We start from the raw sequence: 72,089 nt of genomic DNA, 5'->3' as shown, positions 1-72,089 counted from the left end.
TGGCTCATGCCTGTAATCCTAGCACTTTGAGAGGCTGAGGCAGGCAGATCACTTGAGGTCAGGAGTTCAAGACCAACCTGGCCAACATGGTGAAACCCCATCTCTACTAAAAATATAAAAGTTAGCTGGGTGTAGTGGCACACACCTGTAATCCTAGCTACTCAGGAGGCTGAGGAGGATCACTTGAACCCAGGAAGTGGAGGTTGCAGTGAGCCGAGATTGCGCCACTGCACTCCAGCCTGGGCAACAGAGTGAGACTCCATCTCAAAAAAAAAAAAAAAAAAAAAAAGATCTTACCCATTTTACTCAAACAGATTAGAGCTGCAGACACATCAGTATGCCTCCCAATCAGGTTTCAGATAAGAATTAGCTGCATTCAGACAATTCATTGGCCAAGGGTCATGCAGAAAGAAAAAAAGAAGTAGGGTAGAAAACAAATATGTGGATGAATCAGTTGGGTGCTTGGATTATACAAAATAATTGAAAAGCTAAAGACAACTCATTCTAGAGATACCATAAACCGAGGTTTCCATAATGTCTATGAGCCACCTCTGACCAGCTTTCTGACAGACCATTCAGCAAATGGCACATTTCTCGTGGCCTCATTTGTCACTGATATGCCTGCACACACAAATCTCTGGCAGTTACTAAGGTGTTTCATTGGTCATTGTCCTTTGATTTCAGCTTTCTTGTAGTTCCTAAAATCTTGCTCTTTCGGGGATCAGCTAGGCAACAGTTCTGGATATTTCCACTCCCTTGGCTATGCACAGAGCCTTGATAAACATGACCAGCCTTGACTGGGGCATCTGCTCATCTGACCTAGGAAATCTCTCTTGGCATATTATTAAACCTTAAAAAATAATTCTAAAAATGTCAAGGCTAAATCACCGTAGGAGTTCTGAAGCTTAGTGAGGAGGGAGAAACAGCAGCAGCAATGTGCTCCTTTCCAAAAATGGCATTCCCTCCATCTTCAGATTGTGGTGACTTGGGCCCCAAACTCCAGTCAACCAAATGTGGTTACTGATCTTATATTTCTTCCATCCTTCTTCTCATTTGAAGACCTTGCTCCTATTTGAAGGAAACCAAAGAATAAAATGGAGAAAGTTGGTGAAACCCCGTCTCCACTAAAAATACAAAAATTAACTGGGCATGGTGGCACACAACTGTAGTTCCAGCTACTCAAGAGGCTGAGGCAGAAGAATCACTTGAACCAGGGAGGTGGAGGTCGCAGTGAGCTGAGATTGCACCACTGCACTCCAGCCTCGGCAACAGAGCGAGACTCTGTCTCAAAAAAACAAAAAAAAAAAAAAAAAAAAAAAAAGAGAAAGTTATAGAATAGAGGCTTGTAGATCTCATTTTAATTCATGTGTTAGAGTCATTTCTAACACAGAGTGAATTGGATCCTCATACTTTTGAAATCCTACCATCAGAGACAATGCCTTCAAGGTGAACTGTACAAATAAGACATCATTGGTGCTCAGCAACCAAGGCTAGAAGGTTGCCATGAAGCAGTGGCCAGAAGAGGTTGGAGAGAATGGGGGAAGAGGTAGAATAGATAAGTGGTTAAGAATGGGGGCTCTTGTGTCAGACACATCTGGATTCAAATCTCAGCTCTTTAAATTTACTAAGGGTATGATATTGGGCAAATTTTTTAACCTGTATTAGTTTTCTACTGCTGCATAACACATTACCATAAACTTAGCAGCTTACAGCAGCACACAGTTATCTTATAGTTTATGAAATTTAGGAATCCCAGCATGGCTTAGATGGGTCCTCTGCTGAGGGTCTCATGAGCTGTGATCAAGGTATCAGCCATGCTGCATCCTCATCTGGAGGTCTGACTGGGGAAGAATCTAATTCCAAGTTCATTTAGGTTGTTGGCAGTTTACTTCCTTGCAGACATAGGAATAAAGACCTCCAATTCCCACTGGCTGTTGGCTAGAGGCTGCCTTCAGGTCCACCAGAAGTGCTCCACCAAATGGCTTTCTCTATAGGCAGTTCATGGCTGTTTTCTTCTTCACAGCCAGCAGGAGAGTCTCTCTCACTCTAGTCTGCCAAGACACGTCTCATATAATGTAACAAAATCATGGTCATGACATCTCATCACATTTGCCATATTTTATTGCCAGAAGCGAATCATAGGTTCCACCCACACTGAAGTGGGAAAGGTTATACAGAGTAACACCAAGGGGTGCACATCATGGGGTCTTCTTAGGATTTGCCTAATGCACTCTACCCTCTAGTTATCATTTGGACAGAAAATCGTGTAAAAAGTCACTTCTGAAAGGTAGAAGGAAGAAGTGTTTGAGAATGTAGACTCTCGAGTCAGACATCCAGAGTTCAAATCCCAGCTCTTCAGTTTTACTAAAGGTGTGACCTTCAACAAGATTCTTATCCTATCTGATTTTCAGCTTTCTCCTCTATAAAATGGGAGTCATAAGAGTAGTTACCTTATGGGTTGATGGGAAGATTAAATAAGATAAGGCTTGTAAATTACCTAGAAGAGTGCCTGGCACTTAGTGAGTGCTGGGGAAATGTTAGCTTAATCAATATGTTCCTCTTTGCAGCAGACTTGGAAAGAGTATCTTTTGGGCATAGCTTCTTTAAGCCTGTATCACTTGGCAAATCAGAGGCCCAGCCAAGGCTACAACTCAACAGCCAAGAGCCCAGGTAAGGCTGTCACTGGTCTAAGCCTGTTGTGCTTGCTGAACCTGATTCTGCCACTCCAGCCATCCTTCCCCTGCTGATTCAGCCTGCCCTGGGTGTGGGGAGGGGCACATTTCCTGTAGAGTGGGCTGGTAATGGCCACGCTGGCAGGTCGGGCAGCACAGAGTGGAAACCTGGCTCTCTTTCGGGAACGAGTGGACGCTTAGACTTTGGAAGCAGGTTGGAGAGATGAGGCATAAGGTCTATGATGCTCTGCAGAGGGAGGCAGAGGTGTGTAGGTGGAGAGAAAGGAAATGAGGGAGACAGGGCCACAGTAGATACCAATGGAATGTGCTGAGGTGACCTTGCTCTCTGCGGCAAGCTCAGCGCGGCAGAGGAGGTGATGACTTGCAGTTTTCCCATCAGTGCCACATGAGTCGCTCTCCATATGGCTGGTCTTGTCTATCTCCGCATTTCCCACATCAGTTTAAACGAATGCACTGCATGTACGTGCATGTGTGCATGGGTGTGTATGTATGAGTGTATAACTAAAGAGCTGCAGGAGTAATAAGTCAGTATTTGATCTGAGGATCTGAGGCCTCTCCCAAAAATTAGGCATAAATATGGACATCAGCATGACAAGTCAGCATTTCTACAAAATACAGCATGTCAGTTCAAGGATCTTAGCAAGCTTTAAGGAAATGACTTAAAAGATCACCTTCTTTAGAGTAGAAATTAATCTCTTAGATTGATGGAGACCATTGGGAAAAGGGGAGGGTAAGAGAAAAGGAATGCAGGCATGATTCAAGTAGAAAGAAAATAGGGTTGGTTTTATATTTGCAAAACAATCCACCATTAACCAAAATGCCTTTCCACACATGTCTCTTCAGTCCTCACCAAAACATATAAAGAAAACAAAGCAGATAGTATCTTCATTTGCATGAGAAAACAGTCAGTCTGTAGGAGCTAAAGGAAGTAGCAAAAAGGAAAAAAAAATACTAGAACACAGGTCTTCAGAACTCTAACTCAGTGTTCCTCTTCTACAGAATCTGACAGGGATGTCAGAATGCCTTCGTTAGCAGGCTGATGCCTATGTGAAGGTTACTGCTTACATATTAATTCGACAAGCCCTGTCCAGGCACTGCCAGCCTAGGGATACATTACATTAATCTTTCTGAGCCTAAGTTTCCTTATCTATAAAAAAAGGATAATAATAATATTCACCTAATTAGGTTGTTTGAGGATTAAACAGGTAAGTAATCATAAGGGCATAAGAAACAGTCTGTGCAAAGTGTTAGATTAAGTGTTAGCTTATTATTTCGGCCTCTTCTCCCAGCCCTCCCACTTAAAAAAGTACTTATTTAGGGAGGAATGAACACTACCTTGCAGAATGAATTAATGATTGAATAATGGGGACTAAATGGAGACAGGAGAGGACCTAGAAACAAGGCCAAACACCCAGGGAAAGGAAAGACTCACTTCTTGGTTTCAATGACCGACTTTCCCACAATCAACTAATTGTAGTCCAAACCTCAGATTTAAGTGGCCCTTACAGCATAAACCAAAGCTTTCTGAACTCCCAGGGCATTTCTCTCTCCCTCTATTTCATTATCACCTGCTCAATGACTATAAAACACTGCTTTTCATGCAGGACACAAAACCATTTTAAAGGACGCATGTGACACCCTGGAACACTCAGCTCTCTTTACTCACAGTGGGACACTGCTTTGTGGTGGGGGAGCCCTGATTTGTAGTGCCTGATGATATCTGTGGTGTAAATACTCCCACTATGACTGATTTCAAGCTACCATAGGTTTAACAACTGGCCGGCAAACTCCTGAATATTTAACAATTAGCTTTTACACATGGCTTTGTCCCTCTCCCTTGCTCCTTCCCATTTCCATAAGAGGATTGGACCCTGACTGCTAGGTCCATTGAGCCTCACTGGATATGGGCTGGTAAATACAGCTCCCATCACCGCTGTGTGGCACTTGCTTTGCACCTTGGGACCTCATAGTGCAGGGCAAGGAATAAGAACCCTTGGCATTCTAGGAAAAGGAAACAAATAAGCAAGAGAACCTGGGGTGGAGGTTTCTGAATTTTATTCCAAACCATGGCATTAATAAATGGTTTGAAATGAAGAAAAGCCAAGTTCACCTGTTCCTGGTGCCTTATTTTCTCCATTCATCAGACAGCGACAACAACGACCTCAGTCACAGGGGAGGCGGAGAGCTTCATTAGCTCATGGTTTTTAAAGGCTCAGATACAAAAGGCAGTGTAATAGGAGTGCAAAGCCTCATTATTAGGTAATAACTCTCATCTGGCTGATTCAAATTGCACATCTCTTCACGTCTACCCTTTTTCCAATTACGTTGCTTCATTTTTCTCTTCTGGATATTTTTTTAAAGTCACTTTGAAGTACCGTAATTACTATTTCAATAAAAACCTCACAAAGATGACGAGTTTAAACCAAATGAAAAAAGCAGAGAAATCATGCCTCCCCCATCCAGTCTCCAACCCCCCCCCAAAATTTTTTAAAATTAAAATTTCATCCCCTGTTTTACAAGCAATGAAATCAGTGCCTTATTTGGAGAGTGTTCATTCAAGGAAAGAATCTTTTTTTTATGTGGAAATGATCATTGTACACTTGCCAGATAGTTAATTACATTAGGTTGTTCTGCCCACGATTGCAAATCAGCTTCACACAGAAAGGGACTTGTGGTCAAGATAATAGCAAAAGATAATGCAGTAAAACAACTGTGAAAAGAAAATGGTGCAAAGCATAAATGTTGAAAATTGCTGTTTGTTTATATATGTGTGTGTATATATATATATATGTATTTTTAGGAGGGCGGCAACATGCTCTTTGCTGTTATCACAAGCATTAAAGTTTAATAGACCATCCGTGAGTTATTTACTGCTCAGAAACACCTGCTCAGCGAGATAAAGTAGCAGCTATCTTTCTAGTTTTAAAATTGACATTCAGCCAGTTATATTTCTGGTCTTTCTCATCACTTAGACGGTTGTTGACTTTTCTTAAATGTCAAAGGAGGTTTTCAACTTAATTTTATGCCTCATGCTAGTTTCTTCCTTGGGCTCTCCAGAGGCCCTTCTCTGTGGCCTCTAAGTCAGCCCCAAGAAAGGGCTGCTGAAAGGAAACCTTTCTTTTAAGAAAAGAGAGTGCATTTACATCCATCTTTTTGCATGTATTGTGTAGAAAATGGAATTTATCATACCTCATTCATAATTACTCCCCTTAGTCTTTCTACACTGTTTACTAAGATGAATAATGTATTAGGCAAGGGTAGTATATACAAATATACAGAGAATCACAGATATGACTATATTCTATGCCCCTGTGCAAATGATATCACCATAAACCAGGTCTATGTCAGGGCCTGCGTGGTTTCTCCTGACGTCTCTCTTCTTCCCTGCGTGCCGTCTCCTTTACCTGCTGAGCAGCCTTCTCTGTACTCCACAATCCAGATTCTGGAGCTCAAGTCTGATGAGCTTAGCTCTTTCCACTCCTGGGCCACGTTCTTACCACAGACCACTTCACAGAACAACCAGCAGACTATGGCCAGACAACTGACGGGGAGGGTGGGCACTCACACCTAGTCGATCAGTGGTCATTTCTGCACAAACATCACCTGTCACAACTGCACTGGGCCGGGCCATGAGTCAGCACTGTCAGACTAATGGAGATGACGGACGCTGTGTCCACACTGACATACTGACCTGTGCTGTGTGAAGTGCTGGGTTTTAAGGCAGTTGATGCTGACTGAACTGAGCCATGTCAAGGTTCAGGAAGGAACTGAGCTAGGAATTCTGAACAATAGGGCTTGGCTGCTGGACTTAATTTGAACCCTGGCTCTCCCACTTGATATCTGAGTAACCTTGGGCAGGCGATCCAACCTCTTTGTGCCTAATTGTCTCATGTGTAAAATGGGACTTATCAATCTACCAGCCTCACGAAGTGGTCATAAGAATAAATGAGCTGACACACAAAATGCTGAGTCCAGAGTCTGCCGTGTAAGCGCTTCGCATCTGATTCGTTCAGTGTTTGTTTCATGGTTGTCTATGGGTATGTGTCTGTGTTTGTCTAAGGTATATAGAATTTAAATTAACGATAATCCTTGGTCTAGGACATGCTTCTATCAACTCTCTATGCAACGGTCTCTTTTATGGACGTAGTCGTACATAAAACTTCCAATACCCATCAACCTACACACTCCTCGCCTTCTCCTTTCCCTTCCTTTCCCAAGAGATAACTGCTATTCTAAATGATATGTTCATCATTTTCTATTTCTTCACATTAGTCTTACAAAAATATATGCATAACAACATATTATTGAGTTTCAGTTGTTTTTAAGCTTTATAAAGGGGTACAATATCACATTAGTCTTCCAGGACGTGCTTTTTTCCTTCCAAGTTTGTTGCCAGGAAGGTCTGTGTTCTTTCATGTTCACGTCTGTGTGGTATTCCATTGTGCGACTATGACACAGATTATCTACAGGCTTAGTAAATGTTAGCTACTTTTCAGCTATTACTCAATGCCAGCAGCTCCTTTTTGTCCTTTCCTAAGCCATCACTCATCCTCACCTAGCCACGAATTCTGCCCTTTTATTCAACAGGCATCATGTTCAGTCTAGAGCTGCTCTTTGGGCGAGGAGTGGGTCAACGTGGAGCCATATACCTGCTTGCCCCTTCCCTTTCTCAGGACTCTGCATCCTTAAAATACACCCCTGCTATTTGCTCAGCTGGATCCCATCTGAGAGAAGAGACCCGGACAAGTCACTGATAGGAAGAGTGAATTGGTTGTCGCCTTTTAATTTTTTCAGTGAGAATGGGAAGAGCTTTCATTGACAAGGCTGTTATGCAAATGTGATTCTATCACAGTGCGTTATCGGCATTCTTATTATCCGGAACTACTGTTATCTTGCCCTCAGCTCCCTCCCCAACCTCTCTTCTTTTATCCGTTCACTGATTGTTCTAGTAGAAAAACTGCAGACTACAATACTCTGTGGATTCATGGGTAGGTAACAAACAGATGGATGCCTCCCAAGTGTTGTCTGAAAACGGACACGGTAAAGAAAGCAGGACTTCCGGGTCCCGGCTGAGTTTTCTTCCTGGTGACCACTGAGAGCCCAGTAGAAAAATCATGAAGTGACCCTTATTAGTTTGGCCCAGCTTCCTCCCAGGCAATTACTGTAGCAAAGCTCAGATGCTGAATTCTGATTGATTCTGGAAGATTAAGCAAGAAAATGAAGCTGCCATAATATTGTAGCCAGATAGGTAACCTGGCTTGAAATTCATGTACTGATCCAGAAGAAAAAGGCATGCTGCCAACATTTCATGGAGGTTATCTAAGTTACATCACATTTTTAAATGCCGATTTCGACCTTTTCCCCATGTCAGAAATATATATCCACACTTCTGATTAAAGACTAGATGCAACGGATTGTAGTTTCATATTTTTTCTTCCCTCCGTATTGATCACGTTTTTCTCCTGTCTTTGAGAGCAAGAGGTAGGGCCGCAGAAGAGAAGATAGGAGCAGTAGAATTGAGCCTCTGTGGTAGGATTTCTCTGTAAACTGCAATGCAACCTACGTCTGGTGTAGGGGCCACATTTGGACAAGTTTTCTTTCATTTATTCTAGAACATTGTCAATGTTTATACATTTGAATGGTTGCCAGCTCTGTCCCTGCCCTCAAGGAGCCCACATGAGGGGCAGGCAGAGACTCAGAGCTACAGCCCTCCTTGAAGGGTGCTGTGGTAGGATTTGAATAAATGACTGTGTCTGTCATGGAGGAAAATGTTTTTCTACAGCTGGTGAGAACCAAAACCACACAGCCATGTGGTTTGGCTCTTCCACTGTCTTCATTGACATGACTTTATCATTCCAAAAAACGTTGCCCAGAAAGAAAAGGATTTACATCTTTATCTGAATATTCCTAAAAATCCACTTAAAATTGCTCAACTTTTCAATAGATAGCATCGAGTGATGCTCTATGCTCCAAATCACTCCCAGACTTCCTGCCAAAACCCTCCCCTTCTGCGTCCACCACTCATAATCTTTACCCAATCCTAATCAAGCTTCTGCATTGAAAGGCCCGCCTCAAACAAGACTTCACAACCTCAGAACTAGCCCGGCCTTGCCCTCCTCCCTCCAAGACGCTACAAGAACTCCATCAGTGTCATGTTCTTCCCCCCATGGCATGCAAGAAACTCAGCTTTCACTCACCAACGTTTTATTTGGGTGCCTGCGTTTGACAGTAAGGAGGAAGAATGAGAAGGGAAATGACAAGCGGGACTTGGAAAATAAGTGGGACTTGCCCAATGATGGGAGGCAGGGAAGAACACCCCAAGAGAGAAGAACAGATGAGTCAAGGCAAGAAGACATAAAGGTTACAGGCCCCACTGTACCCTGGGGCTTTAACTGAATTATATCTGGAGGAACACTTTTACCTTCTCTTTGTGCAAAAGGACAGGGTCTTAGAAAGCCTCCCTCCATGACCGAGGAGGTTTGGCTCATGGTGGGACCCTGTGAATGACTTCAGGGACAATGAGCAGCTCCACTACTGGCTGCCCAGAGGCCAACGGCCTCCCATCCCAGCTGAAGTTCTCCCAGCTCCTAGGTTCTGTCTCTTCCATATCACCTGCCCAGCTTTCTTCAGTTCCCACTTCACTCCATTCCAGGAGATCAGCTAGTTTCACGTGAACAAACCCAAGTCCACTCCATGTGTGCCTCATTTAGCCCAGCCTTCTGTCATCATCATCATAGTCATGTCCCCAGAATCTGTGCTAGGAAAAGCTGCTCAGTAGAACACACTTGAATACAGCATGTTTTGCTCTGTAGACCCAATGATTTCTTATTTTTGCCTAGGTGCCCTCCTTCCTAGGGGCTGCAATAACGCTCCAATCAGACTCTTCAAGAGACGATTTTCTTCTCAGAAACCCCAGAGCCTTCTGTATGGGGTGCAGAGATTTTGTAGACTAGGCTCAGGTTAATAGGACTCTGAGACCACATTGGCCCAGTCTGTACCTTCCCACAAAAAAAGCAATCTGGGGAACAAGTCCAGGCTTCAGCCTTGATACCTAGAAAGAAGCTATGGCCCAAGTGTGCCTGTTTCTCATCAGCCATTATTCCACATAACAATTTGATTTCAGCTTCCCAAGTCTATCTGCACTTTCCCTAGGAAGGAAACCACGTTACACATATGGGAAGATTTTGATCTCCTTAAATCCCAAGGAGCTCAGTATCGATGGGTAAAATGAATCAGAAATTTGTTCACAGACAGACCTGTGTCCAATTCTGGCCCTAATCCTGACTGTGACTTTGGATGGGGTTCTTAAACTTTCTTAAGTTCACTACATAGTAAAAGATGATTGTCCTGATGTCACTGGGCTGTGTTGTTGCCAGAGGAGAAAAAGCACCTAGCAAATTTCAGGGACTCAGCAAAATGTCCCTTTTCCCCTCTTATCCCCCACGCTTAGCCACAAGGCCTGATTCCCATTCAAGCCGCTGTTAATAAGAGACTTGACCTTTTAAAGCAAGAAATTCATGATTTAACACTCCCAGCAGCTGTCTATGCTGGAAACCACAGACTTTCCACAACCTCCCCGTTTGCATTCACATGGGTAGTTGAATACTACCACTGAAAGTTTAAAAGTTTTGTCTTCAAACGTCTCTGGGGGTGGAGATGGTTGCAAAAGTGGGTGTTGGGGAGGGCAGGGTGGCTGAAACAGTGCCTTCAGACATACAAAGTGTAAAACCTCCAGCGTAAGCCAACCTGTCACTCTTGGTGTGGCCTGTGAAATTGTTATGGCCTGGAGCACGTAGGTCACCTCTCCTTGGCAGGAATCCCAAAGGCTTTAGCATTCATGACTGCCTGGCATTTCCCAGGGTTCTCCTGTGAGCTACAAAGATGTCCGTTAGCTTGCTGTCAAATGAAAGATATATTACTCCCCTGTCTTTCTTACCTGTCATCCTCTCACACGCTCAGATAATTTAGTCTGGGACACACAGTTCTCCAAGTCAGCCATATTGAAACAATCTCGCGTGCTCCCACATTTCTCTGCAACCTGGAGAAACTAGGTGTGATTTCAAAGCCAACTGTTCAAAGAGAACAGGAAGCTGGGTCTGGGAAAAGAGGTGGAGCTGTTTGCCTTGCAAAGTTTTTTGTTAATTTTAGTTCCTGTCCCCAGGCCTTTGGTTAAAACTAGAGAGAACTTCCTCCAGCCTGATAAAGTGAACACAGCGTTTCTCAATAAACCTTGAATTGCTGGCCAAACCTCAGATCTAGATGCTTTTCCCTAAGGTGATGGCCACCAAAGCTGAGACTTAAAAGTAATAACAAGAATAGAAAACCGCAAGGATGGAAGAATGCTGGGAGAACCCAGGAGGCTTCACACAGGCTGAAAGCACCCTCTGCTGGGAATAAGCAAGACAGCACCACCTGTGCAGCCTCTCCCAATAGTTCGCCCATCACATTCTGTGTTCACACAACAAATACATTCACCTCTCAAGCCACCCTTCCCTCTCATCTGGGACCTGGGCCAGAATGCCTCTTGCTTCTCAGCTATATTTTCATTTTATAGCCTGCAAAATGCCAAAATAGACAAATGTTTAAAAATAATGTATTTGAAAACTATGATTTGGAAACACATATGTTTTTGGTATTGAACTGACATAAGTTTTGACTATAATTCCTTGGACATTCTTTGCATTGCAGCATAACAAGAAACCTTCAGGGAAGAATATAATAATAGGTGATTAAATTAGAAAATACTCCTGAACAGACTTGCACTGATCTGTCAATTCCATTTTTGCCTAGGAGACTCTGCCTTATTACTTCTATAGGTCATTTTATAGGTAATGAGGGAAAGGCAACGTCAGGTATACAAGAAGAAACCTCCTCCAAAGATTGTACTGGGATTTACCATTAATCCTTAAAGTGACATGCCCATACAAGCTATTTCTTTAAAGACAAAGCTACCTTTCATATCTATAAACAGATACAGCTCAAATGATAGAAGTAGTGTACTAGAAGTAGAGAGATCATTAGAAAATGTTGGATTGTCCCAATAAATGGGGATTAGACCTAGAGTCACAAGACTTGTGTCTTCTATCATTTTATACATCTGTGAGTAGTTAATGATTCTTTCAAGAAGTATTTGAGCATTTACTGCTTGCTAGACACCAAAATAGATCCTGGGACACAACTGTGAACAAGAGAAAGAAAATCTGCTCTCTAAAAACTTGCAGGTTGGTGAAGAGGACAATATAATCAAACACTACAGCTCTCTGGCAAGAGTGTTATGACAGGATAAACCCAGGGTATCTAGAAGTGGATGGCAAGGGGCTATAACCCAGAGAATCAAAGAAAATGGGTGCAAAAGCATATAAAGAACTATGTGAATGAGTTATTTTTTCTAATTTGTTGCTTTTTATTGTGATAAAGTATACATAACATAAAACTTACTATTTTAACCATCTTAAATGTACAATTCAGTGCCATTAAGTACATTCACAGATGGTTGTACAACCATCATCACTGTCCATTTCCAGAACACTTTCATCAACCCAAACAGAAACTCTATACCCATCAAAAAATAATTTCATTCCCTCAGCCCCTGATAACCTGTATACTTTCTTGTTTCCGATTTTGTCTACTTAAGGTACCTCTTATAAGTGAAATAATACGATATTTGTCCTTTCGTGTCTGGTTTACTTAGCATAATGTCCTCAAGCTTTATGCATGTAGTGCCATGTGTAAGAATTTCATTTCTTTTAAGAATGAATAATATCTGGCTGGGCGCAGTGGCTCAGACCTGTAATCCCAGCACTTTAGGAGACCGAGGTGGGCGGATCACCTGAGGTCAGGAGTTCAAGACCAGTCTGGCCAACACGGTGAAGCCCCATCTCTACTAAAAATACAAAAATTAGCCAGGTTTAGTGGCACATGCCTGTAGTCCCAGCTACTCGGGAGGCTGAGGCAGGAGGATCGCTTGGACCCAGGAGGCAGAGGTTGCAGGTGAGCCGAAATTGCGCCATTGCACTCCAGCCTAGGAAATAGAGTGAGATTCTGTCTCAAAAAAAAAAAAGAAAATTAATAAATGAATATAATCTATTGTATGCTTATACCACATTTTGTTTATCTATTTATACATTGATGAACAATTGGATAGTTTCCATCTTTTGGCTATTATGAATAATGCTGCTATGAACACTGGTGTACGAGTATCTGTTAGAGTACCTACTGTCAATTTTTTTGAGTGTATACCTAGAAGTGGAATTGCTGGATCCCATGGTAATTTTATGTTTAAATGTTTGAGGAACCACCATACAGTTTTCCACAGCAGCTGCACCATTTTACATCCCCACCAGCAATGCACAAGTGTTCTAATTTCTCCACCTCCTCACCAGCACTTGTCATTCTGGGGATTGTCTGTTTTAAATACATATAATAACCATCCTAATGGGTGTGAAGTGGTATCTAAATAGAATTTTGATTTTCATTTCCCTAATGACTAGTGATGTTGAGCATCTTTTCATGTGCTCGTTGAAAATTTGTAGATCTTCTTTGGGAAAACGTCTATTCAATATACTGGCCCATTTCTGAATTGGGTTGATTTGTTTTGTTGTTGTGGTTGAGTTACACGAATTCATTATATGTTCTGGCTATTAGTCCCTTAACAGATGTATTATTTGCAAATATTTTCTCCCACTCTGTGTGTTGCTTTTTCACTCTCTTAATGTCCTTTGATGCGCAAAGGTTTTTAATTTGGATTGAGTCAAAATTATCTATTTTTCTCTTTTGTTACCCATGCTGTTGGTGTCAGATCCAAGAAATCCTCACCAAATCTTATGTCATGAAGGCTTTAGCCTGCTTTCTTCAAGGAGTTCTATAGTTCTGCTCTTACATTTAAATATTTGACCGACTTTGAGTTAATTTTTAGATATAGTGTATACTTTGTGTATATTTTATATATTTTATTTGTGATTAGCCAGGGGTTACATATAACATCTTACTGTTACAATTATCTATTTTTAATTAATATCAACTTAACTACAATTACATATGGAAACTCTACTTCGGTAAAGCTCTGCTCCCTTCTTTATGATATTGATGTCACAAATTACATCTTTTTTTTTTTTTTTTTTTTTTTGAGACAGAGTCTTGCTCTGTCACCCAGGCTGGAGTGCAGCGGCGCGCTCTCAGCTAACTGCAGCCTCCACCTCCCCAATTCAAGCAAAGCTTCTGCCTCAGCCTCCCAAGTAGCTGGGATTACAGGAGTGCACCACCATGCCTGGCTAATTTTTGTATTTTTAGGAGAGAGAGGATTTCACCATGTTGGCCAGGCTGGTCTTGAACTCCTGATCTAAAATGATTCACCCACCTCAGCCTCCCAAATTACGTTTTTAAACGTTGTGTGCCCAAAAGCATAAATACATAATTATTTTATTCATTTTTCTTTTAAATCCTATAGAAAATAAATAAAAAGTGGAGTAACCAATAAAATTATTATAATACTGGTTTTTATATTTGTCCATGGCTTTACCTTTACACATTTTACTTTTTACAGAATTGTTTTAGCTATTATGGTTCCTTTACCTTTCCATATAAATTTTAGAATCCTATTGTCATATCTAAAAAAAAAGCTGGCTGGAATTTTGATAAGAATTGCATTAAGCTTGTGTATCAATCTGAAGAGAATTAAAATTTTTACTATGTTGAGTCTTTTAATTCTTGAACACAGTACAGCCTTCCATTAGTTTAGATATTCTTTAATTTTTTTCATTAGTGTTCTGTGGTTTTCACATCACAGTCCCACACATGTTTTGTGAAATTTACACCTAAGTATTTCAATTTTTTTGAGAAATTGCGAAGAGCGTTGTATTATTAATTCCAGTGTTTATTGTTAGTATATCGAAATAACAATAAATTTTTATGGCTTTTAGTGTTTTCTTTAAGACTACACTTGGTATTTTCGACCTAGGCAATTACATTGTCTGCAAATAGGAATCATTTTATTTCTTCTTTTCTGAACTGTATGTATTTTATTTCCTTTTCTTGCCTTATTTCACTGGCTAGAATGGCCAGCACTATGTTAAATGAGATAGGGAGCACAGACATCTTTGTTTTATTCCTGATATTAGGGAGAAAGCACTCAGTCTTTCACCATTAAGTGTAATGTTAGCTCTAGTTTTTTGTTTGTTTGTGTGTTGGTTTTTGTAGATGCTCATTATCAAGTTGAAGAAGTTCACCTCTACTCCTACTTTTCTGATAATTTCTATCATGAACAGATCTTAAATTTTGTCAAATACTTTTTCTGCATTAAGTAATATGATCATGTGTTTTTTCTTCTTAAGTCTTCAAATATGGTAGATTATGTGGATTAACTTCAAATATCGAACAAGCTTGTATCCATGGAATAAATTCTACTTAGTCATGGTGTCTTAGATTATTCGGACTGCTATAACAAAACACCCTAAACTGGCTAGCGCATAAATGACAGAAATTTATTCCTCACAGTTTAGGAGGCTAGGAAGTCCAAGTTCAAGTTACCAGCAAATTTGAAGTCTGGTGAGGGCCTATGTCCTTGTGCATAAATGGTGCCTTCTCACTGTGTCTGTCGTATGGTGAAAAGGCAAGGCAGCTCTCTGGGGTCTCCTTTATAAGGGCACTAGTCCCATTCATGAGGGTAGATCCTGAATGAGCTAATAACCCGTCCAAGACCCCACCTCCTAATATACCACATCAGTGATTAGGTTTCAACATATGAATTTTGGGGGGACACAAGCGTTCAGATCACAACACGTAGTATCTAATTCTTTCCATATATTGCTGAATTCTATTTGTGAATGTTTTACTAAGGATTTTTGCACCTATGTTCATGAGACACATTAATCTGTAGGTTTTTGATACTGTGTTTATCTTGTTTTATATCAGTGTAATACTGGAGTCATAAAATAAATTGGTAAGTGACCTGTACTCTTTTATTTTCTGAAAGAGACTGTGTGGATCCCTTTCAAAGATCTACAGAGGTGTTAGTTAGCAAAAGTATCCATTTTTTAAAAAATGTTTGGTAGAATTATCTAAACAGTCTAAGCCTGGAGGTTTCCTTTATTGGAAGTTTTTAAATTATAAACTCAATTATCTTAAAAATTATAAGGCTACTCAAATTATCCATTTTATATTGGGTGTGTTGTAATAGTTAACATTGCCAAATTTTTGCGTGTAGAGTTGTTTGCCGCATTCTTTTATTGTCTTTTTAAAATTTTTCTTTATTTTTAATTTGTATAGGTATGTAATAGGTATATATATTTGTGGGGTACATGAGGTATTTTGATACAGGCATACAATGTGTAATACATCAGGATCAACAGAGTATCCACCACCTCCAATATTCATCATTTTTTCATGTTATGAACATTCCAATTGTACTCTCTTAGTCATTCTGAAATGTACAGATTATTGCTGGCTGTAGTCACCCTGTTGTGCTATCAAATACTAGATCTTACTCATTATACCTAACTATATTTTTTCACCCATTAACATCCCCACATCCTCCACCTCCCTACTACCTTCCCCAGTCCCTAGTTGCCATCATTCTACTGTCTATCTCCATGAGTTCAATTGTTTTAATTTTTGGTTCTCACAGATGAGTGAGAACATGTGGAGTTTGTCTTTCCATGCCTGGTATATTTCACTTAATATAATATCCTCCAGTTCCATCTATGTTGTAGCAAATTACAGGATCTCATTCCTTCTTATGGATGAATAGTACTCCATTGTACATATGTATCACATTTTCTTTATCCATTCATCTGTCAATGGACATTTAGGTTGATTCCAAGTCTTGGCTACCATGCACAGTGCTACAATAAACATGGGAGTGCAAATATCTCTTTGATATACTGATTTCCATTCTTTGGGGTATATACCTAGCAGTGGAATTTCTGGATCATATGATAGTTCCATTTTTAATTTTTTGAGGAATCTCCAAACTGTTCTCCATAGTGGTTGTACTAATGTACATTCCCACCAACAGCGTATGAGAGTTCCCTTCTCTCCACATCCTCACCAGCATTAGTTATTGCCTGTCTTTTGTATAAAAGCCATTTTCACTGGGATGAGATGATCTCTCACTGTAGTTTTGATTTGCATTTTTCTGATGATCAGTGATGTTGAGCACACTTTTATATACCTGTTTGCCTTTTGTATGTCTTCTTTTGGGAAATGTCTATTGAAATCTTTTGCTCATTTTAAGTCATAGTATTAAATATTTTCCTATTGAGTTGTTTGAGCTTTTTATATATTCTGGTTATTAATCCCTTGTCAGATGGATAGTTTGCAAATATTTTCTCTCATTGTGTGAGTTGTGTCTTTACTTTGTTACTTGTTTCCTTTGCAATGCAGAAGTTTTATTAACTTGATGTGATCCCATTTGTCCATTTTTGCTTTGGTTGCCTGTGTTTTTGGGGTATTACCCAAGAAATCTGTGCCCAGGCTAATGTTCTGGAGGGGTTCCCCAGTGTTTTCTTGTAGTAGTTTCATAATGTCAGATCTTTAATCCATCTTGATTTAATTTTATATGGTGAGAGATGGGGTCTAGTTTTATTCATCTGCATATGGATATCCAGTTTCCCCGGCACCCCCTTATTACCCTTTTGATATTCATAGGATATGTAATGCTATCTCTTATTTCATTCCTAATATTGATAATTGTGTCCTCTCTGTTTTTTCTCTGCAATTTTTTTGGCAATTTCTTTTGATCTCATCTAAGCGTAATCTGTTTCATTGATTTTCTCTCTTGTATTTTCTGTTTTTAATTTCCTAGTTATCTCTTCTTGCTTTTATTATTTATTTTCTTCTACTTGCTTTGAGTTTACTGTCTTCTTTTTCTAGTTTCTTCTGGTGGAAGTATTGATCCGATCCTTTTCTAATGTCTGAATTTGGTACTATAAGTCATCCTCAGCACCACTTTAGTTGTGTCCTACAAATTCTGATACGTTGTATTTTCATATTCATTCAATTCAATGTCTACTTTTATGTCTCTGGAGAATTTCTTTGACCCATAGATTATTTAGCAGTGTGTGGTTTAGTTTCCAGGTCTTTGGAAAATTTCCTGTTATCTTTCTGCTTTTGACTTCTACTTTTATTCCATTGTGGTTAAAGAGCACTCTCTGTATAATTTTAATTTTTTCAAAATCATTTGAGTTTGTTTTGTGGCCCAGGATAGTCTATCTTGGTATATGTTCCATGGGTATTTAAGAAAATGCGTAGCTGCTGTTGTTGAGTGTTCTATGAATGTTGAATATACCCTGTTGGTAGATGGTGGTGTTGAGTTCTTCTATATCTTTGCTAATTTTCTTATTGTTTTATGAGTTGTTGATAGAGCAATGTTGAAGTTTCCAACTATAACTGTGGATTTGCCTAATTCTCATTTTGGTTGTACCATTTCTTGCTTCATATATTTTGCAGCTCTGTTATCTGGTACATATATACTTGGGATGAATCTTTTTAAATAATGTACTTCTCTATCTCTTATAACATACTGTACTCTAAAGTCTAATTTATCTTATATTAATATATCAATTTCTGCCTCCCTTTGATTAACATTTGCATGATTTATCTATTCCTACCCATTTTATTTTATTTTTAATTGACACATAATAATTGCACATATTTATAGAATACAGTGTGATATTTTGATACCTATATACAACCTATAATGGTCAAATCAGGGTAATTAGCATACCCACCACCTCAAACGTTTATCATTTCTTTGTATTGGGAAGATTCAAAATCCTCTCCTATAGCTACTGAAAAATATAGATTATTGTTAATCATAGTATTCTATAGGGCTAAAAACACTAGAACTTATTCTTCCTGTCTAGCTGTAATTTTATATCCATTAACCAACCTCTTCCTAGCCCCTCTTCCCCCCACCTTTCCAGCCTATAGTTACACCTAAAGAAAATACTTGTAAACTATTAATCTGACAACAGATTAATATCCAGAACTCAAACAACACAAAAGCAAAGAAAAATTTTAATAAGCAAATTATCTCAATAGACATTTCTCAAAAGACATACAAATGGCGACAAGTGTATAAAAAGTGCGGAACATTACTAATCATCAGGGAAATGCAAATCAAAACCACAATGAGATACTGTCTCACCCCAGTTAGAATGGCTATTCTCAAAAGAACAAAAAATAACAAGAGCTGACTAAGGAGAAAAGGAAACTTTTATACACTGTTGGTGAGAATGTAAGTTAATATAGTCATTATGGAAACCAGTATGGAGATTCCTCAAAAAACTAAAAATAAAACTACCATATGATCTAGCAATCCCACTACTAGGTATACAGTTAACCCTTAAACAACAGAGGTTTGACCTACACAGGTCCATGTATATGTAGATTTTTAAAAATATATATATTGGAGAATTTTTTGGAGATTTGCAAATATTTGAAAAACCTTATAGAGAAACCACATAGCTTAGAAATATTAAGCAAATAAGAAAAAAAAAGATATGTCATGAATGTATAAAATACATGTAGATACTAGTCTATTTTATCATTTACTGCCATAAAATATACACAAATTCATTATAAATAGGTAAAATGTATCAAAACCCACACACAAACACTTAAAGACCATATATGAAGCCAGGGGAAATCAAGAGAAACATAAACAAAAATAAAAATGCACTATTAAATCATAACTGCATAAAATGAACTATAGTACACATTGTATTACTGTAATAATTTTGTAGCCACCTCCTGTTGCTATTGCAGTGAGCTCAAGTATTGTGAGTATCTGCTTAAAACACCGTGTGACACTAATTATCTCTGTGTGGGCAGTTTGTCTTTCCAGTAAATTGCATAGCACAATAAAAAGTGATCTCTCACAGTTCTCACGTATTTTTCATTGTGTTTAGTGCAATACCATGAACGTTGAATAACACTGTGAAACTCATACAAAGAGCCACTAGTGATGCTAGAGATGCTTCCAAGAAGCAGAGAATAGTCACAACATTAGAAGAAAAAGTTGATTTACTTAATATGTACTGTAGATTGAGGTGTGTAGCTGCAGTTGCCCACCATTTCAAATGAATACAGTGTAAGGACCATTGTGAAAGAAAGGAAAGAAAAATGGTGAACCTGTCACTGCAGCTATTCCAGCAGGCATGAAAACCTTGCACTTTTTGTGAAATATTAATACCTTCTCATCTCATATTGAAAATGCAGCTTTTATGTGGGTTCAGGATTGCTATAAGAAAGGCATACCTGTAGACTCCACTATGATTTGAGAAAAAACAGTCATTATATGACAACTTGCAGCAATAGGAAGGTGAACGGTCTAAAGCTGGAGAATTTAATGCCAGCAAAGGATAGTTTGATAATTTTAACAAGATGTTTAGCTTTAAAAATGCCAAGAAAACAGGAGAAGCAGTTTCTGCTGACCAAGAGACAGCAAATAAATTCCCAAATGCTGTTAAGAAAATCATCAAAGAGAAGGCCACGCATGGTAGCTCATGCCTGTAATCCCAGCACTTTGGAAGGCCAAGGTGGGTGGATCACCTGAGGTCGGGAGTTCGAGACCAGCCTAACCAACATGGAGAAACCCCATCTCTACTAAAAATACAAAATTAGCCAGGCGTGGTGGTGCATGCCTGTAATCTCAGCTACTCGGAAGGCTGAGGCAGGAGAATCGCTGGAACCCAGGAGGCGGTAGTTGCAGTGAGCCAAGATTGCTCTACTGCACTCCAGCCTGGGCAACAAGAGCAAAACTCCATCTCCAAAATAAAAAAAGAAAGAAAGAAAAAGAAAATCATCAAAGAGAAAAAACATCTGCCTGAACAAGTTTTTAATGCAGACATAAGTGTGCCAGTTAGTGGAGGGAGGTTCTGGGTGAGGCCACAAAGGACATTTATTAGTACGGAGGAGAAGTGAGCACTAGGATTTAAAGCAGGGAAAGGATAGACTAACTCGACCATTTTGTGCAAATGTAGTCAGGTTTATGATCAAGAATGCCCTTATCCATAAAGTTACTAACTTCCAGACCTTGAAGGGAAAATATAAACACTAGCTGCCAGTCTTTTGGTTGTACAACAAGAAGGCCTGGACAACAAGAATACTTTTTCTCAAGTGGTCCCAGCAAGTTCAGCACTGAAGGCACTGAAATGGCCTCCTTGCCCCCAAGCACAATGTCTCTAATTCAGCTTCTAGATCAGGGAGTTATCAGGCTCATTTGCACTTGGTAGTGTACAGAAAGGATTGTCAACTCTATGGAAGAGAACATCATGAATGTTTGAAAAGATTACACCAGTAAAGATGCCATCATTGTTACAGAAGAGGCCACAGAAGCCATCAGGTGGAAAACAATAGATTCCTGCTGGAGGTAACTGTGTCCAGATGCTGTGCGTGGTTTCGTAGGATTTACAACAGAGAAGACCAAGGAAATCATCAAAGAGATTGTGAATATATCAAAAAGGTGGGACATGAAGGGATTCAAGATATGAATCTCAGAGATATTCAAAATCTAATAAACACCACAGCAGAGGAATTAACAGAAGACAACTTCATGGAGATGAGCGCTTTTGAATCGGTACTAGATGATGTGGAAGAAGACATAGAAGAGGCAGTGCCAGAAAACAAATTGACATTAGATGATCTGGCAGGAGGGTTTCACTTATTCACGACTGCTTATGACTTCTTTTACAATGTGCTCCCTTCTATGACATGGGCACTGAAAGTAAACCAGCTGATGAAAGCAGGAGTAGTACCATATAGAAACACTTTTAGAGAAATGAAAAAAAAGTCAGACAAAAATTATGATGTATTTCCATAAGGTTACACCAAGTGTGCCTGCCCTACCTGCCTCCCCTTCAACCTCTTACACCTCTTCAACCTCAGCCATCTTTGAGAGCGCAGGACCAACCCCTCGCCTTCCTCCTCCTAATCAGCCTACTTAATGTGAAGAGGCAAGGATGAAAACCTTTATGATGATCCATTTCTACTTAATGAATAGTAAATATATTTCTCTTCCTTATTTTTTTAATAAATTTTTTCTCTAGCTTACTTTATTGTAAGAATACTGTATATAATACATATAACAGAAAATATGTATTAGTCAATTGTTTATGTTATCAGTAAGGCTCTGGTCAACAATAGGCTATTGGTCGTTAAGTTTGGGGGGAGTCAGAAGTTAATGTGTGAGTTTTCAATCGCACAGGGGCTAGCATCTTTAACTCCCACATTATTTAAGGGTCAACTGTATATCCAGAAGAAAGGGAATCAGTATGTTGAAGTGATATCTGTACTGGCATGTTTATTGCAGCACCGTTCACAGTAGCCAAGACATGGAATCAACCTAAGTGTCCATCAATAAGATAATTAGATGAAGAAAATGTGGTAGAGATAGATAATTGAATACTATTCATCCATAAAAAATAATGAAATCCTGTCATTTGCAGCAATATGGATGAGCCTGGAGAACATTACGTTAAGTGAAATAAGACAAGAACAGAAAGGTAAGTACTGCATGTTATCATTCATATGTGAAAGCTAAAAATGTTGATCTCTTATTCCTACCTTTTATTTTCAACTTGCATGTAGTTTGTGAATTTCTTACAAACAGCAGATTGATTCAAGTATTTTAATCCAGTTTGACAACTGTATTTTAATTAATTATTGATATGTCAGTGCTTAAGTCTACCATTCTTTTGTGTTTGTTCTCTCTGCTTTTAGTTTCTGGGGTCTTTTTTTCCTAACTTCCTATGTTACTTAAGCATTGCTAGAATTCCTTTTTAATATACGTATAATAATTATAGTGTTATCTCTGTATAGGTGTTCTAGTGGTTGCTCTAAATATTACATTATATGCACATAACATTTCATAGTCTAATTGTAACTTTACCAGTTTCTGTAAACTATAAAAACCTTACCTCTTTTATGTCCTTTTACCTTCTTCCATTAATAATATAATTGTCTTAAATGTTTCTTCTGCACACATTTAGAACCACATCAAACAGTATTACATTTCTGCTTCAACCTCAAAATGTAATTGATAAAGGTCTGGAGTAAAAGGAAACCCTGTTAGCCTGTTACATTTGTTTACCATGTTTTTCTCAGATTTTTGCTCAGATTTTTGCTTACCACGTTCTTTCTTTCTTCCTGTTGTTCCATGGTTTCTTCTTCTACCACTGCATTTCTGTTTAGAAAACTTTCTTTAGCTGTCCTTTCTGGGTATAGATGGGCTGGAAACAAATTGTCATAGTTTTCCTTCATCTAAGAATCAGATGATTTCCTCTTCATTCCTGAAAAATATTTTTGCTCAGTATAAGATGCCAGTGGACAGTTCATTCTTTTCACTGCTTGAAAAATATTGTGCCACCTCCACATGGACTACATAGTTTCTGAAGAGAGATCTGCTATTATTTAAAGTGTTTTCCCCCATAGCTAAAGTATCACCTTTCTGTGGCTGCTTTCAAGATTTTAAAATCCTGTAACTTTAGTTTTCAAAACTCTCATTCGGATGTGTCTGATATAGATTTCCTTAGGTGTATCCTCTTTGGGGTTGGATCAGCTTCTCATAAAGGCAGGTTTATGTCTCTTGCCAGGTTTTCTGCCATTACTTACTCAAGCCATTTTTCAGTCCTACCCTTTCTCCTCTCCTTCCAGAAATCCAATGACATGAGGCTTAGATCTTTTCTTATATTCCCATATCTCCCTGAAGCTATATTTATGGGTTTTTTTTTTTTTTGGCTTTTAATCTATTTTCCCTCTGTTATTCAGATCGGATAATTTGGTTGTTCTATTTTTGAGTTCACTGATTTTATCTTCTGTCCCCTCCATTATGCTGTTGGGCACATACAGTGTTTTTTTGTTTGTTTGTTTGTTTTGGTTACTATATTTTCAGTTCTAAAATTTCTGTTTGTAAATATTTCTATTGTTATATCCTCTATTTCTTTGCTTTGACTTTCTGTTTCTTTGTGGAGGCTTTAATATTTTTGTTTCAAGCAGGTTTGTAATTGCTTATTGAAGAACTTTTAGCATAACCACGTTAAAGTCTTTGTGAGATAATTCTAACATGTCTGTTACCTTGGTATTGGCATATCTTGATTATCTTCTACAGTCACTTTGGACTCTTTCTGCTTCTTGGTATGATAAGGGATTTTTTACTGAAATCTGAACATATTGCTATTATGTTATAAGGAGGGATCTCATTTAAACCTTTTGTTTTACCTGGCTTTTCCTGACACTTCTCTGATGAGGGAATGTGGTATGCACCACCTTGTTACTGCCAGTTAGAGGTAGAAGCACAGGTTCCCCACCTGGCCTTCATTGTCACCTGAGGTGGGGTGTCTCTGTTACTGCTAGGCAGCTGCAATGGTTCTAGTGCCTCATGTGGTATCCACTGATACCATAGTGAGAGCGGCCTTATTGCCACTGAACAGTGACAAAGGCCCTGACTCTTAGCTAGGCCTCCTATGATGCCATCCCAGTGAGGAGGGGGAGGGATCCCATGTCACTGCCAGGTGGGTGTGGAAGTCCCGGCCCCATATATGGTCACCATTGACACCACAGTGGGGATACGCCGCTACTATGTGGTGGGGATAGAAGTCCCAACACCCTACTTGGTCTTCTCTAACACCATTCCAGTGTGGGTATTGAGCCATGTCATGACAGCCTTGCAAGGGCGGGCATCTAGTCTCCCTACTCAACCTTTGCTGGTTGAATGGAAATGATAGACAGTTTTTTCTGTGGTGTTTGGCAGAAAGAGAGAAGTTATTGTTCATACTTCTAGTCCTTTCTGTCCTTCTCGGCTTCCCTTTCTTGGACTTTTAGCTAGAAGAGCCGGCTTTTCTCGTTTTTCATTTGTTTGGGTTTTGTTTGTTTGTTTGGTTTGGTTTTTTTTGTTTTTTCTCTGTGCCCACTGGCATTTCTGGGCTGCTAATTTCTCCACCAAAAAGTCTGGAATATAGAAGACAAAAAGAAAATTCAGGGAACCCACCACCAAGTCATTCTTCTGGCCCCAAGGCCCTAGCCAGTCAGCATTCTTCTTTTTACCTTTCAGAGCCTTCTTATGTTTGATTTATATAAACAGATATGCCTCAACTTACAATGCTGTTACATTCAAATAAATCCATTGTAACATGGTAACATGAAAATACTGTTTCAAAAATGCATTTAATACAGCTAACCGATGGCCTACTTTAAATATGCTTAGAACACTGAAATTAGCCTACAGTTGGGCAAAATCAGCTGGCAACACAGAACACTGCAGAGTCTTAGATGCTCACACTCCTGATTCTGTAGCTGACGGGGACCTGCAGACACTGCCCAGCATCACAGGAAGGTATCATACCACACATCCCTAGCCCAGGAAACATCAAAATTTAAAGTGTGAAGCATGGCTTATACTGAATGCATTTTTCTTTCACACCATTATAAAGTTGAAGTCAGACCATTGTAAGTCAGAGACTGTCTATAGAACAAAAAGTAGAACATGAAGCAAGGTAAAAACTGTACTCAGAAGATAATGTATAACATAAAAATGTTTTTATTATTAAGAAAACTGAAAATGAAAGAGTCCTACTAGGTTTTTAATTAAGAAAACAATAAAACTATTTTAGAAAAGAAGGTAGATATTTTATAAATAAAAAGGCATAAATCTATAAAACAAAAAGCAAATGTTTGTCTTGTGCACTATGATATGCTACACATCCCAAACTTTAGTTTACACACACACACACACACACACACACATATATATATATTTTGCATGTTTTGCTGAGCTGGCATGAAATCTGAAAGACTTGAACACTACACTTAACAAGCTTCATCTAATGCAAATACAGAAAACAGTGTTAGAGGAACACAGCTGGTATGTCATTTCATGTGGTGGGGATTTCATTAGAGTAACACTTCTGGCCATTCTTCAATCCTAACATACTCTTCCCCAAAGGATTAATCTTATCGTTCAGCATAGAAAGAAAAATGTGGCATACAGATGCCTAATCCTTCCCCTTCTCTTTTTCTTAGAACTAAGCTTCTGATAGGGACTAAATAATCTGCTCTAATACTCTCTGACTTAACTTGGCCATAGTAACTACCATCCATTATGAGAGAAGGCCACATCGGCCTAGCATGTCCCAAAACCACGTGGATTACTCTGCCTAAATGTTTAGTGTTAAGACATTCACTTGCCCATAGCTTTAAGCCACAGTCAAAACATCACCTTGATCAGTAATAAAAGGAATAAGTTGGACACCATCTGTCAACATTTTGTTTCATTTGTTGATGCTACCGGAACTCTTGAGGAGAAGACAGGTGTATTTGGTTGACTACCCTCTAAAAATCCAACAATAATTACAGGATGCACTTTTTACTTAAATTCGCATGGGACATTTGTTAAAATTCACAATATACTAGACCATAAAACACAGCTCAGCAAACTTCAAGGAACTGATAGCATATCAAATATGTTCTTCTTTAACTCAAAAGTCACTCAACAGAAATAAGTGAAAGGAACCATTGTTTTAAAAACTCGCTTTTGAAATTACAAAGTGAAACAATTTTTACTAACTCAAGAGTCAAGTAGAAGACTATAATGGAGATTTTATAAATACTTAATACTAAAACATAATAAAACATATAAAAATATATAGGATACAATGTTTAGAACAAATTTGTGACCTTAAATACTTATATTACAAAAAAAAAAGCTAATGAAATATACTCTTATCTTAACAAGTGTAAAAAAAATCAGAATAAAAATGAATCAAGATTAAGGGTATAATAAACTTAAAACTAACCATTAATAAAATAGAAAACAAAAAATAACAAAGGTCAGCAAAGCTGAAAAGAAAGATCTAGGAGCCGGGCGCGGTGGCTCACGCCTGTAATCCCAGCACTTTGGGAGGCCGAGGCGGGCGGATCACAAGGTCAGGAGATCGAGACCATGGTGAAACCCCGTCTCTACTAAAAATACAAAAAATTAGCCGGGCGCGGTGGCGGGCGCCTGTAGTCCCAGCTACTCAGGAGGCTGAGGCAGGAGAATGGCGTAAACCCGGGAGGCGGAGCTTGCAGTGAGCCGAGATCGCGCCACTGCACTCCAGCCTGGGCGACAGAGCGAGACTCCGTCTCAAAAAAAAAAAAAAAAAAAAAAAAAGAAAGATCTAGGAAAAAACCATAAAATTTACAAATTTGTAGCAATATGAAGAGAGAGAACACCACCATTACCAACAACAGTAAAATAAGATGTAAGAAATATTGAGTATCTTTAGGCATATCTAGAGATATCTTGGATATTAAAATGACTATAAGTGAGTATTATGAAAAAATTCATGCCACTAAATTATAAAGCACAAAGAAAAGATGCAAATTCCGAGAAAAATATAGATTACTAGCACTGATTAACAAAGAAATAGAAAACACAAATGGTTCTACAACTATTTTTTTAACTGAAATATTCATTAATGTTTTCTGAATGAAAACGTGAGGTCAAGGCACATTTACAGGGAAGTTCTACCTAACACACAAAATAGAAAAAAATTTAATTTAAAATATTTCCAGACTATTTTTAAAAGGAAAAAACACATTAACTTGTATTAGTCAATTGGCATATTCTTTAATCTAAAACCTGACAAAATTGGTACAAGAAACAAAAATTATAAGCAAACTTTAATTTTGAACCTCAATGTTAAAATTCTAAGGCAACTATTACAAACCAAACAAGCAGCATATAGTATTTCAGAAATGGCCAAATTAGATTCATCTCAGGGATGCACAGTTAACCTGATATTATTGATAAAAATCAATTTTTTAATGCCAAAGTAGCTTGTATCAAGTTAAACATCATGCAGCTAACAATTACCTGCTCTGGAAAAAATGTATAAAAACTATTTAAAGTCATAAAAAATGACAAAACCAGGCAGGAACTGAGGAGATTAAATATTTCAAAGAAAGGAAATGAACTGAGACAGATATATGTTTACATGGTATATCAATCAGGTTGTCCAGAGAAGCAGAACCAAGAGGATACACACAGACACACACACACACACACGTATATTTATATATAAATAATTATATATACATGTGTGTAATATTTCAAGGATTTGGCTCACATGTTTGTGAGAGCTGGTAAGCCTGAAATCTGCAGGGCACAGCAGCAGGGTGAAAACTCTCAGGCAAAAGCCGATGCTGTGGTCTTAAGCCGGGCGTGGTGGCTCACACCTGTAATCCCAGCACTTTGGGAAGCTGAGGCAGGCAGATCACAAGGTCAGGAGATTGAGACCATCCTGGCTAACACGGTGAAACCCCATCTCTACTAAAAATACAAAAAATTAGTCAGGCGTGGCGGCAGGCACCTGTAGTCCCAGGGACTCGGGAGGCTGAGGCAGGAGAATGGCGTGAACCCGGGAGGCCGAGCTTGCAGTGAGCCGAGATCGCGCCACTGCACTCCAGCCTCAGTGACAGAGCGAGACTCAGTCTCAAAAAAAAAAAGGCAAAATTTCTACTGCTCCAGAGAAACCTCAGTTTTGTTCCTAAGGCTTTTCAATTGATTAAAGGAGGTCCACTCATGTTACATATAATTTTCTTCACTTAAAGTCAACTAATATGTTAGCCACATCTACAAAACACCTTCACAGCAAAAGCTACATCAGTATTTAACTGCATATCTGGGCGTTATAACCTGGCCAAGTTAACACATAAAACTTACCATCAGGTATGGCTTTCTTCTAAAGGCTTTGAGGCCGCATGGTATGCAGCCCCTAGAACTCAAGCAGAAAACCACACATTTTCTTTTTAACTTAAGGCAACAGGGGACAAAACTCAAGGCTGTGTGAGAAACTGAAAATTAAAAAAGAAAGTCCAGGAATGAAGAAATCCTTGAACCACATGTGCAGGGAAGAGGCTTCAAAGAGTCTAGCAGAAAGCAGCAGATGGAAGGCAAAAATGGAGAGGAGAATTCAGCTGCTGATCCCTGCAATGAAGTCAGAATTTGGAATTTGAATCACACTGAATTAGATGTACTTACAAACACCCCTGACTTCCATCGAAATTCCATAATTACCACATTTAAGAGTAAATGCTATATCCCAAAACTAAGAGTGTCCTCTTAGGACTTGAGGGGAAACATAAAACAGAGTTGCTCTAACAAAGCATAAAACTTAGCCTCCAAAAATTCAAGGTGATTAGCCAGTAATGTAACTGCCTATGAGGGCAAAACTAATCACTCTTCAGAGGAACAAAAAAGAACCCAGAGTTCCTATAAGCTAACATTTACAGTATTCAAAATCTAATGAAAAATATATTAGATGTGGAAAGAAAAAAGAAATATGGTCCAATGTTATAGAAAAAAAGTAAATAGAAACAGATCTTAAGTGACCAGATGTTGGAAGTAGATAACAAGAATTTAAAGCTACTATTGTCCAAGAAGATAAAGAAAAAGATGAACATAATGAATGAAAACACAGAAATGCATCAGAGAAGTGGAAACTATAAAAAAGAACCAAATGGAAACTCTAGAATAATATCGGGAAAAACAACAATAACAAAACACTGGGTGGTTTAATGCTAGATTGAAGATTGCAGAAGCAAGGGTCAATTACTTAAAGACAGAAATATTAACAGTTTAAAATCTGAAGAACACAAAAAATGTAAATGAAATGCCTTAATGACTTGCAAGAAAACATTTAGTGGTTTAGCACATGTGTAATTGTAGACAGACCAAAAGAAGAGGTGCTAAAGGGGCAAAAACATAATTGAAAAATAATGGCAAAAATATGATATATGTGATTATTTAAAAGCATTAAATTATGAATCCAAGATGACCACGGAGCTCCAAGAAGAATAAATACAAAGAAAATCCAAACAGGGCGCATTATTATATTTGTACATGACTACATAGACATGAAGAGGCAGTGCATGGAAGATATACCTCCCATTGTTATTCTCAGGAAGTGTGAACAGGGTGGGGGAAAAACAGAATGCAAGAGAGGAAAGATCATTTACGAATGTATGTGCAATAAAAACATGAACGTAATACCATTTATTTAAAATAATATGTAGCATATATTATATAAAGAAATGAATGGAGAGATGGTCACCAAAATGTTAATGGTGAATATTTCAGTGTGACCTTTACTTTCTTCTTAATATTTTATGAGTTAATGGAATTTATTATAATGACCATATATTATTAATCCTATCCAAATTTTTTAAATCTTCTTTTTACATATAAAGAAAATTAAGTCAGAGGCTTGAGCTATCACCTACCCAATGATGATTCTGCATAATGTTTTTCTCACCTATTCATCGTAACGCAGCATACACAGACACTTTGGTCCAGAACTCACTTGTACAACATAAAGAAATTTAGGCATAGAGATCATACATGGTTTAGGATTATGTTCAGTTTTATAGCGTACATTTAAAGCAGGAGAATGGCGTAAACCCGGGGGGTGGAGCTTGCAGTGAGCTGAGATCCGGCCAGTGCACTCTAGCCCGGGCGACAGAGCCAGACTCCGTCTCAAAAAAAAAAAAAAAGTCATCTTAGTATAGGTTAAAAATAACTGAGCTATCCTGCTACTGAGGCAGATGATAAACCAGGTTTAAATGTATCAGCTGGCCAGGCACCACGGCTCAGGCCTCTAGTCCCAGCACTTTGGGAGGCTAAGGCGGGTGGATCTCTTGAGCTCAGGAGTTCAAGACCAGCCTGGACAACATAGTGAAAGCCTATCTCAACAAAAAGTACAAAATTAGCCAGGCATGGTGGCGCATACCTTGGTCCCATCTACTTGGGAGGCTGAAGCAAGAGGACTGCCTGAGCTAGGAGGCAGAGGTTGCAGTGAGCCGAGATCATGCCACTGCACTCCAGCCTGGGCAACACAGCCAGACCCTGTCTCAAAAAAAAGGACCAACTGAAAACAAGCCTCAGCCTCTGATTTTTTTCTAAATTAATCTAAAAGAAGAAATTCTTTTCTATGATTCCAGTCAATTATTCAAGCAATACTTTTTAGTATTATTTTTTCAGGCGCTGGTCATCATGCAGTAAACAAGCAGGCAAGTATTTTTTGTTTTCACCTTGAAGATTACTCTATTCCAGTGAGGAAGGACAGACAATAAGCCAAACAATAAATTACATAGCACATTGGAAAGTGATGGACGCTAAGAAGAAAATTTAAAGAAGGACCAAGAAGGGGAGGACCAGAGATAGCAGGGAGTGCAATTTTAAATAGGCTTCAGTGAGGAGGGCATTTAAAAGCCAACTTTGCAAGGATATCTGAGAGTTAGCCATGTAGATATTTGGGGAAGAACATTCTAAGCCAATAAAAAAGAAAACACAAAATCCCCCATGCAGGAACATGAGGGTCATGTTTCAGGACGAGCAAAGAGGATACTGAAGAAACAAAGAGGAAGACGGTGGAAGAGATGGGGTCTTCTACACCATGGTAAGGCTTTGGCTTTCACCCTGAGTAATATAAGAGGCCATTGAAGGGTTTGGAGTTAAGAAGTGAGATGACTGAACCTCATGGTTTTTTTTTTTTTTTAATTTTACTCTTTATTGAGGTACTACTGATAAATAAAATCTCTGTGTGTTCAAGATGTACAATTGGATGTTTTGATAGATGTAAACATTGTGAAATGATTACCAAAACCAAGTTAATTAATATATCCATCACCACATGTAGTTATCTGTTTTTGTGTTGTAAGAATACCTAAGATCTACTCTCCTAGCAAAATTAGGTATACAATACATTATTATTAACTATAATCACCATGGTGTACATTCGGTCTCTAGAATGTATTCATCTTATAAATGCAAGTTTATACACTTTGACCAACATTTCCTCATTTTAACATAGTTTTATGCAGATCAATAGTGGCTGTGTTGACTATAGACAGCAAGGGGAGGTAGCAGAGCAAGGAAGGAAGCAGGGATGCTCTTTGAGAGACTGGTGCAATGATATGGGGATGGTGGGAGGAATAATAGCAGCTTGGATCCAGCTAGTAATGCTGGAGGTGCATAAAAAAGGTCCAGACTTCCAATATGGCTCTAAGGTAAATGCAAAACGCTTTTCAAATCATAGGAAAAGAATGTGAAAAAAAAATAAAGGAGACTCTGTAATGGAAATCTTGATACATTAAAAAAATAGCTTTCTTTTACTGGAAGACTACAGAAGGAGCGGATTTAAAGAGTAGGATAATTGGAAGTTGTTTTGGAACATGTTAAGTTTGAACTGTCTGATAGATTTGCAAGTTGAGGCGCTGAGTAGCAGCTGGATAAGAGTGTGAAGTTTAAATGATAAGTCAGGTTGGATATCTAAGTATAAAATCAATAATGTATCGGATATTATTAATATTTACCCTGGACACAGTCAATATGGGAATAATGCAGATAGAAAAGAGAAGTGCAAGCACAGAGCCCTGGGCTTACTAAGTTTTAGGAGTCAGATGATAAAGGGAGACAAATGGTGGCCAATAAGACAGGACAAAAATAAAGACCGAGGTAACATTCAAGGTAAAGACATTTCTTTAATGAAGAGAAAGTGATCAATAATGTCAAATACTTCTGATAGGTCAGGTAAGATGATGACTGAAAACTGAACATTGGATTTAGCAACATCGAGGTCTATAGGGACCTTATCAAGAGAAGCTTCAGAGGAGCCATAGGGTCAGACTCCTTAGCTAAAAGGAGATTAAGAGAGATTTGTAGATAAAAAATCAGGACAAAAAGTAAAGATAGTTTTCAAAATATTTTATCATAAAAGACAAAAATATGTGGAGAAAAGGTGGTTGAGGAACAGAGTCTAGGGCAGTTGTTCTCAATGGTAATGATTTGCTCCCCATCCACCCACCCCAGGGACATTTGGCAATGTCTAGAAGCACCTGAGGTTGTAAATGGTGATATGTAGGAATATATGGGGATCCACAGCCCTCTCTTTACCCTCCTACCAATGGAGTTGTGGAAGCTATGAGAGGGGCATTGTTATTCCAAAGGTGCAGAACTCCTTCTGGATTTTTCCAGATAACATAACTGGGACTGGTGAATGAGCTTACAAGAAGCAGACTTCAGAATTATTCAAGGAAAAACTTCCAATCAATCAATTCTTTCCAAAAACAAAATGGAGCCAAGCAGAGTGGCTCATACCTGTAATCCCAGCACATTGGGAGGCTGAGGCAGGAGGATTGCTTGAGACCAGGAGTTTAAGACCAGCCTGGGCAATATAGCAAGACCTTGTCTCTGCTAAAAATAAAAATAAAAAATTAGCTGGGCATGGTGGTGTGTGTCTGTAGTCCCAGCTATTCAGGAGGATGAGCAGGGAGCTACTTGATCTGGTAAGTCAAAGCTGCAGTGAATCATGATTGTGTCACTGCACTCCAGCCGGGTTGACAGAGTGAGACTTTGTCTCAAAAAAAATAAATAAATAAAATAAAATAATAAAAAAATAAAATTAAGAAAACAAATAATTTTTTAAAAAAGAAAATGAGCTATCTTTTCAGTAGTGAGGTCTCCATCAATGGATGCATTCAAACAAAAATGGGTAACATATTTTAAAACATATTTTAAATACGGTTAGAATCTGGACTAGATGACCTTCCAGAGTCCCTCCTTCCCAAACTTGGAGTCTAGATTTGTTTAGATGTGAGACAAAGCCACACTGGTGTCTTAATCTACCATATCTGCTTCATCTTTGGGTGATTCCTATATGATTCTGTTCACACTGCCTGCTGGGGATTACCTCCCCAAACCATCACTACAAAGCTTCTAGTCCTTTAATCGGTTATTAAAGCCCCAAACATTCCCTCATTTCTTTTTAAGAGTCCTACCATGACCTTTTGAACATGTTTTTATTTCTAAAACAATTCATATAGACAGCTTTTATATTTTTAAGACAATTAATATCTCACATTTATTTCTAAACAAATGTGCCTTCTCCAAATTAGATATTACCTTTTGAGTATATAAGGAATTGATTTAAATAGCCAGCCTTAAGTAATCCAAAATCATAGCAGTGCCTTCGTTTCCTAAGTCATGGGATATGTGCTACTAACGACACAGAGAAATTAAATGTCCTCATCAACTATATTTGGGCTTTGTATTTGTAAATTCCAGAGGTGTTTGTTAAAGGTATTTCAACATTATTTATCCATTCTCTAGCTCTGCTGAAAGACCACGAATAAGATAGATGACCAATACTCCTTTTCCCAAGCTTTAGACAGACATCTACTGATGATAACAGCACAGTCTGCTGTAGAGCCCAAATGTGCCCAGTAGTTCTTCTTGACGGTGCTTGAAGAAGCCTCTACCATTCAATCCAACATGGTAATCAAGATGAAGCCTATTTGGATCCCTGTTCTAGACTCCAAGTCTTTGATCATATAGTAGGTATGTTATTCGCTCAAAATGATACAAGACCTTTCTGCTTTATTTCAGATAATAGTTGCAATCAAGGATGCATGAGGAAGCAACAGGATATAGTAGGGTTATTACTGGATCAATAATCAAGCAACTTATGCTCAAAAACGGAAAAGAAAATCTCAGTTATGTATCCTGAACAAAACAATTTGCCTCCCAGAACTTCTGATTTCACATTGCTAAAATAATGAGGTTTATGGGGATTCAGAGGCAATATGCTTATTGCTGGAAGTATGGATAAATATATGTGATGGATTGATACCATGCAGTTCTATGAAGATGCTAGAAACAACAAACTAGACATACATAGAGAAATCTGAGTGGATTTTTTTTTTTTTAAGACAGAGTCTTGCTCTGTTGCCCAGGCTGGAATGCAGTGGTACAATCTTGGCTCACTGCAACCTCCACTTCCTGGGTTCAAGTAATTCTCCTGCCTCAGCCTCCTGAGTAGCTGGGATTACAGGCACCCACCACCACACCTGGCCAATTTTTGTAATTTTAGTAGAGACAGGGTTTTGCCATGTTGGCCAGGTTGGTTTCAAACTCCTGACCTCAGGTGATCCACCACCTTGGCCCCACAAAGTACTGGGATTACAGGCATAAGCCACCACACCTGCCCTGGGTGGATCTTAAAAACATGTGCTCTAGCCAGGCCTGGTGGTGCATGCCTATAGTCCCAGTCCCAGCTACTCAGGAAGCTGAGGCAGAAGGATCACTTGAGCCCAGGAGTTCTGGGCTGAAGTCAGCTATGCCAATCAGGTTTTCACACTAAATTCAGCATCGATATGGTGACCTACTGGGAGCAGGGGCCCATCAGGTTGCCTAAGAAGAGGTGAACTGGCCCAGGTTGGAAACAGAGTAGGTCAAAACTCTTATGCTGATCAGTAGTGGGATTATCCCTGTGAAAAACCACTGCACTTCAGCCAAGGCAACACAGTGAGACTCCATCTCTAAAAACAGAAATAAATAAAACATTGTGCTTTTAAAAAGTAAGAAACAAAATGAGACAACACAATACCATTTGTGTGCATCAACTAAATATATGCATACAAAACGGTTTTTATAGAAACATATAAAACAAAGGAATACATAGTAAATATGTTAAAATGGTTGTGGGGTTGATGGAAGTGGAGAAATGGAATAAAATCAAATCAAAAAATAAATAAAAGATCAGCCATGCATGGACAAGTGATATGCCCTGAACTGAGAAGTGTGATGAACTCAACCTTCTGCTTCTTAGGCCCAATTTTAAAACAATAATTTTTTTAAAAACAAGCAAGTTAGGGATTTTGCTTCTGGCATTACAAAGACTAGACAGTCTGGCAGGGAGGAGGACTACTCCTAGAGAATAACTAAATCCTGGGTAACAAGATTTATGTATTAATAGACTCTCAAAAATTAGGGAAAATATCTAAGGAAACACTCTCTCCCTGTGCACACACCCATGATGAGACCAAAAAAAAAACACCTCTAACTTAAATACTTAAATAGAAGCTGGAAATGAAGAGCAGTGAGTAGTGAGCAAATGGGCCCCAGGTTCTCCTTGAGGACAAAGGCCAGTAGCAGGTCTGTGATCCTAAGACTGAGGTTGAGACAGCCACCAAGCAGATGAACTAAAACTGGGGCTCCCACGTGAATCAGAGACTTTTGAAGAGACAAAAGTAGCTGCAGATCAGTCGTCCTCTTGACTCCTGGAAGAACCAGATGAAAATCTCTCTAGAAAGAAGCAAATCGAAAATGTAGGCCTTCAGGATTTCCTGGAATTAACTTACGAAAATAGGAGTTCACATTTAAATATGGCCAAATACATTAGAAGAGATCCACAATGTGTGAGAGTAAACAGAAACAACAAATCATTTAGACTGCAGATATTCAAATTAGAATTGTTAGATACAGAAAATAGAGTGGCTGAGTAGAAAATATTTAAAGGAATAAAAGAGGAAATCACAAAGTTGAGCAAGTGAAAGGACTGCTAGAAATAACCAGGCAGATCTGAAATAACATTAAAAGTATTGAACTCAAATGGGAAAAGCCCAATGCATAATGAATAATTTGGTGTATTGTGAAGTATATCTGAATAAATTACTCAGAATTTATATATGAGTAAATTACATAGAAAAAAAAAGAAAATACCAAAAGGAAGTTAAGAGAAATGGAGGGATAGAATAAAAAATGCAACACAAAGCTAATTGGAGTTCTAGAAGGAGTGGCAAGAAATAATGGCTAGAATCTTCCTAATAAGAATCTTCCTAATCTTCCATGAACAAATAAAAGTCTTGATTATAGAGATTTTAAAAGCACTATATATTCCACACAGGGCAAATAAAAAGAAATCTATGTGTGCACACAATGTTGTCACCAGAACACAAAGTCAGAAAGCTCCTAAAATCAGCCAGAGAAAGTATCGATGATCTGCAAAGGAGGAACTTAGACTTACAGCTAACCTTATCCTATGGAAACCATAAGATGATTAAATATCATCCGAGCACTGAAGAGAGAGAGAGAGAGAGAGAGAGAGAGAGAGACAGATAGACAGAGCAATCCAGAATTGCATACTTAACAAAACAATGTTTCAAGTGGGAAACACAGAGATTTCATAAGAACAAGTGCCAAGAGCAGCACTGTGATCACAACACTCAGGCTTGGGACTGCAACCAGGTGGATGATTAAACCTGACATGCTCATACACAGCACCACTATTTCTGAAGCATGGCACACACTAAATAAACATGGAGCCACCTGGATGGGATCTGTTCTTTCAAAGGTCTTCTACAAACCTTAACTGAGTTGATGCTGAGAATTTTGAGATAGGTTATGGAGAGGCATGGTATTTCTATTTTATAGGCAAGTAAACATATCCAGAAAGGTTAAGTTACTTACAAAAAGTATTGGACAAATGCTCTTTGAGTTTTCTTCCTTTGAAAGAATGAATATAGATAAACATGTTAAGTATTTTTAATGAAATGTTTACTGATAATACTGCAGGTACTTAGGGACTTCCCTACATGCTCACAATCTCAGTCTCATTCATAATTATCCCCAATAACCTTTTTCTGACACACACAGTGAATACTCCCCCAGTAGCTTAATATGATATTCTTTTGTAGCTTCTCATAAATCCCCACTACCAGAATACAATCAACAATGCCTAACAGATCAACCATCCTCCCTGAGAGGGTCGTTCTTTCTGAAGAAAGAGGGTGTATTGCTATTGCTGCTGTAACAAATTAGCCCAAATGTAATTTTAACAATAAAAATGTATTATCTCTCAGCATTCTGTAAATTAGAAGTCTAACACAGGTCTCACTGGAGATGCTCTGAGAAAAAATGTTTCCTTACTTCTCCAGCTTCTAAAGACAGCTCACATTCCTTGGTTTGTGACCCTTTCCTCCATCGTCAAAGCCAGAAGCGTTGATGTCTCAGACACACTTTTTTAGTCACACCTCTCTTTGCCGACAGTTAGAAGAGATCCTCCATTTTTAAGGATTCATGTGATTACATTGAGCCCACCTGGATAATTCAGGATAATTTTTCCAGCGTAAGGTCCTCAACCTGAATCACGTCTCCAAAGTTTCTTTTGCAGTGTATGGTCATATATTCACAGGTCCCAGAGGCATGGACATCTTTGGAGAGCCATTACTTCACCTACCATGGAATATGGAAGAGTGGCAGAGATGCTCTTGGTCTAATAGATAAATGATAGATAACATTGCTCTTATTGTATCAGGTCATGCTAAGCTTGTATAGTGCATTCCAGTTTTCAATGTACCCCACCAATTCAACCCAGGTTCTGGAAGACAAACCCTAATGCAGTAAACTGTTGTATTTTGTATAATATTACATTTTATAATATGTAATGTACATTACGTAATACATTTGTTATATGTAATGAGTTAACTTGTCTCCTATACATTTAGAATGGCATTGGTTATATCCTGCCTGAGGGAAAATTGAGAAAAGGGTCACATAAATCATTTTTGGCAGGCCTTAATTATCTTGTGAAACTCCAGTTGAAAAAGAAGACATCCTTTATTGTACTTGTGCAAAAAAAGCAAGTTGATACAGAGGCCTGGGATCACTGTCTTAAAAAAGATAACTGATTGCATCAAACAAAAGTAGTGGCAATGCATTGTAGGTCTTATGATATAAATAAAGTAAATGTATGACAAAAAATCATGCAAAATGCTGGGGGAGTGAAAGTATTTAAGATTCTTTTCCTATCTATAAAGTGCTGTAATATTAAGGTAGACCATGGTATATAGTAAACCACAGAGCAATCATTTAATAATAACACAAAGAGGTACAGATAATACATTGAAAAATGGAGATAAAGTGGAATCCTAAAAAATACTCAATCCAAAGGATATGGAAGGTGGCAGGGGATGGTAGGAAATGAGTAACACATGAGTCAAACTGAAAAGAAACAACAAAGTGAGTGATTTAAACTTGACTATGACAATATTTACTTTACATGTAAAGGGCCTAAACCATGAGTCAGCAAGCTATATCCAATGGGCCAAATACAGCTCATCATCATTTTTTATAAAGTTCCATTTTATTGAAACACAGCCACGCCCATTCACTCTTGTGCTATCTGTGCTGCTTTCATGCTGTAATAGCAGACTTGTATGATTTCAACAGAGACTATATAATCCCAAAGCCCAACATTTTTTCTATCTGGCCTTTTACAGAAAACGTTTGTTGACCCTTTGTCTAAACACTCCAATTTAAAAGCCAGAGATTCTCAAATTGGACTTCAAGTAACAACTAAATATGATCTTCAAGAAACCCACTTTAAATAGAAACTCATGGTTAAGTTAAAAGTGAAAGGATAGAAACAGGCATGCCATGCACATACTAATTGAAAGGAAGCTGCAATGCGTAAGATAGTATCAGATGATGCAGACTTCAGAACAAGTCTTGTTACCAGAGATAAAGAGGAATATTTCCTAAGGATAAAATGGTTAATTTATTTTAAAATTTTAACTTATCTTCATCTAATAGCAGATTCAAAATATATGAAGCAAACAAAGGGCTGAAATGAGAAATAGACAAATCCACAATTAAAATGAGAGCTCTAAACACTCCTCAATCAGTAACTGATAGATAAGATAGGCAGAAGATTAGAGTAAGCATAAAGAAGTCTTCAACAGTACTATCAACAACTTGAAATGATTGATATTAATAGAATATTCCACTCAACAATTGCAGAATACACACATTCTAATGTTAACAAAATATTCACCCACATTAGTCCAATGAGCACAGTTAACAGTAGCAGATATCCATGGTTCAGAAGGGTTCATGGGGTTTACAGACACAATGCCTGTGATTTCCTTTTCTCTTCTAAGGATTCTTTGTGCTTTCTGTTGTACATCACCAGAGGGAACCGGGACACTAGCTGATGAGCCACTGTCTGTGATAATTTCTCTACAAGTGGCTCTTTTCAGTTGGGAAAATGCCCCGTGGATTTTATGAGAATTCATGGCACATACATGTAAAACATCAATAGTAATTACTACAATTTTGCATTTAGAAATAGGAGTGATAAAAGTGGTGCAAGACGATGACCAAGCAGCCCCACTCAGATGGGTACAGCACCATCCAAAGTAAGCAGCAAACAGGAGAGTCTCTCCTTCTCTCCTCCTCTCCTTCTGCCTCCCTGCCACCAGAGAATGACAAATAGTCATACTATGATTGTTTGACCTACTTGGCTGCCTGTGCAACCAGCTACAGAAACTTCTCAGTTTCAGGAGACAGGTAAGTCTTGCAGTTTGGCATTCTCAGCAGGAATGTTCAGGGATTCCCAGGGCCCACGGCAGACTCCCTCTTCCAATATAGAGTAATAAAATAACTGGGTATAGATTTAAGAACAGATGGACAAATAGAACAAAAGAACAAAGCATTGAACTTAGAGAAAGATCATGTATACATGAAAATTTAATTCACAATAAATGTAGAAGTATAACACCAAAAATCAAAGGTGAAAAGAGAGGTTGTTTTGCTTATGGCATTAGGAAGAGAATAAAATTGGATTCTTAACTAAAATCACATATAAAAGTAAAATCTAGATAGACTAATGAAAGATGAAATAGAAAATCAGTAGAAGAAAATGTCAGAGTACATGTTTGCAATGCAGAGGCAAGAAATAACTTTTTAAAAATTTGAAAAGCATACATCCAAAGGCAAAACTGTCTTAAAAATGATTACTTCCTCTATTAAAAATGAAGTATTTTTGTTTAATAAAGGAAGAGTGGGTAAAGAGAGATAATGAACTATAAGAAAATATCAACAATATCCTAAACTGGCAATATGCAAACATGTAAGGATTAAGTCAACAAGAGACAGATAACCCAAAAGAAAAAAATGGGCAAAAATATGAATAGGCAAGAAAACCAAGAGCTAATATGCAAATCAAGAGATGCTCAAATTCACTAGTCATCACAGGAGCAAACGAAAACAATAATAAAATAGTATCTTATCCCTGTTAATTTAGTTAGAATGTAAAACTAAGCAATCTCAACTATTGGTAGAGTGCAGGGATAGGAGAACCCACATACCCTCCTGCTAGGAGAAGAACAGTGTAGATATTCTCAAGACCAATCTGTCAGCACATAGTCAAGTCAAGCTTACATATATTTTACAATCCAGCAATTACACTCACAGGTGTGTAAACCAAAGAAATTCTCCCACAGGTCCACAAGTGACATACATAGCCATGTCTATTGCAGCCTTGTTTATGGTGATAGGGATTTAGCACAATCTGAGTGTCCATCACTAACTGGAAAAGTAGATAAACCAATTTTGGTGGAAACACGTGGAGTTTGATGAAGCATTTAGAACGAATGAACTAGATGTTCACAGAGCACCATGACTGGCACTTCAGTGCTAAGTAAATGAAACAAAATGAGATCCACAACTTACCATTATTTCCACAGATTAAAAACACAGGCACACAAAACAAAACATACTTTTTTAAAATGAAGCATAAATGAACGATACACATCAAATACATTAGAATGGCTGCCAACGAAGAATGAATAAAAAAATGAAATTCGGGATTGGGGACATATGCAAATAAGTTCATAAGTGAATGAATGAATAAGAATAGTTCTTTCTCTTTTGAAATAATTCAAGAGGAGCGGCCTCAAATGGAGGCAAAAACATAAGGAAAAGCACATAGGCAGGAAAGCACAAGTCTACAAAAACAAAGACAAATATACAATTTCAAGGGAACAACAGAGTGTTTCAAGAGGAGTAGCAGAAGACAAGACAGAAAGGTAAGTTGGCCAGCTGACTCTTGTGTCTTTTATTTCTTTTACCTAAAAAGTAAGATATAAGCTTTACTGATATTTAATACATGGATCAATCCTGGAACTCTGGCTTGTAATTGGGATCCATATGCAAGAAAATAAAGAAAAAGAGCCTGGTTCTCTAAGCATCTCTGCCCTAAGTCTCTTCTGTCTCCCTGCAGCTAACATGTATGGGCACTTCCTGTGGTTCCGTGATGTCATTTCCTTTTGTAGCTATTAGTTCCCGGCAGTGTCTGTACTTTACTCCACCCAGGCTGCCTGATAACAGATGTGATTTCCAGCTGTGTCTATACACCAACCATAGTGGGTTCATTAATAACAATTATTAAGTGCTTTATGTTACAAATTGAGCCTGTAGCAATAGAGAAAACATCCAATCATTTGTTTTATGGCCTCTTGTCAGAGCTAACTATAAATTCCCATTATCTCTACATTATCAGCACTGCAAAATAGATCTGAGCATGAGTCATAAATAAAACCCCCAAACAGCTCAATCATTCTGGAAAGAACAGAGCATAAATTAACACTTGACGATGTAATGTTATATGTGAACTTAAATAATAGCTCAGGCCTTCCTGTCAGCTAATTATGCAAATTATTATTTTTAAGACTTACATTTGCAGTTGCATGGCTGATGCACTCATTTAGACACACAATTAGAGCTCAATAAATATGCAGTCCATACATCGCCCTCCCACAACCCAAGAGTTCCTACTAATGATGTATGAAGAACAGTGAAAATGAGAAAAAAGTTCCAATCGAAAGAATGTCTCAAAGGACTATAGGGAATAGGAAAAAAATCACATTTTCTCTGAATACTACATTTCACAGGATAAATTGTTAAATTTGGGATGATGACTAGAACAGGAGTGGCAAACTGTATGCATTATAGGCTCCTGAGTGGAAGTCCATATGGATTCTCAGTCTATTGTAGAAATATTGATTTAGTTACCTCTCTGTGTAGGGACCAAACTGTCTTAAATGATGAAGACAGTTAGAATAAAAAGATAAATTGAAAAGAAGAATTTAATTTTTAAGAGAAAAATAGCCAGTAAACACATAAAAATTGTCAAAACACTAATAACAAAAGACATGTAAATTAAAGTCATGAGATAACACTTTTCATGTTTTAAAAATTAATCCCCAGTTAACTGGGGAGGAGGCAATGACATGGGAAATAGAAAACTCAGTCATTTCCTGGAAGAAGTATAAAGGAGTTCAAACCTTCAAGGCCATTTGGCAATAACTGCCAATATTACCAATGACCATAAAAGTATCCATTACTTTTGATCAGTAATCCTAATTCTGGAAAATTTATCAGTTACAGACTTAGTACAGGAATGTTGATGATAATGAATTCGTAATAGCAAAAAAAGAGGTAGCAGATAATAATATTCACTAGGGGAATGGAGAAGAGCTACAATAAAGTCTAAGAGGAAATGTTTGGGTAACTCATGGTATACCCAACCAAAGAAATACCATGCTGCTGCCAAAAAAATTATTTTGTGAGAAGTATTTAACAGGAAAGAGCTCACGGATCACTTTAAATAGATTGTAAAATGGTTTTTATAGTACAATTCCAATCGCTAATCATATTAAGTTTTTACACACACATATTTATGCACCCATATATAAGACTGGAAAAATACAGTAAATACTAAAATTTTTTCCTATATGATAGAATGATGAATATTTTCTATCATCCTAATAATTTTCTATATTTTCTAAAATTTCTTTCAGTGGGAGAGAGAAATCATTTACAAAACAATTGACCTAGTATGAATTCCTATTCATATTTTTTCAAAGCCTTCCATAGCCTGTATCCAATGGACCAGTCCAACTTTGTCTTCTCTAAAGTTCAAAATAAGACGTTGGTCAAATCCACTGCTTTTCCTTGCCCCCGAGTCCTGCCCTGCTTCTTTCCAAATCAGCCTTTGCTCAGGTTTTGCTTCCTCTGTGTGCTCCAAACTGGTTAAACAGCATTAAAGTCAGAATCTTAAGGAACTCAGCCTCTGCCTGGAGCCACATAAGAACAGGAATATGCCAGCTCTCAGAAGTAATTACCTTTCCCTGAAAAAAGTAATAAATAAAAAATAAAAATAAGCAGTCTTTTCCTTAAACCTCTTAAAGGAGATCCACTCATGGCTTCCAGCCCCACTGCTCCACACCGGCTGCCCCTGCTCCACGTTTCCCTGAGGCTCCAGCAACCCAAGCTCTCTCCAGCAAGCCTGCAGCTTTTCTCACCTCCCTCTAACCTCCCCTGCTTCCTGCTCTTGCTTTAGCCTCTTTGGCTATGTTCCCTCCCCTTTTCACATCACATCTTTTGTCTCTGACCAGTCTCCAGATGAACAAAGTCAGAACTATGAGAGGGTTCTCCACATCTGTAAAGAAGAAAAAATAATAAACTCTCCAGCCAATACCATAAGGTGTGAGGTTTAAACCTTTTAACACTGTTTAAACATTGCACATCTTGTAACTATGGCACCCCTTTTTCCACATTCACTCAACAAGTATTACTAATAAATGACCAGTACTCTGCTAGCCCTTTTTGACCCACAACTATGGGAATTATACTTGATTATTCCTTCTCTCTCCTTTCCTTAGCCCAATATATCACTACATTCTACTTTATCTTGAAAATATAGCTCAAGTTAGCTACAGCTCTTTTGATCCATTAGCACCAAGCTAAGCCAAGCAGCCACCTCTCACTGAGACCCCTGAAGTAACTCCTGACTTGTTTCCCCAATCCACTCTTGCTCCCTCCATCTTATTACTAATACAGAAGCCAATCATTTTCTTTAAAAAGCCCATCAAAGGTAATTCATTCCAAGACCCCAAATCTCCAGTGGTTTCTGTAACAGACATGACGGGTGTCGGTATTTGGTTAGCACACAGATAATGAAGCTGTTCAAAATGGCATGAGAGTACAGAAGAGAAACAAGAGCCCATGAAAGGGATGCTTACCTGCCAGAGAACTCTGCAAGTCTGTGCTGTTGGAAGAGACAGAGAAGTCTATAGAAAGCCCTCTCTTATTCACAGAGCTGCATTTTTCTTCTTAGGTGTGTGAAGTACAGAAGACACTTATCAAAGCAATGCATTGGACACAGCAAAATTGACAAATGACTTACTTAACAAAAGATATTTGAATGCATGTTAAGTTATTTTTCCCACGGGAGATTGCCCTGGTAAAGTCTATAAACCACTTATGCCCTGTGCATGAACTAAGCACCTCAACAGCTTCTTACTACAGCTAAAATAAAATCCCCAATCCTTACCATTGGCCTTCAGGGCTCTGCGAGACGCAGCCCCTCCTTCTCTCTCCAGTCAATCTCTCCATAGTTTATTATATTGACTTTCTATTTCTTGACTGTTTCAGATGTTTCTACACTTGTGTGATGCCATTCCTTCTGCCCCACTCTTCACCTGAATAATTTCCAGGGGGGCTCAGCCATGTTGAAGTATGTATGTCAAACTGATGTAAGGGTTTGACAGAAATGTATTTGCATGAATCGTTGAAGAGCCTCCTGAGAGAATACTCCTATTACAGTGGAAAGAATACAGGTGCTGAGATGAGCTCAACCCATTAACACTATTTATTGAAATAAAAAAGTGAGTCTGAGGATAGCATGGGTTTATCACTAGCAGTTGTCTCATTCCAAGCCCTCAGACTGGAAGACTGTGATTTAAAGATTATTGTATAAAATTAGTAATTGTTTTTATCTTCTGGGAAAACTGGTTCACTATATAAAGAAAACTAAATGGGAGGCCTACTGTGTTAAATACTGAGTCACTTATCCAGTATTCATTCCTTCCTCTTCTTTATCGACTGAACTTTGATTTTATGTGGGGTGTGCATTGTCAGTCTAATCATTCACTTTCCCACCCTCCCTGGAAACTCAGCATGCCCATGCAACAGACGTATTTATGGCTAATGACACATATGTAGAACATTTCTAGGAAAAATTATACATTCTTGGGAAAAGCTTCCTCCCCATTCCCATACCTTCCTCTTTTGAATGAGGACGTGATGTCTGGAGCTCCAGCAGCCATCTGCTCCCCATACAGTGACAGGCATGAAGGGACGGTCAAGAGTCACAGAGATGCTGGTCAGACACCATGAAGCCACTGAACAACTCCATAAGATATTCATTTCCAATTTTACATGACCTTCTCCCAAGCACTTATGAGCAAATCAAATGTGTTCACGATGTCTAGATAGCTGCTCTGTTCTTATCTTCAAGGAACAACTATTGTTTCTATGACTTCATGCTGCAGCAAAGCTAAGAAGCCCTTGAAGTTCCAAAGGTACCCGGTGGTTTATGGTGGGATAAAGAACAAACTTTTTCCTTATTATTCCACATATTGAGTGTAAATTCACATGTTGGTTATGAAATGGTAAACGAAATATTGATTTCACTTACTCATTTCCAAGTAAGCAGCAATGACCTGAAAGGCGGTGTCCTATTGAGAACAAAGTTCCTGAATGCTGGGTGCTGAGACACTGGCAGAAGCACATCAGCAGAAGGAGGCTTTCCTTTACCCTATCAGCCCATGACAGGGCAACTGGCAGGAATACCAGTACCCTAAATAATAGGGCAGCTCTAACTGCCTATTCACTGCCCTATTCACTGAAACTCAGGAGCTGCTCTATCCAATATGGCTCTTTAGATTTAAGTGAGTTAAGTAAAATTTAACATTCACTTTCTCGGTCATGCTAGCCACATGTGACTAGTGGACAGCAGAGATGTGGAAAAGTCCATCATTGCAGGACGGCCCTGTGCCCTAGGGCCTGAGGCACAGGCTGTCTGAGCAGACACTCCTCAGTACGTCACTTATGTAAATGGTTTGGTGGCCACTGGAAAGTAAGCTCCATGAGGAAAGAGATTGTTATAAAAATTATACCCTGTTCTATTTCTAATACCTCATCAATAAATAATTGTTTAGTGAATTCAGAATTCTCAATTCAGTTAGCTATAACATGAAGTATGTTTTATTCTCAAAATTACTTGTACTTTTTTTTGGCCGTGAACACTCAATCTGCTTATAGAACATATTTTATTTTCTTCCCATTGCATTTCTATTTAAATTTAAGTCCAGTTCAATGATTTCTATAATTTCATCCACTTATTAAAATCTCCATTTCATTCAAGAAAATATCCCGTCAAGTGTAAATATTGTTTTTAAGTCCCATGCACAGTTTCAAGTTAGGACACCTCTTGCCTTCTCTCTCTCCTTCTCCTTCCTTCTCTTTATCACTGGTTATCCCACCCTCACCTTCCCACCTGAGTCCCTTCTTCAGAAAGTGCCTTGTTCTGTCTTGTTCAGGAAAGAAGACAGAAGCAGGACGAGAAACAAGAGTAAAATTAAGTGACTGGCATTCCCCTTAAGGTGGGCAGTTGCTTTCTCAACACTTTCTCCTTGATGTCTTACAGAGATCTCAAACCTAATGTGTTCAAAACTGAATTCTCGCCATTTCTCCAAGCTGAACCTCCTGTTATCCTCTCTCTGTTACTTAAGCCAGAGCCCTAAGAGTCATGCTTGGCACCTCCCCATCCCTGCTCCCTAAATCTTGGTCTGCCTCTCATGCTGTCTGTGTTCTTTGTTGTTAAGGTGGTCTTATTTTACACTATTGGGGGTGGGGTGCAGAGCTTAACCTCCATCTTGGTTTCCCTTCATCTTGGAGGAGATTCTTCAGCCGCCTCCCCAATTTCGCCCAAAAGAACATCATATGTTGTTAACCCCCATTATCAGTACACACTCCAACCCCTTTCTATTCAGATAAGCAGCCATCACTTCCGTTCTCCACACGGGCAATCCTATGGCTCCGACCCCTTCACTAGTCTCTGTATTCCATCATATAGGGCCACAGGAATTATTAGGATCCTGTTCGCCACAGGAATTATTAGGATCCTTTTCCACTCTGCAAGCACCACAGGGCCATCCTTCCTATAGTCCCTTCAAGCCCAGCTGTCATGATCTATTTCTGCATAATTCCTGTCTTCAGAAATCTTCAGATGAAGTGGCTAAAGGTCCCTGCGCTCAGTTATGCTCCCTAGCTTTCAAAGGATCTGGGTTCAGTATAGCTACCATTCAACCCCACACAATATGTATGTGCTATACCTGTGGGCACAGAAACATCCTCTCCCCTAACTCTTTTTTTTTTCTTTCTTCCTTGCCTGTATCTGTGGTTCAGAAAAGGCCATCAAATCCCTCTGGCCTCTAGAATGTAGACTTGGAGTTTCTTATCAAGAAATAGCATTCTTTAATCTCTCAGCCCTCAATAAAGTATTATCTTTATTTTCAATATAACACATTCTTCTCTACAATCTCTGCTTTGTTTGTCAACCAGGGTGGAAGGGAATATCTCAGCTAGCACTTTGAACCTTAATAGGACTCATACTAGAGAAAAAATGTGTTTTCTCCCACCCCAACACAGTCCACCACACATTCTTAGGACCTGAAGGGCTCCGAATACTAAGCTTGACACCATGAGAACAGCAGAAGCTCCTGCAAGATGACACAGCAGTTATCTGAACCTCATGAACACACTCGATTCTCCCCTAAGTATGGGGGAGCTAATAGAATTGGAGAGAGTATCTGATGGACTTTGTTAGTGTCTTGATGGTCTGCTCCTTCCCTGGGAAATGAGGTTTCTCATTTCACAGTCAAGAGATGGTTGCTACAAACTCAGATGTCATGAGCACACTCATGGGAGGAAGCAGGAAAAGAGTTCATTGACTGAATCCACTCCTTTTCCCAGAACTCCCTGACGTCTCACAAGTCAGAATTCTGTCTTTCTCAAGGACAATCCAAGCTTCCAGGGAGGACGCAGAAGCAAGCACTTAGCCTGACAGTGACACCCCAAACAACGTCAAAGTTCAATCAGCAAGGAAAAAGGGGGAAGTAGATACTTGGTAAGCAACTAAATGGATCTAAGACCAGTCAGGGATCCAGTGTTTTCCTTTGCATAGTGAACTAGTCTTTCACAGACCATGACCTACACACCCATCTTTCTATCTGGTCTGTCAAGCAACCTTGATCTCGTTCTAAATGCTCATATACATTAATTTTCTTGCATTTTCTATTCTTCTACATTGGTCTATTGTTTTGTTCCTCAATTAGTATCATACTACTTTCAATATCTTATTTTACGGTTTTAGTAATATCTACTAAATGTAATTTTCCTTTTCAAAAGTGCCTTGGAGACTTGTGATTAAATTTTAGAATCCCTTTGATGAGTTTGTAAAAAAAAAAAAACAAACTAGAATTTACATTATCTGTAACTTGTATATTATTTAGAGGAGAATTAATATATTTAGAATGCTAAACTTTTCCTTTATATGATGTATCTTTCTATTTAATAGGTCTTCTCCTTTATGTCCTTTAACACAATTTTTAATTTTCCCTTTATTTGGTTAATTCCTATACATTGCTTTGGTTGAGATAGCCTGATGTAGTAGTTCCAGGCACAGATTGTGAAAGTGAATTGCCTAGGTTCAAATCTTAGCTCTACCATCACCTATTATTGTAAATTACTTAATCTCTCTCTGTCTCAGTTTCTTTGACTGTAAAATGTAACTAATGATGTCATCTATCTCATAATATTCTAATAATATGCTAAGCATAAAAATGTATGTAGAACTCCTAGTTCCTGATAACCGACAAGCATTCCATCTATTTTGGCTGTTAGGATCTTTGATGATCCTATGAATGCCATCTCTTTCTCTGTTGTATTCTCTAGTTGGTTATTACCATTGATGTCTGTAAATTGATCTTATAACTTCTAAATTTTTGTTGATTCTCTCTGACATTCTTCATGCCTAATCATATCATCCACAAATGATGATAGCTTTTTCTTCTTTTCTTACAACATTCATACTCATTTTTCTTTTATCTGTTTTATTGTGCTGAATAAGACCCCTAGAACTATGTGGAACTTAGGGGTGTTCCCTCAGTTGTTAACATGGGTAGAACTAGTGGTAACTAAATTGCTGATTTCTTTCTCTTCAGATTTGTTAGTAACCAGTTTGTGCATTTTGAAGTCGTAAGTTATAGTATTATGTGCATAGATGTTCATAATCACTAGCTTCTTGTTTCTGTCCCTTATGTTTGGTGGGAATTTTTTTACTAGAGTATATTTTGCCACATATTACAATTACTAGCCTTGTTTCCATGTGGTACATTTTCACGTTTATATTATTTTTATTGCTGTACTTCTATTTTAAACTATTTGTTTGAATTATATTTTATAAAGAAAACAACATATTGCCAAATATTATTTTGTTATATAGTAGTCTAAGAATCTATGATGTTTATTGTAACCCTTTACTTTTATTGTAAACACTATAATATTAGAACTTATTTCTGCCATCTTATTTCACATTTTCTATTTGTCATATTATCTTTTTTTTTCTTTTTTCTACTTTTCTGTCTTCCATCAGATAAATTTCCTTCTACTGGTTAAAGTTACACACTTAGTATTTTTCTTTTGATGATTTCTTCTGTTATTAAGACCGGTATTTGTATTTACTTTTCTTAAAAACTTGTGAAGTGCATCAACAAGACTTTAAAGTGCATCAACATATCTTCTCTTCAAAAAATGAGAAAGGTGAATTCCTATGTAAGCTCATGTCCCATTTGTCTGTCTCCAGTGTCCTCTTCCCATTCCCAGTTCAATCCATAATCTCCACGGATGCCATTAACTATTCAAGATCTAGATTTGTGTATGGATCATCTTTTCTTTTCTTTTCTTTTTTTTTTTTTTTTTTGCATGTCATGTCTTTTTTTTGTTGTTGAAAAACAGATATTTTAAATAACATAATGTGGAGTATGGAAATAAGATTCTTTCCTGCTCAGGATTTGTTATTTATGCTTACTATAGTTGTTTTTGTTTAGGGTTTTCATTTTTTTAACTGATTCTTTAAAGTCAGTTGTGCATGGCAACTGCAGTCTATGCTTGGTTGGCTTAGTGGTAAGCTAATGATTGAACAGAGATTTCCTTAAATGCCTGGAACCAATACATTTTCCAGTCTTTGCCAAGTGTGGTATAGGCCCTAAAATTAAGGCTCAACATTATATGAGCCTTGACACCTAGGGAGAAATAGGAGGACCTCAAATCGCCTAACTTCAAGTTCCCCTCCCTATTATGTTCCTATAAATAAGTCCCCTAGCCAAACAGTCTTCCTCATTATGGGGCCATGTATAGTACCTGCTTGTCACTGAGTAGCTGGATTCGGATTCCTACCAGCCTACAGAATTATTCAAGAAGCCAGTCATATTCTGAGGGTCACTATGCCCTCATTACTACAAAGTCTGCTCCCACAGTCCCTGCTTGTTCACTCTGATACCAGTCGTAACCCTTGTAAAGCCCTGTGTGATATGTAATGTTCCTCTCTCTCAGGCTGTGAGTCAATGTGACTAATAAGCTACCATTAACCTCGTCTGTCCACCGTCTGGTGCTGTGTGTTCTGCCAGTCACACGACTCTAAGGTCTGAATTCCTCCATTGCTAATAAAATGAAGATGAAGCAATCAACGCATTGATGGGCTCTATGTGCAAGCTGGGGCACACCTTCAACACCCAGCCAGACAGCTTACAGCTCTGCCTTAGCCTTCATTTCCTGCTTACTCAAAGGTTCAAGATCAGTCAAAGGTGAGAGCTAAGGGATTTCTCCAGTCTTTCCCGAATGTGCACACAGCCCTGTGTATGATATATTTAAGATTACTTAAATATGTGACAGGATTTCCAAGCTCTTATGGAATCTCATGCCTTAGCTTTTCCTATTAAGCTTTCTCATTAGTTTATCATTTATCACAACTGCTATACATGCCCTCAGACAGCCATTATTTTAAGCCATCTGACAAACACCCCTTTGGGAAAGGCTTTTAACACTGGGAAAGTTCAAATGAGGTCAGATAAGGACAAGTCTTACAAGTAGCATCTTCCAAGGAACTACTGGACAATCAAATAGTGATTCTTCTTTGAGTATGAGTGTTTGAAAGAGCTCCAGCTCTATTCTGCTCCATCTGGTGCTGAAAATACAGGCTGTTATTTTTCAAGACTGCCTCTGAATGAGGGAGCTAGGGATAAGACTAGGGTAAGTTAGAATACTACAGTAAGTTAGAAAGCTCACTATTTTTACTGAGATTCAAAAAGTTGATTCTGATCATTTTTCCAGCTTTTTCATCACTTTTATGAAGAGATAAGCTTTTATTATTCCTTACTTCACCATTTTCACTGATATCATTCTGGCTTTTCTTAATAACTGCTTATTTCTGCTTTATGTTTCTCATATCTTTCTTTATATCTTTGAAAACATTTCGTATGCTTATTTTAAATTCTTGTTTGATCTACTTCATTAATTATTCCTCTGGAATAAGTATCATACTGTGCATCTTTCTTATTAATCCTTGTGCATTTTATATATATATAGAACTAGAACGTGAGTCCCCAGTCCCCAATATATACTCATATTCCCTTGACACTATTAGTATCCTTGGGTATTCAGAACAAGATACCAGACTTGAAGATGTAATCTTGCACAGGAATGAGTGAAGTCACCAGGGAGACAGTGTGTAGAGTGATATAAGAAGAGGATTATAATAGAGCTTAGAGGAATTATAATATTTAAAGGTTAGGAAAAAGCAAAGGAATCAGCAAAGAAAACTACGAGCCAGAAGGGTGTGCCCTATGGGACTCTTTTGCCTCACTCTGGTCCCAGTCCTTCCAGGGAGAAATGAAATACTAAAAACAAAAACAACACCCCGTGTTTTCCAGTCTCTCAGATTCTGCATGCAGTTTAGACTCAGCCAATTGGATACACCTGATTGACACTTAGAAGACGGATGTGAGCAGAGGCCGTCTTCCTGCTGCCGTTCGTGCTGGCAGGTAAAGTGCTGAAAATGTGAGGATCAAGAAGCAAGAGTGGCCTGATGTGTCATTCTCATGTCCAGTCCCCAGCTTCATGGGTGTCAAGAGGCATTTGTGGCAAGTGCAGTCGCTTTCTGATCCCTGGATTGCAGCTCGAACTTGATGATTCCAACCCTTGACTCTATTTCTGCAGCAAGTCCAATCATATTGGAGGACCTAATTTTTCATATTAAGTCCCTTTCCACTTAAGATACCCTGAGTGGTTTGTTTTGTGCACTGAAGCCTGACAACAACCATGGCTAAAGTATGGCACTGGAATTTTGTTTATTGCTTTGCTCTAATAGACACATCAAATCCCATACCTAGATAGAGTCTAGCCTTTCCCATCTGGACCTCACTCTGTTGCCATGAGCCAAGACAGTCATGGAGAGAGGGGCCAGGTGGTACCCACACTCAGGCAGCGAAAGCTGGCATATGCTTAGCTTTTCATTTAAGGTGGATCTGAGGAAAGATGCCATCCTATTGTGCTCAGTCAGATCACCCTGGAAACTGTTCTTTCTGCCCTCATCATCAGTGCTATATACGCTTTCCCAAAATACTGAGCCTTTGTTTTACTGCTCAGCCATATCTCTGATGCCTTTCAGGATCCGTTCTCAACTTTTCTTACTTGGAATCTACACTGTCCTTGACCCTGCCTGTCCCCATAACTCTACCTTTTAGGAGGACATAAATCCTCTTTTATTTACGGCTTCTATAACACTAACCCTGCACATCCCAGTCTTTATTCTGGCAACCTTCATGTTGAGGCAGTATTACTTCCTCCTCTTATTTTTATTTGGGGAGGAAAACTACCAGGAATTTATAATAAGTAGAGATGTTTCAGGTAGAACTTTGGCCTTCTCTCAGAAGGGTATATTTTGCCCTGCAAGACAGCTTAATCACAACCTTAATGATGTCTCCCCACTGCTTAACGTGGTGCTTCTGTTGTCTCCAGAGCCAGGAGCTGTGTGGACATGTAGATACCCAAGGGCTTCTATACGTTTGAGTTGTCAGGATCAGCTTTTGGAAAGCTGTTAATTTCCTGAGGTAATTTGACTGCGATTAAGTTAAGCTGCCACCAGGTGGACATTGGAGCCTTAGTTAAGCCATTTTAATCTCTGCAGCCAGGCTCCCTATAGGCATGATAAAATAAAGAGAGACTGTAGCTTGATTTCTACTTAATTGTGTTTTTAAAAATAAACAAAAAAAGAAAAAAGGTAGTAGTTTAACATACTACTTAACCAGCATTAAAATAGAATAGCATAAAGGTATCTCATTCATGTGTTTAGCTAGTATTCATTGAGTGCCTACCATGTGAAAAAGATTGCTCTAGAATCAGGAAGGGGGCAGAAAACATAATAAGCCATTCCCTGACTTCCTAGAAAGCATGTCTTGGGGTGTAAAACAAGCAACAAACAAATAAAAATACATATTTATCCTATATAACTTCATATATATGTATATATAGACACACATACACAAAACACACACACCTATAATGATAAATAAAATATTTGTAAACCAACCATCCCCAAGCACCACCAGTCTATAAAGACAGTTAACTCATGATAATAATCATTCAGATTTTGCTGACTGCCCCTGCCTTACTAATCTGTCCATGAAGGACCCTTTCTTACATGGAGCTTCCTTTGTCTTCAACCATGAAGTATGTCTGGAATTTTAGAACATATGTCAGATATGCATATATATGTGTGTGTGTGTGTGTGTGTTTGTGTGTGTGTGTAGATAGTAATTCCAGTTAGTTACCATGTAATTTACACCAGCAACAATTAATGATAATTCTGAGTATACACCACCCACCAGGCACTGTTGCCCTTGCCATACACACTGCTGTCATCTTTTATTTATTCATTCATCAAAAACGTATTAAACACCTACTATAATCCTATAGGGAAAAAGATAATGATGGCTCTGTCCTCATAGAGTTTATAAGTTTGCAGGGAAGAAAGACAAAGAAAGGAAATTATAACTGTAAGTGTGGCTAAAGGTACAGAATATTATAGAATCATCTAAAAGGGGAAATTTTAAAGGACAGATGTTCATAGAACAGGTTTCTGAACAAAGTCATGTGTACATTGAGACTTAGAGGACTAATAGAAGTTAGCTAGATGAAACATATATGGAATGGTGTTATCTGCAGAGGGAACAGCATGATCAGTGATCCTGAGATATGGTGCATTTCAGGTAGAGTAGCCTCCTGCTCTGCACTTTCAGTACTATCCCAGAACACTCAAAACACATACATTGGGACAAGAGAAAGTAGCAGGAACTTGATGCAACCACCCACCTAAAATGTCTAAAATATAAAACAAATATATAATGGTTCTGAAGACATTAGACCTTAAACATCAAGAAATAGTGATTGCTGACAAATTATAAATTTAAAAATGTTAGTCCTGTTATTGCCCAGCCTACTGCCTGGAGAGAGTTTCAGGGCATGGCACAAGGAGGGGGAACCCCAGTAGGGCCCAGAACACTCTCTGACTAAAGGAGATGGAGTTGGGAGCCCAAAGAGATTAAGGCAGTTAGAATTCAGTAGAACAGAATACCAGAAGAGAGAGTTGCACAGGGAAAAAAAAACCCAGATATCAGCAGAAGTTTTCTCTAAATTATTCAACTGAGTATGGTCAATACATATATGTGAGGAAGGTATGTAAGATTAAAACAAACCAACAAAATAGATCAGTAAGAACAGAACATGTGGTTCACACAAGACTGGGACTAAGGCCTGGTTCTACCCAGAATAGTAAAACACCTCATAATTCACAGTACATTGAGTAGAGTACTCAGAAAGGTTTTACCTAAGTGGTGGTTAAAAAAAAAAAAAAAAAAAAGTCTCAGATTAAACGTTTCTTTGGTCCCGCTTAACAGAGATTAAAAGTAAGACCTGAGGAGATCAAAAATAGCTTCCAAATAACTTAAATGCATCCCAGAACAAACTCAAGAATATTGATAGGAATAAAAAATATCAAACACCCAACATTTTAAAATTCACAATGTCTGACATCTAGTCAAAAATTACTAGGCATGCATAGAGGCAGAAAAATATAACCCATAATAAAGAGAAAAATTAGATAGTGGCTAGCAAGATGGCCAAATAGGAACAACTCCAGTCTGTAGCTCCCAGCGAGATCAACGCAGAATGCAGGTGATTTCTGCATTTCCAACTGAGGTTACCTGGCTCATCTCACTGGGACTGGTTAGACAGTGAGTGCAGCCCACGGAGAGCGAGCCAAAGCAGCATGGGGCGTCGCCTCACCCAGAAAGTGCAAGGGGTTGGGAACTGCCTCCCCTAGCCAAGGGAAACCATGAGGGACTGTACCGTGAGGAACAGTGCATTCAGGTCCAGACACTACACTTTTCCCATCGTCTTTGCAACCTGCAGACCAGGAGATTCCCTCAGCTGCCTACAATACCAGGGCCCTGAGTTTCAAGCACAAAACTGGGTGGCCATTTGGGCAGACACTGAGCTAGCCACATTTTTCTTCATACCCCAGTGGCACCTGGAATGCCAGCGAGACTGAACTGCTCACTCCCTTGGAAAGGGGGCTGAAGCAGGGAGCTGAGTGGTCCAGCTCAGTGGATCCCACCCCTATGGAGCCCAGCAAGCTAAGATCCACAGACTTGAAATTCTCACTGCCAGCACAGCAGTCTGAAGTCAGTCTGGGATGCTCCAGCTTTGTGGGGGAAGGAGCATCTGCCATTACTGAGGCTTGAGTGGGCAGTTTTCCCCTCACAGTGTAAACAAAGCTACTGGGAGGTTCGAACTGGACAAAGCCCACAGCAGCTCAGCAAAGCCACTGTAGCCAGACTTCCTCTCTAGATTCCTCCTCTCTGGGCAGGGAATCTCTGAAAGAAAGACAGCAGGACCAGACAGGGGCTTATAGATAAAACTCCCATCTCCCTGGGACAGAGCACCTGGGGGAAAGGGCGGCTGTGGGTACAGCTTCAGCAGACTGAAACTTTCCTGCCTACCAGCTCTGAAGAGAGAAGCAGATCTCCCAGCACAGTGCTCAAGATCTGCTAAGGGACAGACTGCCTCCTCAAGTGGGTCCCTGACTCCCGTGCCTCCTGACTGGGAGATACCTCCCAGCAGGGGTTGACAGACATCTCATATAGGAGAGCTCCAGCTAGCATTTGGTGGGTGCCCCTCTGGCACAAAGCTTCCAGAGGAAGGAGCAGGCAGCAATCTTTGCTGTTCTGCAGCCTCTGCTGGTGATGCCCAGGCAAACAGGGTCTGGAGTGGACCTCCAGCAAATTCCAGCAGACCTGCAGCAGAAGGGCATGACTGTTGGAAGGAAAACTAGCTAACAAAGCAATAGCATCAACATCAACAAAAAGAACATCCAACATCGAAAACCCCATCTGAAGGTCACCAACATCGAAGACCAAAGGTAGATAAGTCCACGAAAATGAGGAAAAACCAGCCCAAAAAGGCTGAAAATTCCAAAAACCAGAACACCTCTTCCCCTGCAAAGGATCACAACTCCTCACTAGCAAGGGAACAAAACTGGATGGAGAATGAGTTTGATGAATTGACGGAAGTAGGCTTCAGAAGGTGGGTATTAAGAAACTCCTCCAAGCTAAAGGAGCAGGTTGTAACCAAACACAAGGAAGCTAAGAACCTTGGAAAAAAGTTAGAGGAATTGCTAAGTAGAATAACCAGTTTAGAGAAGAACATAAATGACCTGATGGAGCCAAAAAACACAGCACGAGAACTTCGTGAAGCATACACAAGTATCAATAGCAAATCGATCAAGCAGAAGAAAGGATGTCAGATTGAAGGTCAACTTAATGAAATAAAACATGAAGACAAGATTAGAAAAAAAAGAATGAAAAAGAACCAACAAAGCCTCCAAGAAATATGGGACTATGTGAAAAGATCAAACCTATTTGATTGGTGTACCTGAAAGTGATGGGAAGAACGGAACCAAGTTGGAAAACATTCTTCATTATATTAGCCAAGAGAACTTGCCCAGCCTAGCAAGACAGGCCAACATTCAAATTCAGGAAATACAGAAAACACCACAAAGATACTCCCCTCAAAAGAGCAACCCAAGACACATAATCATGAGATTCGCCAAGGTTGAAATGAAGGAAAAAATAATAAGAACAACCAGAGAGAAAGGTTGGGTTACCCACAAATGGAAGCCCATCAGACTAAGAGAGGATTTCTCTGCAGAAAATCTATAAGCCAGAAGAGAGTGGGGGCCAGTATTCAACATTCTTAAAGAAAATAATTTTCAACCCAGAATTTCATAAATAGCCAAACTAAGCTTCATAAGTGAAGGAGAAATAAAATCCTTTACAGACAAGCAAATGCTGAGAGATTTTGCCACCACCAGGCCTGCCTTACCGGAACTCCTGAAGGACGCACTAAATATGGAAAGGAAAAACTGGTACCAGCCACTGCAAAAACATATCAAATTGTAAAGACCATCAACACTATGAAGAAACTGCATCAACTAACAGGAAAAATAACCAGCTAGCATCATAATGACAGGATCAAATTCACATATAACAATATTAACTTTAAATGTAAATGGGCTAAATGCCCCAATTAAAAGACACAGACTGGCAAACTGGATAAAGAATCCAGACCCATCAGTGTGCTTTATTCAGGAGACCCATCTCACGTTCAAAGACACACATAGGGTCAAAATAAAGGAACGGAGGAATATTTACCATACAAATGGAAAGAAAAAAAAAGCAGGAGTTGCAATCCTAGTCTCTGATAAAACAGACTTTAAACCAACAAAGATCAAAAAAGACAAAGAAGGGCATTACATAATGGTAAAGGGATCAGTGCAACATGAAGAGCTAACTGTCCTAAACATATATGAACGCAATACAGGAGCACCCAGATTCATAAAGCAAGTTCTTAGAGACCCACGAAGAGACTGAGACTCCCACACAATAATAGTGGGAGACTTTAACACCCCATTGTCAATATTAGATCAACGAGACAGAAAATTAACAATGATTTTCAGGACTTGAACTCAGCTCTGGACCAAGCTGACCTAATAGACATCTACAGAACTCTCTACCCCAAATCAACAGAATATATATTCTTAATGTAATCCCAGCACTTTGGGAGGCCAAGGCGAGTGGATCACCTGAGTTCAGGAGTTCCAGACCAGCCTGACCAATATGATGAAACTCCGTCTCTACTACATTTACAAAAATTAGTCGGGAGTGGTGGCGAGTGCCTATAGTCCCAGCTGTTCAGGAGGCTGAGGCAGGAGAATCACTTGAATCCGGGAGGCAGAGGTTGCAGTGGGCTGAGATTATGCCACTGCACTCCAGTCTGGGTGACAGAGCAAGACTCTATCTCAAAAAAAAAAAAAAAAAAATTAGTGACCTTGAATAAATTCTATATGTCTATGCCAACTGTAAAACAAAGAGAGAAAAAAACTGGGGAAAATGAACATCAGTGAGCTGTGGAAACTTTTCAAGTGTTCTGATATATGTATAATTGGAGTTACCAAGCGGAGAAGAAATGGCAGAGACAGAAAAATATTTCTTAAAAATAATGGCTAAATATTTTCCAGAATTTATGAAAACTATAATTCCATAGATCCAAGAATTTCAACAAATCTCAAGCATTAAAAAAAAAATTTTTTTAATGATACCAACTCATATTGCTTAAAACCAGTGAAAAAAAATCCTAAAACACCCAGAAAGAAACACATATTACATAAAGGATCAAAGTTAAGAATGGCAGCACAAAAGCAGGAAGTATTTTAAAGCACTGGAAAAAAACTATCTGACTAAAATTCTTTACCTAGTAAACACTGCTTTCAAAAATGAATGTAAAGTAAAAATATTTTCAGAGATATAAAAGCAGAATTAATTAGCAGAAGACCTGCTCTGTAAGAAACAAATAAATTTCTTTCAGCAGTAAAAAATACATAAAAATAAAAAATATTCTAGATTATATTCTCAACTTTACAAAAGAATAAAGAACACCAGAAATAAAAACTATGTAGGTATATGTTAATATTTTTTCTTATTATTCAAATATATTTAGGAGATAATTATCTATTTAAAGCAAAATAATAATATATTGTGGGTTTCATAACATAAAAAAGTAGAAAGTAAGTCAAAATTGCACAAAGGCAGAGAGGGAAAGAGAAATATATTGTTGTAAGATTCATATACTATACACAAAGTAATATATTACTGCTGGAAAGTAGATTATGACTAGTGAAAGATGCATATTACAATACAACTAATGTTACACAACAAAAATACAGAGCTAATAAGTAACAAACAGATAAAATGGTATTGTAAGAAATAATCCAAAGGAAAATAGAAAAATATGAAAAAGGGGAACAAAGAACAGATAGGACAAATAGAAAACAATTAGTAAGATGGCAGACATAAATCCAGCCATTAATAATCATGTTAAATTTAAATAGTCTAAATACCCCAACTAAAATGCAGTGGTTCTCAAACTGTAATTTTACAAAAAAACAAGAAATAACATATATATTATACTGTCTACAAGAAACCCATACTAAATTTAAAAACAAAAATTAATTAAAATTAAAAGATTGAGAAAAGATATAACATTAACCAAAAGAAATTTGGAATGGCAATATTAATATAAGATAAAGCAGATTTCAGAGACAAATCCACAATTATACTTAGAGATTCATTTCTTTCTTTCAACAATTGATAGAACAAAAAAGAAATTAGTAAGGATAAAGAAGACACAAAAAACACTGTCAACCAATTTGACCTAATTGACATTTATAGAACACTCCACCAAACAACAGCAGAATAAACATTTCTTTTAAGTACACACAGGACACAAACCAAGATAGTCTATAGTCTGGGTCACAATATAGTACACTGGAAATACTTAAGTCATACAAAATATATGCTCTGACCACAATGAAAGTAATTAGAAATGAATCACATTGATCAAACAAAAAATCAATAGCAAAATTAGAAAGTATTTTGAACTGAATATATATACATATCTATATACTATTACATTATGTATAATAGTACACATATGTGAAATTGTTACACATATATGGGGCATTGTGAGATAGATGTTAGATATCATAATATATCAAAATTTGTAGGGCATAGCTAATATAGTAGTCAAATGGAAAATTACACCACCAAATTTCCAACTCAGTAAAAAAAGAAAGTTCTCAAATAATGACTTCAGCTCCCACCTTAAGAAAAAGAGCAAATAAATTGCCAAGTAAGCAGAAAAAAGAAAATGACAAATATTAGAATGGAAATCAGTAAAACAGAAAATAGAAAAGCAATAAAGAAAATCAATGAAATCAAAATCTTATTTTATCGAAAAGATCAGTTGGATTCTATGGATATTTAAATGATAATAAGGCAATATTATGAACAACTTTATGTAAATAAATTCAACAACCTAGATGAAATGGAAAAACATCTTTAAATATACAAACTATCACAGCTCACTCAAGAAAAACAGATAATCAGGATAATCCTATATCTATTAAGGAACTGAATGCATAATTTCAAATCTTCCCACAAACTTTCCCACTTCAGGCCCAGATAGCTCCACTGGAGAATTCTATCAAACATTTAAGGATTAAATATTATAAATTGTAAAAACTCTTCTAGAATATCAAAAGGAGCAAACACTTCCCAACCTCATTCCAAGTTCAGCATTGCTCTGATACTAAAGCAAACATAGACATGACAAGAAAATAAATCTACAGATCAATATTCCTCATGAACACTTAACAAAATGTTAGTAAACTCTTAACAATATTTTAGCCAACTGAATCCAATATTCTCTTTTTAAAAGATTAATAAATCATTGACATGTGGAGTTAGTTAAAAATCAGTTAATTTAATTCACTATATTAACAGATGTTTTTCAAAATAGATAATCTTGGAAGTCCTACACAGAACGCTCAGGTAAGAGAAAGAAATAAAAGGCATCCAAATTGAAAAAGAAATCAAATTCTCTCTCTTCATTGCCAATATGATTCTATATGGAGAAAAACCCTTAAAACTCTTCCAAAAGACTTCTACACCTGAATAAACAACTTTTGTAAATTTCAGAATACAAAATTAATGTATAAAAATCAGTAGCACTTCTCTCTTTTTTTTTTTTTTTTTTTTTTTTTTAATTACAGGGTCTTGCTCTGTCTCTGTTGCCCAGTCTGGAGTGCAGTGGTGGGATCGTAGCTCACAGCAGTCTCCATTTCCTGGTCTCAAGTGATCTCCTGCCTCAAACTCCCGAGTACCTGGGACTACAGATGGGTGCCACCATGCTGGGCTAATTTTTTTAACATATTGTTAATTTTTTTTTAGTAGAGATGAGGTCTCACTATGCTGCTCAGGCTGGTCTCGAACCCCTAAGCTCAAAAGATCCCTCCATCTAGCCTCCCAAAGTGCTGAGATTACAGGCATGAGCCACTGCACCTGGCCACAAATCAGTAGCATTTTTCTACACAAATAACATTCAAGCTGAGAGCCAAATGAAGAATGCAATCTCATTTACAATAGCCACAAAAAATAAAAGTAAACTAAAATGCCTAGGAATGTATCTAATTAAGGAGGTGAACTATCTCTACAAGGATAACTACAAAACACTACTGAAAGAAATCAGATACCAGGCGCGGTGGCACACGCCTGTAATCCCAGCACTTTGGGAGGCTGAGGCGGGCGGATCACAAGGTCAGGAGATCGAGACCACAGTGAAACCCCATCTCTACTAAAAATACAAAAAACTAGCCGGGCACGGTGGCGGGCGCCTGTAGTCCCAGCTACTCAGGAGGCTGAGGCAGGAGAATGGCGGGAACCCGGGAGGTGGAGCTTGCAGTGAGCCGAGATCGCGCCACTGCACTCCAGCCTGGGTGACAGAGCGAGACTCCGTCTCAAAAAAAAAAAAAAAAAAAGAAATCAGAGATGATACAAGCAAATGGGCAAAACATTCCATGATCATGGATTGGAAGAAATAGTATCATGAAAATGGCCACACTGCCCAACGCAATCTACAGATTCAATGCTATTCCTGTGAAACTACCAACATCATTTTTCACAGAATTAGAAAAAAAAAATTGTAAAATTCATATGGAACCAAAAAAAGAGCTGGAGAGCCAAATCAATTCTAAGCAAAAATAATAAAGCCAGGGCATCACATTACCTGACTTTAAACTATACTATAAGGCTATAATTACTAAAGCAGCATGGTACTGGTACAAAAACAGACACACACCAATGGAACAGAATAGAGAGCCCAGAAATAAAGCTGCACACCTACAACCATCTGATCTCCAACAAAGTCAACAAAAGTAAGCAATGGGGAAAGGACTCCCTGTTTAATAAATGGTGCTGGGATAACTGGCTAGCCATGTGCAGAAGAATAAAATTGGACCCCACCTTTCACCATATACAAACATTAACTTAAGATGAATTAAAAATTTAAATGTAATACCTCAAGCTTTAAATATCCTAGAAGAAAGCCTAGAAAACATCACTTGGGACACTGGCCTTGGCCAATAATTTATGAATACATTCTCAAAAGGAATTGCAACAAAAACAAAAATTGATAAGTGGGACCTAATTAAGTGAAAGACTTTTTGCACAGTAAAATAAAGTATCAACACAGTAAACTGACAACCTACAGAGGGAGAAAACATTTGCAAACTATGTATCTGACAAAGGTCTAATATCCAGAATCTATAAGGAACTGGAATAAATCAACAAGCAAAAAACAAATAGTCCCACTAAAAAGTGGACAAAGGACATGAACAGACACTTCTCAAAATAAGACACACAAGCAGCCAACAAACATATGAAAAAATGTTTATTATCACTAACCATCAGAGAAATGCAAATCAAAACTGCAATGAGATATCATCTTACACCAGTCTGAATGGCTATTATTAAAAAGACAAAAAAGTAAAATGCTGGAAAATCTGCAGAGAAAAGGGAACCCTCATACACTATTAATGGAAATACAAATTATTTCTGCCACTTTGGAAAACAGTTGGGAGATTTTCAAAGAACTTAAAACAGAACTACCATTTGACTCAGTAATCCCATTACTAGATACATACCCAAAGGAAAATAAATTGTTCTACCAAAAAGACACATGCACTAAAATGTGCATCACAGCACTATTCACAATAGCAAAAACATGGAATCAACTTAGGTGCCCATCAGTGGTGGACTGGATAAAGAAAATATGGTAAATATACAACATGGAATACTGTGCCAGCCATAAGAAAGAATGAAATTATGTCCTTTGAAGCAACATGAATGCAACCGAAGGTCATCATCCTAAGGGAATTAACACAGGAACAGAAAACCAAACATTGCATGTTCACTTATAAGTGACAGCTAAACATTAGGTACATATAGACATAAAGATGGGAATAATAGACACAAGTGACTATTAGAGAGGGAAGAGGAGGAGGGAAGAGATGAAAAACTACCATTGGGTACTGTGCTCACTACCTGGGTGATGGGCTCATTCATACCACAAACGTCAGCATCACTCAATATACCCATGTAACAAACTTGCACATATACCCCCTGAATCTAAAATAAAAGTTGAGGTGGATCATGGAACATGGGAGGCAGGACTAAATTGCAGCTCTGACTCAGACGGAGAGAGCACCGTGTGGAGGCTCACATAATGAATTTTTGTTCCAGAATGTTTGCTCCTGATTTGTTTGCAGGAATAAATCAGGAAACCTGAGAGGACCCACAGACCCTCTGAAGGAAGTGGATTGCTCCTGCAGGACTCAGGAGACACCCTAAATACTGGGAGTGCCCAAACTGTGGAAGTGGGAAAGGGAGATTGTCTGCTCCTGAACACACACCCCCACTGGGAAAACTAAAGGTTTAGATTACAAGAGAAGATTCTGACCTTACCTGGAACTGAGTCAATTTAGAGAGCCAAGCGAAATACAGGGGTAGAGAAAGCAGCAGGAAAAGCCCTCTGAGTTCGCTGGGTCCCCTAGCTAACCATTTCTCCTTGGCCTCACAGAGGTCCTTTGGGAGGGCGGCCAGAGGCACTGGGAAAAGGCCACAGGGAGAGGAAAATCTCCAGGTGAACTTTGTAACAATTTGAACTATTCAAGAAGTCTCCTGGCCAGAACTCAGGGAAGATCATGAATCTGGTGTGCAGACTCCACAGGCAGGGAAGTACAAAAGCCCTACTTGCTTTCACAACTGGGAAGCTGTTATCCTGGGGCAAGTTCTCAGTCCTGCTCACCCAGGGCCTGAAAACAGACTCAGTGCTGTTGGGTGAGGCACCGTGGGAGTGAGACTGGCCCTTCAGCTTCGGTGGGAGCTGTATGAGGCCTGTGACTGCCAGCTTTCCCATGCTTCCCTGACAACCTGCATGACACAGTAGAGACAGCCATAATCCTCCTAGGGACATAACTCCACTGACCTGGGAACATCACCCCCATCTCCCACAGCAGCCGCAGCAAGACCTTCCCAAGGAGAGTCTGAGCTGAGACATGCCTAGCCCTGCTCCTACCCAGTGGTCTTTCCCTACCCACCCTGATAGCTGAAGACAAAGGGCATATACTCTTGGGAGTTCTAGGGCCCTGTCCACCACCTGTTCCTCCCCATACTACAACAGCTGATGCTCTCTGGAAAGCACCACCTCCCGGCAGGAGGCCAACCAGCTAAAAAATAGTTCATTAAACCACCAAAACTAAGGATCTTCACAGAGTCCATTTCACCCCCTGCCACCTCCACTGGAACAGGTGCTGGTCTCCAAAGTTGAGAGACCCAGAGACAGTTCACATCACAGGACTCTGTGCAGACAACCTCCAGTACCAGCCTGGAGCCTGGTAGACTTACTGGGTGGCTAGATCCAGAAGAGAGATAACAATCACTACAGTTTGGTTATCATGAAGTCACATCCATAGGAAAAGGCGGAGCGTACTACATAAAGGGAACACCCTGTGGGACAAAAGAATCAGAACAACAGCCTTCAGCCCCAGACCTTCCCTCTGATAGAGCTTACCTAAATGAGAAGGAATCAGAAAACCAACTCTGATAATATGACAAAACAAGGTTGTTTAACTCCCCGCAAAAAACCACACTAGCTCACCAGCAATGGATCCAAACCAAAAGGAAATGCCTGATTTACCCAAAAAACAATTCAGAAGGTTAGTTATTAAATTAATCAGGGAGGCACCAGAGAAAGGCAAAGCCCAATATTAGGAAATTTTAAAAAAAGATACAAGAAGTAAATGGAGAAATATTCAATGAAATGTATAGCATAAATAAAAAAACAATCAAAACTTCAGGAAACAATGGACACACTTATAAAAATGTAAAATGCTCTGGGAAGTCTTAGCAATAAAATCAATCAAGAAGAAAAAAGAAATTCAGAGCTCGAAGACCAGGTTTTTGAATTAACCAAATCCAACAAAGACAAGGAAAAAAAATAAGAAAATATGAACAAAGCCTCCAAGAAGTCTGGGATTAGGTTAAACGACCAAACCTAAGAATAATTGGTGTTCCTGAGGAAAGAGAGAAATCTAGAAGTTTGGAAAACATATTTGGGGAAATAATCCAGGAAAACTTCCCCAGCCTTGCTAGAAACCCAGGCATCCAAATATAAGAAGCACAAAGAACACCTGGGAAATTATCACAAAAAGATCATCACCTAGGCACATTGTCATCAGGCTATCTAAAGTTAAGATGAAGCAAAGAACCTTAAGAGCTATGAGATAAAAGCATGAGGTAACCTATACAGGAAAATGTATCAGATTAACAGCAGATTTCTCAGCAGAAACCCTACAAGCTAGAATGGATATGGGGCCCTATCTTCAGCCTCCTCAAACAAAACAATTATCAGCCAAGAATTTTGTATCCAGAGAAACTAAGCTTCATATATGAAAGAAAGATACAGTCTTTTTCAGACAAACAAATTCTGAGAGAATTCACCACTACCAAGCCACTACGACAAGAACTGCTAAAAGGAGCTCTAAATCTTGAAACAAATCCTGGAAACACATCAAAACAGAACCTATTTAAAGCACAAATCTCACAGGACCTATAAAACAAAAATACAATTTAAAAAACAAAAAGCAAAAAAACAACATGTACAGGCAACAAATAGCACAATGAATGGAATGGTACCTCACATCTCAATACCAACATTGAATGTAAATGGCCTAAACGCTCCACTTAAATGATACGGAATTGCAGAATAGATAAAAATTCACCAACCAACTATCTGCTGCCTTCAGGAGACTCACCTACATAAGGACTCACAGAAACTTACAGTAAAGGGGGTGGAAAAAGACATTTCATTCAAATGGGCACAAAAAGCAAGCAGGAGTAGCTATTCTTATATCAGACAAAACAAACTTTAAAGCAACAGCAATTAAAAAAGACAAAGAGGGCATTATATAATGATAAAAGGCCTTGTCCAACAGGAAAATATCACAATCCCAAACATATATGCACGTAACACTGGAGCTCCCAGATTTGTAAAACAATTACTAGTAGACCTAAGAAATGAGATACACAGCAACACAATAATAGTGGGGGAATTTAATACTCCATTGACAGCACTAGACAAGTCATCAAGACAAAAAGTCAACAAAGAAACAATGAATTTAAACTATACCCTGGAACAATCGAACTTAATAGATGTATATAGAACATTCCATCCAACAACTGCAGAATATACATTCTATTCAACAGTGCATGGAACTTTCTCCAAGATAGGCTATATGATAGGCCACAAAATGAGCATCAATAAATTTAAGAAAACTGAAATTATATCAGGCACTCCTCCAGAAAGCTCCCAGAACTGAAAAAAGAATTCAGCGAAGTTTCCAGATACAAAATTAACGTACACAAATCAATTGCTGTTCTATATACCAACAGTGACCAAGCTGAAAATCAAATTAAAAATGTCAACCCCTTTTACAATAGCTACAAAAAATAAAATAAAATACTTCGGACTTTCTTAACCAAGGAGGTGAAAGACTTCTACAAGGAAAACTACAAAACACTGCTAAAAGAAATCATGGATGACACAAACAAATGGAAACACATCCCACGCTCATGGATGGGTAGAATCAATATTGTGAAAATGACCATACTAGCAAAAGCAATCTACAAATTTAATGTAATTCCCATCAAAATACCACCATCATTCTTCACAGAATTAGAAACAAACAATTCTAAAATTCATATGGAACTGAAAAAGAGCCCACATAGCTAAAGCAAGACTAAGCAAAAAGAACAAAACTGGAGAAATCACAGTACCTGACTTCAAACTATACTATAAGGCCATGGTCACCAAAACAGCATGGTACTGGTATAAAAATGGGCACATAGACCAATGGAACAGAATAAAGAATCCAGAAATAAATCCAAATACTTACAGCCAACAGATCTTTGATGTAGCAAACAAAACGTAAAGTGGGGAAAGGACACTCTTTTCAAGAAATGGTGCTGGGATAGTTGACTAGCCACATGTAGAAGAATGAAATTGGATCATCATCTCCCACCTTATACAAAAATCAACTCATGATGGATTAAGGACTTAAATCTAAGACCTGGAACTACAAAAATTCTAGAAGATAACATTGGAAAAACCCTTCTAGATATTGATTTAGGCAAGGAATTCATGACCAACAACCTAAAAGCAAATGCAATAAACACAAAGATAAATAGCTTGGACTTAAGTAAACTAAAGAGCTTTTGCACAGCAAAAAGAACAATCAGCAGAGTAAAGAGACAACCCACAGAGTAGGAGAAAATCTTCACAATCTATACATCAGACAAAGGACTTATATCCAGAATCTACAACAAACTGAAACAAATCAGCAAGAAAAAAAACAAACGAGCCAATAAAAAAATGGGCTAAGGATATGAGTAGACAATTCTCTAAAGAAGATATACAAATGGCCAACAAACATGAAACAATGCTCAGCATCACTAACGATCAAGGAAATGCAAATCAAAACCACAATGTGATACCACCTTACTCTTGCAAGAATGCCATAATTGAAAAATAAAAAAATAGTAGATGTTGGCGTGGATGTGGTGAACAGGGAATACTTCTACACTGCTGGTTGAAATGTAAACTAGTACAATCACTACAGAAAACAGTATGGAAATTCCTTAAAGAACTAAAAGTACCATTTGATCCAGCAATCCCACTACTGGGTATCTACCCAGAGGAAAAGAAGTTATTATATGAAAGAACTACTTGCACATGCATGTTTACAGCAGTGCAAGTTGCAATTGCAAAAATGTGGAACCAACCCAAATGCCCATCATTCAATGAGTGGATAAAGAAACTATGAGATATATAGAGATAGAGATAGAGATAAAGATAGAGATAGAGAGATAGAGATATATAATATATATATTCAAATATATATATATATATATATATATGGAATACTACTCTGCCATAAAAAGGAATGAATTAATGGCATTCGCAGTGACATGGATAAAATTGGAGACTATTATTCTAAGTGAAGTAACTCAGGAATGGAAAACCAAACAACGTATATTCTCATTCATAAGTGGGAGCTAAGCTATGAGGATGCAAACGCATAAGAATGACACAATGGACTTTGGAGACTCAGGAAAAAGGGTGGGAAGGGAAGGGAATGAAGGATAAAAGACTACAAATAGGGTGTGGTACATACTGCTCGGGTGATGGGTGCCCCAAAATCTCACAAATCACCACTAAAGAACTTACCCGTGTAACCAAACACCACCTATTCCCCAATAACCTATGGAAATATAAATAAAATAAAAGTTGAAATTATTTTTAAAAAGTAGATCATCCTGGCTAGGTATGGTGGGTCGTGCCTATAATCCCAGCACTTTGGGAGCCCAAGGTGGGAGGATCACTTAAGCCCAGGAGTTTGAGACTACCCTGGGCAACATAGTGAGAACTCGTCTCTACAAAACAAAATTTAAAAATTAGCTGAGCGTGGTAGTATGTGCCTATAGTCCCAGCTATGCAGGAAGCTGAGGTGGGAGGATAACTTGAGCCTGGGAAGTTGAGGCTGATCGCACCTCTGCACTCCAGCCTGGGTTACTAAGTGAGACCCTGTCTCTAAAAAAACAAAAAACAAACAAACAAACAAAAAAACACTCTAATAGAGTTAGAAAAAACGTTTGAGAAAATACAATACCTCTTTCTGAAACAAAACAAAACAAAATATGTAGTAGTAACACAGTAGGGAGAAACTTTCTCAACCTGATAAAGGCATCCACAATAAAACTAAAGCCAATATTGTGTTTAAAGATGAAAAACTGAATGTTCTTCTCCTAAGACTAGGAACAAGGCGAGGATTTTTACTCTCACCACGTATATTCAACATCAAACTGGAAATACAATGAGTTAGGAAAAAGAAAAAGAAGACATCCATGTTTAAAATGGAAGAAGTGAAATTATCTTTATATGCAGAAACCTGATTATTTACCTAGATAATCTGATGGAGTCTACGAAAAAAACCTATGAGAACTAGTAAAAGCAATAATTTAATTTATCAATGCTACAAGATACAAGGTTAATACACAAAAACCAACTGTACGTAAGCAACACAAAATAAAAATTACAAAAAAAACCATTTATAATAGCATCAAAAATAAGAAATACCTAGAGATAAATCTGGTAAAAGATGTGCAAAACCCAAACACTGACAAATGCAAAATATTGCTGGGAGAAATTAAAGAAAACCTAAATAAATTGATAGGTATAAACTCAGTTCATGAATCAGAAGACAAAATATGGTTGAGATGTCAATTCTTCCAAAATTAATCTATAAATTTACTGCAATCTCAATTAAAATCCTACCAGGCATTATTTTGAAGAAATTGACAAGCTAATTCCAAAATTCATATGGAAATGCAAAGATTCTAGTATAGTCAAAACAGCACTGAAAAACAACAAAGTTGGGCTGGGTGTGGCAGCTCACACATGTAATCCCAGCACTTTGGAAGGCCAAGGTGGGTGGATCACTTGAGGCCAACAGTTCAAGACCAGCCTGGTCAACATGGCGAGACTCCATCTCTACTAAAAAGTGCAAAAATTAGGCAGGTATGGTGGCACACTCTTGTAATCCCAGCCATTCAGGAGACTGAGGCACGAGAATTGTTTGAACCCAGGTGGTGGAGGTGGCAGTGAGCCGAGATCGCACCACTGCACTCTAGCCTGGGCAACAGAGCAAGACTGTCTCAAAAAAATAATAATAATAAAAATAAATAAAAGAACAAAGTTGGAAAGCTCATACTATCTGACCTCAGGAGTTATTTTAAAGCCGTAGTAACCAAGAGAATGTGGTATTGACATCAAGAGAGACAGATCAATAGAACAGAATAAAATGTATAGAAATAAATCCATGCATATCTTATTTGTTGATTTTTACAAAGGTGCAAAGGCAATTTAGTAGACAAAAAACATATTTTTGCAAGATATGGTGAAACAGTTGAATAACTGTATACAAGCAAAAATTTAAAATAAACTTCAATACATATCTTGCACCTTATACAAATTAACTAAAAATGGATACTACACCTAAGTGTAAAACTAGAACTATAAAACTTCTAGAAGAAAACGTAAGAGAAAATTTTTGTGACCTTGGTCTGGGCAAAGGTTTCTTATATGCAATACCAAGAGCATGATCCATACAAAAATAAAAATTAAAAAAATAAATTGAACCGCATCAAAATTAAGAACTTTTGCTCTGCAAAAGCTACTGTTAAGAGAATGAAGACAAGGTAAGCTATATACTGGGAGAAAATATTTGCAAAGTACATTTCTGATAAAGAATGTGTATCCAGAATATATGTATAAAGAACTCTTAAAGTTAAATAATAAACGAAGTAAAAACAAATAAACAACTCAATAAAAAATGGACAAAATACTTGAACAGATACATCAAAGATGGCTTTTGGATAGCAAATAAGCATAAGAAAGAATGTTCACAGAATTAGTCATTAGGGAAGTGCAAATTAGAATCAAAAGATATCACTACACATCTACTGGAATGTCTAAACTTGAGTGACTGACCATATCAAGTGCAAGGAAAGTTTTGGGGTAATGGACATGTTCTTTATCTCTATCATGATGATAGTTTCACAGGTATAATCTCAAATTGAAATGTGCAATTTATTGTATGTTAATTATATCTCAGTAAAGCTGTTTAAAAATAATAATAATGGCCGGGCGTGATGGCTCAAGCCTGTAATCCCAGCACTTTGGGAGGCCGAGACGGGCGGATCACGAGGTCAGGCGATCAAGACCATCCTGGCTAACACAGTGAAACCCCTGTCTCTACTAAAAACAAACAAACAAACAAAAACTAGCCGGGTGAGGTGGCGAGCGCCTGTAGTCCCAGCTACTCCTCAGGAGGCTGAGGCAGGAGAATGGCTTGAACCCAGGAGGCGGAGCTTGCAGTGAGCTGAGATCCGGCCACTGCACTCCAGCCTGGGCGACAAAGCGAGACTCCGTCTCAAAAAAAATAAAAAAATAAAAAAATTTAAAAAAAAACTAATAATAATAATAATAATGCTCCAAAGTGGTCTGAGACTATGTGGCAAGAGAGCCTGCACTTCCATTTTTGAGTAGACTTCATCAGAGCGACATCAAAGCCCTGCTGCTTGCTTCATAGTTTTGGACGACTGTAAGGACGTAGCTCTATTTTTATTACTGTACACTCGCTTGTCTTCCAAGAGCCCAGAACAGGAATGAGAGGTGAGGAGGGGCTGCTCTGTGCACATACAAAC

Source organism: Macaca mulatta, chromosome 14 (genome assembly GCF_049350105.2).
Source record: "Macaca mulatta isolate MMU2019108-1 chromosome 14, T2T-MMU8v2.0, whole genome shotgun sequence".
NCBI classification, from domain to species: domain Eukaryota; kingdom Metazoa; phylum Chordata; class Mammalia; order Primates; family Cercopithecidae; genus Macaca; species Macaca mulatta.
This window is presented reverse-complemented; position numbering follows the sequence as displayed.